At 32.7% G+C, this 61,481-nt stretch overlaps 1 protein-coding gene and 2 pseudogenes across 1 annotated transcript; 2 read left to right on the forward strand and 1 right to left on the reverse strand.

Annotated features, from left to right (window-relative positions):
- Positions 1-25,323: 25,323 nt before the first annotated feature.
- Positions 25,324-26,528, forward strand: LOC107606773 (7-deoxyloganetin glucosyltransferase pseudogene; annotated as a pseudogene).
- Positions 26,529-27,886: 1,358 nt separating this feature from the next.
- LOC107609721 (uncharacterized) lies at positions 27,887-30,721 on the reverse strand. Its single transcript, XM_016311738.3, has 3 exons — positions 30,479-30,721; positions 29,681-29,810; positions 27,887-28,741 (listed from the first exon to the last, which is right to left on the reverse strand). The coding sequence occupies exons 1-3, from the start codon at positions 30,609-30,611 to the stop codon at positions 27,943-27,945; spliced, it is 1,062 nt and encodes a 353-aa protein (XP_016167224.1). The 5' UTR covers positions 30,612-30,721; the 3' UTR covers positions 27,887-27,942.
- Positions 30,722-34,967: 4,246 nt separating this feature from the next.
- LOC148550436 (uncharacterized) lies at positions 34,968-36,164 on the forward strand (annotated as a pseudogene).
- The last annotated feature ends 25,317 nt before the right edge of the window (positions 36,165-61,481 follow it).

Here is a 61,481-nt window from a genome sequence, read left to right on the forward strand (position 1 = left end):
AGGAATTTGTCTCTCAATCCAACCATCTGATTACCCTAAGCAAAGAGCAGAGAAAACTGGCTACCAAGCATGAAAACTACCTCAGAAAATCTAGAGACGTGGCAGTTCTCATGAAGTTCACTGAAAACACACTTGAGGATGATAATGTGGTCTCTGACCCTGAAGAACCTGCTGACTCTGAGGGAGATGGTTCGAATGCTTGAGGATGTCTCTTCTATTGATCTTTTCTGTGCTGTTTTATTTTGATAATTGTCTCATGGAATAGTTGTAGTTTATTTTGAACTTTGTCTTATCTTGGATGACTATAAATAGATTTACTACTTTTTTTATGTTGCTCTTGGTTATCTAGTTATCTTGACTTTGCCTTAATAGTTTGCTGCATGTTTGATATTACTTCTATTTCTTCTCTTGATAACAAAAGGGGGAGTAGTATGTAGTATAGTAGTAATGCTCTATTTCATGTGATGTTGAAATGATTGAAACGCTTGCTGTATGCTTCATCCATGGATAACTATTTATATATAGTACACAGTTGTGTTCTCTTTGTGAATATGTGAACAAGAAACAAAAGAAGAGCACAAATTCAGGGAGAGCAACCATTGAAATGGAAAGGGGGAGCAGGTTAAAACAAGTGATATCATTCAAAGGGAAGTAATTTACTTTATATCATTTAATCCCTGTAATCATCCTTTGTGAAAATATGTTTGTTATCAAGGGGAGATTGTAGAGTTACGAATATGATTAACTAAAATGATGATGACAAATATTGATTTATTGGGTTAAACACCCAATTAATTTTAATTGTGTTTGATTAGTGTTGCAGGCCAAAAAAATAAAATAGTAGCAGCCCAAACAAATAGAACAAAAAAACAGAAGCTACTATAATGTGCAAAATTTACAAACAAAGCCAAAATAAAATGTGACGAAGAAGTCATTTGGGCCGAATAGAAAGAAGCCAATCCAAGCCCAAGTTCCTCATCCAAGTTGAAGCCATCGTTCACTTTACTTGCTTCGTTCAGACTCATGAAGAAAGAGAGAAAGCTTCTTCCTGGTTTATTCACCAGAAAAAAAAGAAAGAGAAAGGTAAATCCTAAAAGCAAATGTCTAATCACCCTAATCAAAGCAAGTTAAGCTAAGTTAAAGAATAAAAGTGATTCATTTCCATTTACACACAATTTATTTTCTTCACTTCTTTTTTAAAGTTCTACAATGTCAATTTGGGATATATGGAGAAAGTAATTTCTGATAATCACTGCTGTGAATCAAAAACTCAAATTGTTTTTTGGAAACAAAGCACAAACTCAAAAGTTTGAATTTGAATTTACCATTGAAAAATTTCTTTTTGCTGCTATATAAAGAATAATTATAATTATAATTTGTCTCTATAAAAGAATTAATTTAAAAATTAATATTTTTTATTAAATAACAATAAAAATTTATTTATCTAAATTTTTATTAAAAGTTTATTTAAAAATTAATTTGATTAATTTGATAATTAAAATTTATTAAGAATTAAATTATTTGACTAAAAATATTTTAAGATTAGTTTGGAATATTAATCAAGATAAAATTATCGCACTAGAAAAGAAAAAGATATGACTCGTCATTTTTTAGTTGTTATCCTATTTGGACCTACTATGTTTAGTTTTACAGTTTTACCAATTAAATAAATTTTTATCTTGGAAAGAAATTAGATTAGATTGTGTTTGTTTAGGAATTGGAGTATCATCATTCAAATAAAAAAATATTTCATATTAAAACAATATTACATCCAAATATAGATCGATTTTTTTATTTAAATATAAAAATAAAATAAATGAAAAACAATGTTTTTCAAAAAAAAAACACCTCATACAAATTTTATTCAATTCCTTCTACCTGTCAAAGTGTCGATCTACTTTTTCTTACTTTCTACTTTTCAGCGTATGTATATATATATATATATATATATATATACTTACTGCATGGATATTAAAATTAATTATTAATATAAAATATATATTAAAAATAAATTAAATTATATATATACATAAATATATTAATAATTAATTTTAATCTAAAAAAATATTTTATATATAAAGTAAATTAAATTTTATAATTTTATTTAATTATTTATTAAAATATGATCTTTTATTTTATTTTTTTAAACAAAATCAAAAACAAAATATATAAAAAATATTAAATAGTTAAAGATCAAGAAAAAATATTGAAAGGATATATATATATATATATATATATATATAATTACATTCGTTTTTTAGACTATTTATACAGTTAATATAAAAGATAATTATTTTTATTGATATAATATTATATAATTGAATATATATATAATTATTTTTACATAAATAAAAAATAATTATAATTATATAATTATGTAAAATATTTTATATTGTCAATATATCAAAGTTAAATTCTTTAACCAATTTATTAGATCGATTATTACTTAACAAATGAGAAATAAATGTGACACAAGAATCCTCTCCGGTTAGTGAAAAATATTCAGTGTCAATTGTTAAATCTCTACCGTTGAATACAACAAAAATTGATCAACGGTAAAAATTAAAAGATGACTTTTACAGCACAAAATCAAGCTTTTCCATTCTAGGCCACTCTCTCAGTCTCTCCAATCTTTGACTGGTGTGTGAAGGGGAAGACTCCAAAGAAAAACAAGAGAGTAGATTGAGAGAAAATTACTTATTTTATTTTATTTTATTTTGACCATTGATTTGTTTCTATTGTTTTGAACGGTGCAGAGATGAAACAAGTTTTTCTGTTAAGAAACAGAGAAATTTTAGATCTTTTAAAATAAAAAAATTAATAAAACAATAAAATAAAGAGTTAATGATCATTAATTTTTTATTTTATAATTTTCCTAACTTTCTTAGTTTAAAGAAATCTTAATCAAGATAAACTCCTTTAATTTGACTAAAACTGTATTACCATTTATCACCTTCACCTATTAGTGATATATAATATTTGAATTGACATTCTAACGACTTACTATTTAGATTTTATTTTAGGATAATAATCTTTTTTTATGTAAAATATTCAAATTTAACAAAATATCTTGTGATCTATAAAGATTTAGTCACTATAATAATTTTGTTTCTAATTTAATTTTTATATATAAAAAAACTCTTTATTTTACTCTATCTATTATAATTAAAACATTTTACACATTCATCACGAATTATATATTTTGTAAAAAAATGCTATTTTAATGATTAAAATTAAATAAATAATAACTTTTAAAAATCTTAAATACTCTTATTATTTTTCCGATAAATTATTAGAACAATTTCATGTTTTAATTATAATTGTTAGTTATTAACTCTCTTTTAGAGTTTTAGACTTTTAGTTCTCAAAGTAGTATTTTTTTTAATAGAAAGGTTTCTATGGGGAAAAAATTATTCGGCATAAGCCAATAATATTGCTCCGACAAAAAGAATACTGTGAAGCATTTAATCATTGTTGACTTTCAACGTTTGTCGTCGAAAAGAACAAAGTAAAGTACAAAATTTACCACTTTCATTTTTTATTTGAAATTTTAATACAACATATTAACATGTGTGTCCTAAAACAAAAATCATACTACAACTATTAACTAAATAGATTAATCTTTTCAAATCTTAGCAAGATCGTAAACAACTTTTGCTTAATTAGTTAGCCAAATAGATCTTATTAATTAAGAATGTGCACTATAATTGTGCTTCTATTACAAGAAAAACGTCGAATTTATCGTCAGAAAATTAATTAAAATTCGACAAAAAAATAATTAAACAGTATAAATCTCGTCAGTAATTTATTATCATCAAATTTTTTTGTTTGACGGTAATTACCATCAGATCCTGTGATAGATTACAAGCTCGAAAAACTGTTTAGTTACCGATAGTTTTTTCCGATAATAATGTTGACGCTACGATATGTTATTTTTCGCAGTATTACTGTCGGATTATTATTCCTTCTATAAATCCTACGATAATCTCAATGTTTTAAAAAAATGCAAAATAAATGATCAATTTGAATTTTTTATTTAAATTTATTTTTTACACAATTAATGGTGAATTTATAAATAATAGACATCTATTATTTAAAATAAATTATCAAATATTCAAATAAATTAAAAGTCAAATAAAGCAAATAAATACAATAAAACAATAAAACAGAAGCACTAATGACTACAAATCTAGGTAATCCCCGTTGTCGTCGTCGTCGTTGTCCTGATGATGTCTGTGTGCCGCCATCAGCGACGCGAATCTGAGCCTGGTACACCTCCATTTGAGCCTCCATCTGCTGAAGCCGCTCCAGTTGCTCTCTCCACACCCCAGCCTGAGGTCATTCGTGTCCGTCACGCATGTGAGGATCTCCTGATACCTCTCCCGATAATCGGTCAATTCCTAAGCCTGCTGGTGAAGGTTGCAGCTGAGCTCCTATACCTGCAGCCTCAAATCAACGCTCTCCTCGGGGTTGATGGCTCCACTGGTGGCAGAGGCAGATGATGGCCTCAACGTGAAGGTGCGCAGGCTGCTGGCGAAGAAGGACCTCATCCCGTATACGCGGTTTTTGTATGGCGCTAAGGCGGTCTCGCGCCAAACCACATCGGGATCGACGACTGAGGCAGCAGAGCCATCAGTGTCCCCCCACTTTGCTGAGATTGCTGAGTCGTGGCCTCTAGTATTTGCGTGTATGACTCTTGTGTAACGCATGTTATAATAATTACTACGACAAATATACAGTTAATCTCTAATTTTATATCAGAAGATAAGATATTTACTCACATAATGATCTTGAGACCGCTGATCAGCAAATCTCTCTTTATTCTCCTTCAGAGTGTAGGTGTACTTGAACGTCTCCGTCAATGTGACCTTGCGATCCAACGACTTTGACTACACATGTTACATTGAAATAATATGATTAGGATCATCGGTAATAATATATATGTAAAAGAATATAACTAACTTAATAACAAAATTAAAGAAAACTACATACCAGTTTGGCTTTAGTCTTCATGAAAGTTGCTGAGCCGCCGGTATACTTGGACGACCTGGCCGAGGGCCTGTTAGATCTATTTGTGAGACGCCGATGCCTGAACCCCACATCGATCTCCCAGTAAACTAACAGAGCCTTCTTTATTTCTGGGCGAAGCTAGCTCGTGAGGTGGTTCCGCCCCTCACGAACATCCTCCAATATCTGTTGCATCCAGCGACCATTCGATAATCGTATATCTTCTTGATGGTAATATCAAGCACAGGGATATGAAGTGCATCTGCACAAAAGAACTTTAAAATTAATTAAGCAACATAGAAGATATAAATAAACTAGCTACAAAAGTTTGAAACTAAAACAAAATTAATTACCGTCCACAGCCGAAACCATCGCTCTCAGGTCTCAGAGGGGATCTTCTTGTAGCTGGGCCACGTAGTGTTGTACATCAGCTTGATGACGTTGGTCATCTCCTGAGTACATGCGTTGTTGTTCGATAGAAGCCTATCAACAATTCACAGACAAACCAATATAAATTAAAACTTTAGAAGCAAATAACTTTAATTTTTAGAAATTTCGGCAGAATTTCATCTATAATTGGAATGTGCCACAAATTCTATCCATCAACAACCAATTCACAACAGGCAATAATCAGGAATTCAATATTTAGACACTTTCAATATTCACTAAATCCACAAATCCACTAAATATCCTAAATGCACTAAACTAGAATAAATAATCAAACACTTCAGCAATTCAATAATCAGAAAATATGAAACAGTTTCAGCAATTGAAACCTACAACCCTAAATTTACTAAACTAGAATCAATAATCGGTCACTTTCAGCAATTTAGTAATCAGGAAATATCAGACACTTTTAGCATATAGAAGACTTAAAATGATACTTATCCAGTGCTGTATCAGGCCATATCCTCAACCGTACGATGGGAGGTGGTGGAGGAATATCAGCAGGCTCACTTCTGTGAAAGGATTTCGGGGCCGCGGTGTTTGTCGTGGAGGCGGCGTCACCATTGCATTGGGCTGCTGAGCGGATAGAGGAGGCAGGGTCGTCACCGTAGACGGAAGGACGTAGTTGGGGTTATTAGGGACCATGATGAACGGCTGGTTCGATAATCCCGTAAGCTGTAACGTCACTGGGGTAGTCGAATAGGGGTAGAGGGGGAGGATCCAGAAGTTCCTGGGGTACCGGAAGAAACCCTCCTTCTACCACAACCACGACTACGAGCACAACCATGACAAGCAGCCTGATCCGCAACACCTCTATCTGTCGTCATGTCTGCAAAGAGCATACCAATTAACTAGTTAAACTTAGTTCAAAAATCCAACAAAGAGAACTAAATCAATAATAATCAACACAATGATCAACAATAATCAGAAATTTAGAACTACAAATCAACCTTATAAATTATAATAACTAGTTTAGAACAAATCAACAATAATCAAAATACGATTTAATTAGAATTAGAATAAATCGGAACTAAATAAGGAACATAAATCAGAACATGTTCTAATTAAAATTGAAACTAAACAAGTTCAGTATCCTAAGTTCAGAACTAATTAAATAAGGAACAAAAATCAGAACCAATTAATTTCAATATTTGAAATTTATTCCTAATATGATCTAAAACCAATTAAACATACAAAGTTGACCTAATCGGGTTAAAAAGGACCAACTTAATTAACCTTGTACTATTAAAAATTGCATTGATTTTCAAGAATTAGACAAAAAATTGCATTAAAAGCTCTAAGACATATTGATGAACACTTGGCATGCACAAACATCAAACATGCAAAATCAAGGTCAAATAGTAATTGACAGCTCCAATTTCAAATCAACAATCAACACCAGCAACAACCAAGTATAATCCAAATAATCCAAATATTTTTCAGCAATTCAGAACCTAATAACCTAATCTAACCTATTCTAACAACTTAAAATCTACTAACAAAAAATTAATTCTAACTAACTAAAAATCAGATTAATGAACATAAAATTAACTAAAATAGAAATTAAAAACATAGTAACCTGGTTTGCCAAAACGGAACAGAAACGAAGAAGATGAAAGGAGTTATAGCGGCACTATGATGTTGTCGGTGCGAAAAGCGGCAAACAAACGGTCGTTGGAGTTGAAGCTAGCCATAACAACCTAGGAACAGCGGCTGTGTGAGAAGGACCAAGCTAGAATGGGTTAGAAAGAGAAGGGAAGAAAGAGAAGGGAGAGGTGGTGGCTTAGGGTGGCCAACAGCAACAGGGATGGCGAAAGGGTGGTCGGCAGCGATAGAGAAGGCGAAGGGGTTAGAGAGAGAAAGGGCAGAGGGGTAGAGAGAGGGAGGAGAGAGGGTTAGATAGAGAGAGAGAGAGAGTAAATTCAAATGAGGGCAAAGAGGGTTTGCGCTTTGAATTTACGGCCTAGTTACTATCAGATTTACTGTCAAAAAAATCCGACGATAACCAATTGTGGGTCAACAAAACACACTACAAAAAAAGGGGTTAAAATGGCGGTTTTTTAAGGTAATTACGGCGGTTACAACCGCCATTATTACCGAAAATGGCGCCCCCAAAAAACGCCGAAATTCTGGGCGCCATTCTGGTTATTACGGCGGTTTTCTGAAAATCGCCGTAATAACCAGTGAATAATACGGCGGTTTTTGGGCGGTTAAAATGGCAGTTTTTAACCATTTTAACCAAATAAAACGGCGGTTTTGTGGTTGTTTAAAATGGCGGTCTGTAACCGCCGTTTTTACCTGGATTTAATGGCATGTTCTCGTTTAAAATGGCGGTTTATAACTGCCGTTTTTACCTGGGTTAATGGCATCTTCTCGTTTAAAATGACGTTTCTAACCGCCGTTTTTACCTGGGTTTAATGGAATCCTTCTCATTAAAAATGACATTTATAACCGCCGTTTTTACCAGTATTTAATGGCATCATTTTTGTTTAAAATTGCATTTTTTAACTGCCATTTTTACCAGGATATAATGGCACCATTTTTGTTTAAAATGGCATTTTTAGCCGTCGTTTTTACCTAATTGCAATTTTATACTTTTTAAAATGAGATTGAAACTATGTATTTAAAGTGACATTTTTAGAACTTAAACTTTAAAATCTCATAATAACTAAAAAGCATAACCTTAAATCAAACATCATAACAAGATTTTTAATTCATACACAGTCTCCGAAAATAAAAAATCATAATCCAAAAACAAAGTATCTAAGATAACATTTTTCAATAATTTGTCTTAACATATATCTATAATACTTAATACATGAAATCTTTATCATGCAAGATCATGCTTCTTTGTTGCTCACTCCAGAAGACCTACTTCCTAACTCTCTTGGTGATGGAATCTCACTCTCTTGATCCAATCCCTACAACAAAAATATAATTATGAGCACAATAAAAAAGGATATAAAACTGAATCTGAAACTATTAATGTAAAATTATTCAATCAAAAAAGAAAAGATCAAAGATCACATAAAACCGAATCTGAAACTATTAATATAAAACTGAATCTGAAACTATTAATATATAATCCAACAAAGCAACTTCTGTAAGAGAGGCTTCTCTAATGCACAAGCACTTGGAGGTCACATGAACCTTCATAGGAAGGACAAAGCAAAGATCAAAGAGCAGCAACAATTTTCTTCTTCTTCAAATCAAACTACTCATCATCAACAATTTTTATTGGAGGGGAATCTTGGTAGTAACAATGATAATAATAATAAAGAGCTTTTGAATGTGCCTCATCAACCACTTATGGACGATGAAACCAATAATAATAATATTGTGATGATGAGGCAGTTACCACTCTTTTTAGAATCATCATCATCACCTCCTCCTCATCATCATCTTCAACAGCAAGAGGATCAAATTTCTGGTCAACAAGGTCCCTCATCATCTTCAGAATTAGACCTTGAACTAAGATTAGGGCTTGAGCCTCCATAAGGATCTAATTCATCATTAGCTAGCTACTACTTCAATCTAATTTTGGTTATTATAATATTAACTTAGCTTCTTTAAAATGTTTCTTAGCATTCTTGCTTGCACCTTTTCATAGGAATCAATTGTTGGTGGACTTTTAATTAACAAAGTTAAAGCTAGCTTCAAAAGTCAAATTTTAGGGGAAAAAGTATAAATAAAACAATAATATAGAAAATGCATAGTTAGTAGGGAATGTTGGCATTTTGGAATGGGAGTGTTTGATGCAAAGCAATTGAAGTTTTAGTTTGAACTTTGAACCCCAAGGAATATGATGCAAAGCAATTGAAGCAATAAAGACCCCATCCTCCTTTTAGTGAACTAATGATGTGAAATACATAAGGCACAACTTGGCATTAGTTGCCAAATTTGCATTATTAACCACTGAAGCTGACCATGAGTCATGGCAAAGTAATTCAATAGGATCATATAAATTCATGTATTTATATCATAAGAAAAAGCATCTATTGCAAGTTCATCAAAGTCAAACATTCTAGCATGAAAAAAAATCAATTTTACCAATTTTCAGAGATAAAAAACTTAGTTTAGAAGAATTAAAACATGAAAAGCAATTTGATGCTTAGTCACATAAGATGCTGCTTTAAAGATATTGACCAAAAAGAATTCAACACAACAATTATAAATATTGATTTCAGAAGAACAAGCTAATAACAATGACTGCTATGGTTTTATAACTTAATCATCAACAAACTTATTGAGCACAGCAAAAATCACCAAGAAGAATGACTAGTACACGATGCAGAGAAAAATATCAGAACAAATGAGAATTGCACTAAATATCAGGAGAAAAAACAAATACTGAAACTAATGCAGAGAAGCTTACCTAATAAACGAGCTGCAACAACGTGAACAACGAAACAAGGTTTCTCCACTAATAACAATGAACAAGAAGTGAAACTAAAGCTGGGTACTGAAACATGCTCAGAATCTCCACTTCCATTTACTTGCCACAACAAATAATGTCTTATCTCTGATGAATTTTCTTCTGCCAAAATAAATAAATAAATGAATCAGCATATAAATAAATAAAAAAATTCTAGTAATATTGTTATTAAATAAAAAAAATAAAACGGCTACAAATTCAAAGGCATTCAAAGAACAAATATCATGGTTGAGTTTATCAAAGATGAAACAAGCTGGGGCATGATGCATGTGAAGCCCAGAATCGACCAAACTAAAGGCTAATTACCTGTGAAAATAAGTCAGCTAAGCAAGTTAAAAGATTTTCTTCCAACTCCCCAATGCTTTTGTTATTTCCATAATACTCTAGTAATTGTTCACGAAATGGAACACAAAGTTATAGTGCCTGCGGTAAGTAGCGAAATGAAATGATAAGTTACTAGTCAAGAACCATGAAGATATTTACAAAACAAGAATAATTATACACATAAAAGGTAAATGCTTGTACAAAATGTAGTGTGGACCATATATATTGAATACAACAAAGAAAACATTGAATAATAGTTTAGCCTTAAATTTCAATAGACTATCAATCAATTTCAACAAAAATAAAACTTATGAAAGATGATTAAGAGTCGCGGGTTGGAAGTAAAAATCACACATCCCCAATCCTCTGTAATTGATTTTTGGCCGAAACAAAACCAACACCCCCATAACCTAACAACAGCCATTCCACTAAAATTGTTCAAAAATAAATATAAATAAAAGGAAGCCCAAGACAGCTAGCCTAAAAGAAGCAGAAGGAATGAAATGAAACAAGGACTATAGCATGTTAATCAAATCTAAGTGCAAGGACAAGTTAATCAAATAATGAGCTGCACTACATGTTTGAGATTGGAGCAGTTTTTTCTGAGATCTAAGATATGAGATCGGAGATTAGAGAAACACCTTAATAGAAGTAAGCAATAGAAGATCTGAGTTCAGAGAGAGAGAAAGAGAGAGAGAGAGAGAGAGAGAGAGAGAGAAAGAGAGAGAGAGAGAGAGAGAGAGAGAGAGAGAGAGAGAGGAGGGAGTAAAGTTAAGAAAGAAGACCTGAGATCGTCGTCAATCACCCCCACACCAACGTCAATCCAATACTTCAAGGAAGACCTAAAAATCCCTAACAGAGCTGCAGAGAAACAAAAATCCCCAAAAATCAGAACCAAAAGCAATTTTGAAACCCTAACCCAAACAAAAACAAAGAAATCGGTGCCTTCTGGAATCGAAATGCTGAGGTCAGTAGCCACCAGAACCTTGCCTCTCGCCGAAATCTTCGTCTCCACAGCACAAAAGAAAAAACAAAATAAAACAGCATTTCAATTTAACTTGAGAGGGAGAGGTACCTGGAGAGATCGTAACCGGCGGAGAGAGGAGAAACCCTAGAAGGAAGAACGGCGTTGTTGGAGAGCTTCTTTACACGGAGGAGATGATGAACGTTGTTTGTTTAGAGAGGAGATCGTAACCAAAGCGTTGTTCAGAGAGGAGATGATGAACGTTGTTTCTTACCTTTACGTTGTTTGTTGGTGTAACCAGATCATAACCAGAGAGGAGAAGCCCTAGCTAGAACGAAGAACGGCGATGAATGAGCCAGGATTACAATTTTTTTCATTTTATATGCGTGTGAAAACGGCGGTTCAAACCGCCATAATCACCAGAACCGCCAAAATATATAAAGCCAATTACGGCAGCAGCAACAATTGCCATAATGTCTTGATATTATGGCGGTTCTTTAAAACCGCCTTAATATCAATGCCATTTTAACCCTTTTTTTTTGTAGTGACACATCGTTTCACTAAGTTGGTTTACCGTTGGATTTTTCGACCCCCAAGAACGCACCAATATATTTTTATTTTCTTTCAAATATTACCGGTAAATTTATTGTCAGAAACGTAAATTTGCCAATAATTACTTAATCTTACGCATTTGATGTTGTTATCGCTGGTAAATCTAACGATAAATCCACTACTATTTTACAACGCTAAATTCGACTGTATTCATCATTTTTTTTTGTAGTGCTCATAAGGAATATCTTTAGACTAGGGTTCGATTTATGCTACTATAAATTTGATTTAACAATCATGTTTCTAACAGCAAGGGGGGGAGGTAATAATAATGAATAAGCCGTTAGAAAAGGAATCGAATTGTAATGTAGTGTGTTTGATTATAGAGAGAAAAAGTATATATTTATCTTATATTATTTGATTCAATATTAATGAATTTTTCACTTTTTTTTACTAAAAGTATTTCTTCATATTTTGTACTCCCTTTAGATCTTTGAACAAGAGAAACTTAAACTATATATAAGGTCAAAAAATTAGAGCTAGGATAAAGTAAATTTATTATTTTCTATAATGCTTTTAATTTTTTTTAAAGTTTTCCTGATGGTTAAATTATTTTTATTTTATTCTTAATGTTTAAAGGGTTTTAATTTTGTCTTTATATTATTATTTTTTAAAACCAGCCTATCAAATAGCAACAATTGTAAAACTGTCACAAATAAATTTATCATTTTTACTGCAATTGTGTTCGTGGTTGTTAGAAACCGTCACAAATTCATTTTCCTGCATTTTAACTTTTTAAGGGACTGCAATCATTTAAACATTGGTAATCTTTTTGTGGCGGTTTTAAATTAAAAAAATCGTCATTATTTTCTGAATTTTTTTTAAGTGAAAAAAGTGACTAGGACTTAGAATAACGAAAGATAACAGAAATTATTTTCTCCTTAGATGACAATGTCCGTGAGAGAGGTGGTACCTGAAATGAGAGGAATTGAAGATAAATACTTTTAAATTCCAAGGAGGTAAAATAATGAGCAATAAAAGTTGGAATAATAATGTGAGGTGCTAGCGGTTTAAAATATATCTAGTAGTAGGGGTGCACAGACTCGCCCCGGCTCGAAGGCCCGGTCCGGTCCCGAACACTTTAAAGACTAATTTGGTGTGATTTCATCGGGTTTAGGGTCGGGTACGGGTCTCAAAAATAGACCCGGTCATTATTTCGGGTCGGGTCCGGGCCATAGCTCAGGTCACCCGAAGTCGGCCCGGTGGCCCGATCATCATACACAATTAATATTTTGTGTTATTAGTGATGGATCATGACTATTCTTATGTGGAATTTAAGTATTGTAAACCTTAATATTTTGTGTTATTAGTCATTATAAGACTATAAATTAATGTTTTCTGTTTAGAATGCATAAGACTTTAGACTAATACATAAAATTGTGTTATTTGTATTGATTTAAATATTTGGTATTATTAGACAATATTAGTATTGAATGTGGTTATGCTTTAGTATTGATTGTGGTTATGATTTAAAGGGTTGGTTATTGTTATATTTTTCTAAGTGAATTTTACCATGTTAACTAATGGTTGGAGTCTTGAAAATTTGGATATTTTTACATGCTAGCTTACAAGAAGGTATCAACGTAATGGTATATTTGTAATGTTAATGGCCCGGTTTTCACCCGGTATAATTGTGGCCCGAAAGTGTATTGGTTTCATCGGGTCTAGGGCCGGGTTCGGGTCTAATAAATAGACCCGGTGTATATTTCGGGCCGGGTCTGGGTCACATCAAACCCGGCTTCACCCGGCCTATGTGCACCCCTATCTAGTAGTAATATTTGGATTTGAGATAGAAAATGTTTTTATTATGTCTTTCTTTTGATTTTTATACGTGACTATATTAAAATTTTATTTTTCCTTAGATGATCTGAGGATCAAGTGTCAATGGCAAGGCTTGTATATAGCATTAATAAATTAAACATTTTATTTCATTTATAAAATTAAATCTAGTAAAAGTTAGCATTAATAAAGATATATTTTTTAATAATAAAGTTGAGAACATGTATATTCAACTTTTTTCGCTAAATATATCTAAATATAAGATATTCAAGTAAATATTGCAATTTTATTCCATTGATCATGAGTAGGGTAGCAAACGTGAAAACTCTGTCAAAAAATGTGATCTAAAAATTCTACTTCGTCTCATTTTTGGCAGATTCACAGACTAGTGAACTAGTTTGCCATCATTTTTTTTTTTACTTTAAAAGAATTTGAAAATAGTCTATTGCTATCAAATTAATTAAAATGCGAAAATAAAATTTATAAATCTAAAAAAATAAATTTAAAATGTATAAAAAATATTTAAATTTTAAGTTTTTATATATATAAAAAATTAGTGAATATTTGCAGCTCTGTTTTGTCCCATTATTCCACTAAAAATCGTGAGTTAAAAAAAAATATTTTTATGTATATTTTTTTAGTAAGTTCAATTTTAAAATTTAATTCATTTTTCTTTTACGGATTAAATGAGTTAACCTGATAAATTTCGATCCGTTTTATCACCATCATGTTAGACTATTTACAAGTGTCACCTCCCATTGAAAGTTACGTGTACATATTTGTGAATTTTCAATTTCAATGTCAATAATCCATGCACTAACAATGGTGAAATTTCGTGCATGGCGCATTATGGATAAATATTCAATTGGGAAATGTTTAATCATTTAAATTCATAAAACAAGTACAAAATTTTTCTAGGCTGAAAATAATAGAGTGTGACCTAACCAACGATTTTAACTTATGCGCAGTAATTAAATATTAAAGGATAAATTGATGATTAGTTATTTTCTGACTTTTTAGTAAGGTCCACTTGTCCACTCAGCTTGTCATTACGTTAGTTGATTTTTAGTTGATTTTTTGAATGTGAATGAGAAGAATAGAAATTCGTATATAGCTCCTATATCTATATGTATATATATGAATTGACAATGATGGTGCACGATGTTGAAACTTTCAACACTTATAATATTAATTAGTTTAACCAAAAATTGCTATCCAAATATAAAAAAAATTAACAACTAAATTAATTATTATGTAAATATATATGTGTCTTTTTATATATTTTTAATATATATTTTAGATTTTTTTTGGTATGGAATAAAAGTAGTGATATATTCCAATATCATAATTTGTTGTGTTTTTTAAAATTGTGGAAAGTACACAATTCGAAGAGTCTGATTTCTGTACCTCAAAATTTTTTTAAACACAAATCAAACGGTCTGATTTCTGTACTTTTACAAATCGGACGGTCTGATTTCTGTATCTCTAACAAATCTTATGGTCCGATTTCTACCTCTCTAATTAAACGATTTCACATTTAAGAATAATATCCCAACAGTCCACATTTTAAAAAAACACCACTGCCAGTCTGCCACTCTAATATCAAAAATAAAAAGTTCTATATTTTACATTATAATATATATAAATAATTAATTTTTAATATACATGATAGTAATTTTAGATCTTTATTATTTGGAGCACAAAATTCCCTAATTGGCAATTGGTTGAAGTTGATAACGACTAGCATTTTTTGAGAGATTCGAAGATTTCATAATTCTATAACGTAGCCATCATTATTCTATATATAGATAGATGTACTAAAAAACGTGTTAAGTGCATTGTTTAAGAATACAGAAGAAAAACATTTTATTTTACAAACGGAATGCATAAAAAAATTTTAAAATAATTTTAATTTACATTTTTTATTACAACTTTTAGTTTGTAGTATATATTCTTAATAAATATTTTTAGAACACTTAATAATAAAATCCTTATAATCGTTAGTGGAATATCACAAAATGTTTAGTTCTACAATCTTCACAAGTTTTAGATCTGTAGCACTAAATTTAAGTGGTTATAGTCTTCATAATCTTCAAACGATTTGAACCTCCATATTATCTCATTATCGAAATCAGTCAAATCACTTGATTTATCATTGTGTTGAATGATAACTCTCAGTTGGTTGTGAACAAAAAAGGTATAATTTCAATTTAAATAAAATTGATTTTGATTGGATTGATTTATTTAATTTTAAAATAAATACATTTAAGATATAATATACTATAAAAGAGAAATTCTTAAATAAAAATTGAGATATCAAGTATTATATTATACTTGAAAGAATATTCCTTTTCTTCCGTGGTAATAGGGCCTGTGATTCAGCTGCGATTCGATTCCCCAAGGATACTGAATTTTTAACTAAAACACATGATTTGTATTATGTTAATTCGCGATTATTTTGCAATTCCACAGATATCTGATCTATCTGAAATCAATCAATAAATTTTTTATTTTTGCCGACTAAAACGTGGTATGATGTATGAAAATTTAAATATATTATGAATGAATTTATGGTTAACATGTTAAAGATTAAATTTATTCTTTGCTATACGAGATAATTTAAGTTGTCAAAGGTGTAATTAATAAGTGAAGCACTAGAGTTTTTATATATATATATATAGAAAGAAAAGATTAGCTTAGTGATAAATGATTATTAAACTTTTATGCTTGAACTAATATATAAACTTTTTTTAATTTGTTTATATTGTAAAAGTATATATTGGGTAAACTCGTTTATTTCTGAATTATCAATGGATATGTTTAGATCCTAAAAGTTGACCAAGTCTAAAAATAGTGCTAAATTCAGTTCTAACTCAACTTGCTTCAATCCAACTCAGATATATCCTCCTAGTTAAAATAGGAATAATATAATAAATATTCCGTTTCCACGAAAGATACATAATATATTCAATGTGATTCTATACATGAATTTTTACTATAGGCTTTGTCTTCAATCGCCCACGTATATATATATATATATATATATATATATAGTACTTAGAAATATTTCTTTTTTCTTTGCTTAAAATAATAGGAATTTAAAACTGTGATTTAGTCCTTGAGTTTGAAAAAAATTATGATACTTACTGAAAGTTTGTAATGTATAATTAATTTAGTCCATTTTAAAATTTTTCTTCCTTTTTTCTTGTATTCAAACGTGTTTTTATATACATTTTTATATACACACATATTGGAGATTTTAAAACAATGACAAAAAAGAGACACAAAAAAGTAATTAATTTACATTCAGTTTCAGAATTTTGACTTATTTTTGGTAATATAGTGTTGTCTGTTATATGATTATGTCTTGATAAATGTTATAGGAGTAACAACAGGGAAGATCTATTAGTAGAAGAGAGATATGGACTATGAGTCATAAAAAAAAAAGAAGGGAAGATCTATTAGTAGAAGAGAGATATAGACTATGAGTCATAAAAAAAAAAGATGGTTCGTATATGAATGAAGATGCGCGTGTTGTTGGGGTAAATCATGTTCTTTAATTTTTTAAATTTCTTTTTGCAATTAATACCATTGAATTTAAATTAGTGTAAATTCGAATCTCACATATCTGCAGGAAGCAATTGAACATATTGAGGGCCAAGACGCCTCCAGCAAGGAGGTTTCACAGAATGATTCCCTTGCACTAGTGCTTAGAAAGGAGCACCAAGGAAGAGTTCGTGAACTAGCTAGGTTTCGGTCCATGTCCCACTCAGTATTTTCGTAACATTCCACAGCAGTCTAATTCCGGTGTGCAAATTGAGGAGTATCATATAGAGATTATAAAATTTAAGGCGGAGGCAGCAGAACTCAAGGCAGTGGCAGTAAAGGAAAAGGCAAAGAGACAGAGAATGGAGGCAGAGGCAGCAGAGGAGAAGGCAAAAAGTCAGACAATGAAAAATTTGTTAAAATACATAATCCAGCAACAAGGAGGTAATTTGCCACCTGAAATAGCTGCAGATCTGGATTCTTTGGGAAGTGCACCGACCTCATCCCAGGCAAGGTGATGTGCTAACACTAATGATCTAAATGACAAATCTTGGAGTCTGAATATTTTTTAACTGTTCACTGTCCTAATGACTTTTGAGATATTTATTTGTAGTTTACAGACATCGATGCACTGAATTCAAATTACTATTATAATGATTCACTTTTGCATATATATTTTTGTTTTGTTTTGTGTGTTTTAGTTTGATTGGTTGTTGGTTGTTTTAATAAATTAAAGCAACTTAGTGAAAGAATGTATAAGGAATAAAATAATTGACATATATTATTATAAATTCGAATTTAAAAAAAAAACTATAACTCTACATTTGGCAGCGGTTACAAATCCGCCACTATATCTTAAAAGAAGTTTTTAACAGATAACATTTTGCAGCGGTCAACAACCGCTGCCATCTACAAACAACCCTATTTACGATTTAGTAGCGGTTAAAACCGCCGCAAAACTATGTCGCCGTAAAATACCAATTAACAGTGGTTATACCAGCAGTTACTATTAACTGCTGCTAAAGATTTAGCCGCTCGCTATCTTCCAGCGGGTTACCAACCACTGCTATCCGTTCGACAGCAGTTAAAAACCACTGCTAATCGACTGCATAACCACTACTATTTACCGGATGTGGTGTAGTGCTAATACGAGAGATAGTTTTGGGCATAAATACACACCACATCATCCTTTGATTTAAATAATGTTATGTATACATAGAACTATTTTTCATTTAGTTTTTTATAGTATCTTTTAATACGGTAGGTTAATGACTAATTCATTGCAGATTAAAATTTTATTTAGGAATTTAGCGTTGGCTATTAATAGGGGTAGCAAATGGACTAGTCTGCCCTGCCAAAAGCTCGCCATTTGGCGGGCTGGCCCTCTCCACCCCGTCTAATGAGGCGGTCCCGAATTTCTTTCTTGTTCTGTCTAACGGCGGGTTGGCAGATTAAATTATCTTTTATAATTAGTTTTTTAATTTTTTATTAATAAACTATGAAATATTAAATAATATATATATAATTTCACAATCATTTCAATAAATTTATTATTTCTAAAGACATAAAAAAATTATAATTTCTAAATTCACACACATTAAAGTCTTTATAATTTTAAATATGTAATAAACATAATAATAAACCAAATTTTTTGAAATAAAATAATAAAACCAACATTGTAAAAAATAAAACAAATATCATCTAAAACATATAATTAAATATCTTCAAGTCCATAATCAATCAAACGTGGATCATAATCCAAATTATAACTTAGAACATCTTCAATTATCATTTTCAATTATTAAAAAAATGATGAACCTGCTGGAGAAGCCCACCCACCCCGCCAAAACCCACAGATTAAGTGGTACGGATCAGGCGGACTTTTTAATTGTGGTAGTTTTAAATTTTTCAGTTCGACGCTTTTTTTTGCGAGTTATACGGGCAGTTTAATAAGTTTCAGTCCGTTTACTATCTTTAGCCTCTAAATTACTATATGTATAAGACAAAATTTAAACTATCAATATTTATTTAAGTAAATTAGTGAATTAACCATTATAACCAAATTAGTTTATATATAATTGTTTAATAGTCTCTATTTATCCGTTTAGTAGTTTGACCATATTATGATCCATAGTACTCATAGTCCAAGATCTCTTAAATTCATTGACAATTGGAGAACCTACCTTGTTTAAAGATGCCATTACTAAGAGACAATAAAATAAAATACACAGAGAACAATTAATATGCCATATGATAGATGAAAGAAAAATGGTTGGAAGTTAATAATTTTTAGTATTTTTATAATATTTAATCAGTATAAATATTATATTATCTTTAATAAATAAATTTTATTAATTTATATATAAAAATTTTAAAAATTATATTAATTTATATATGTACAATTTTAATAAATATAAATATAAATTATATATTTTTTATGTATAAAATTTTTATAAATATAAATACAAATTATTATTAATTAAATACTAATAAAAAATAATATTTTTACAACATTATTCTAAATCAAAATCAACCTTTGTTTAGGTGGCAAATATATATAAGTTGTTGAAGTGTCAAAAAGAATGTGTGAATGATATGGCTTCTTTAAGTGTTGAAATACTTGAGGTCCATAAAAGAAGCATCACATTTGAGACAATGTAAAAGATTATGGCCAATAAAGAAATTAGAAGAATTAAACACGGTGAGAGAAGTGAAGTTTTGACCTTAAACTATACATTGTTAGGTCCACGTCGTCCATGCCGTTCTTTGAATGAATGGATCCATTTTTATTTTATTTATTTCATAATATTTTTTGTAACATATTATTATATCAAAGAATTGATGAGCTTTCTTGAATTTTCTTTGGCTTCCTAGCTAGAATAATGGTGATATATAATTGTATGAAAAAGTATAGGGGGAACGTATTATTGTTTCGTACGCGTTTTTTAATTTGAGGCTTGCAAGGCTAGCTGTGATTATCAATCTTATTAGAAAACATTTTGGTCACTACATAGTTTACTTTTAAAAAATTGTTCACTTGTTAAACTATTTTAAATAATCGTCAAAATTACTGGTTTTCTTTCGCTAATAAAAAAAACGAAAATCTTGGTTTTTATAGTTTTCAAACCTACAAGTTAATTATCTTAAAATTTTTAATTTAGTTTTGTAGAAGATACATAAACAAAAGAATTTCGTATAATTATTTACTTCTACTATAAATTGACACCACTTTAATAAAAAAACAAAAAGAAAAAAATAAAGAAGTGTGCTAACCTATTTTTATAGGTTCATTTTAACATTATTATTGTATATATATACCACGAGAGAATTACACATATGTAAAAATAACATTATCTTCTGTCCATAAAAATCTCATCAGTAATATTTTACCGATGAATTGTTTTTCATCAATAATTTACCAAAAAATTTTCTTTTAATAATTTACTTTTTGATTTGACCAAAATATATTTTTATATTGTGAATATAATTGTGGTGGATTATTATTATTATTATTATTATTTGAGTCCATTCTCTGGAGATACATAAAATGAGGGTTCCGATTTTTTTGTTTCGACTAAGACTAGACGAGGTTGTGGTTATCAATTGAGGTATATTTTCAAACCTTTCTGAGTTTTAGATATTTTCACCTAATTTTTTGTACTTTGTTTAATTTATTTATTTCACTTTCAAGTTTGTGATGTAGTGACTCTTGAAGTCTAATAATGTAGGCTCCAGGCCAATATGTTGTAATGTGTGGTTATTATTATTGTAGATCTTCCTTCTATAATTGTATTTTCAAATTAAATAGTAAAGTGTATATATATATATGCTTGTGGCTTCAAAGAGTAGTATATAATATGAGTGAATTACACTCAAAGTCTTTGTATGGGAAAAAAAGAAAATTCTTATAAAAAAATTTGACACTTTTTTTTTTCTTTCTCTCTTTGATAATTGAAAAAAAATATATATATATATATGTTGAAATTTAATTTTTGAGTTTGAAGTGTGATATATATACATAGGTATTTATTTTTAGTTTGTCTCATACTAAATTTCTTTCAGTGAGATGACAAAAATTAAATTTTAGATTTTTAATTTTGGTTATTAAAATTCTTATACAATATTATGAAACTACTTATTCTAAAATCTTATTCTAATTAATAAGTATATAAGATACAATCAGTGATGGACCCAAAAAAATTTAACAGTGGAGACAAAAATATAATAAAATATAAGTATAGATATTTTTTTTTTACTTCTCACCATACTCAACAAGTTAAGGACTAATTCTTTGTAAATTTGAGTTCTATATTTAAGAGTTTACAATTGGCAAGTAATGAGTTACCACACATATGAGACGGAATTTGAACCTCCAATACTTATTTAAGCGGACGACTAAACTTATCACTTGACCAATTTAAATTAGTTTAGATATATATAAAATTTTAAATTAGAACTATCTATACATATTAATAAAAACTAAAAATATATACACAATCACTTATTATAATATTTAAAATAATAAAAATATAATTTCATACACACAGTATAATATTCAAAATAATAAAAAAAATTTATAATGACTTTTTTTTTATTTTTAAATAACTAAATATTATTTTTCCATATATATTCTTAAACAATTATTTTATTTTTTATTATCTCATATTTAATTGCCAAATCTATTTATTATCATTTTTATAGTATAAATAAATTTTTTAACCAAAATAATTACAGTATATTAAGATATAGATATTATGTTTTTTATCTTAAATAATTTTTAAAAAAATACTAATAATTTTAAGTTATATTTAATTAAAAAATTAAGTTTGAATTTAAAATTATCAATTAATTAACTAATATAATAAAATTAATTATCACTATTTTTTGAGTTTATTTATTTATTTTTATACTAAGTCAAATTTAACAATATAATTATTATTATGTGTTAAGTTTAACAAAATATTTTTTAACAAAATACAAAAAAATTATTTATATTTTATTTTAAGACAAAAATAATATAACAAATGGTATATATATATATATATATATATTAAAAATTTTGTTTTTTTTTAAGTGTGGGTCCGTCCGTGGATACAATATTATGATATATATTTATACTATTAGACATAAATATAGAACAAATGAAGATATTCATTAATTATAAATTTATGTTAAACTTTTAATTTTAAAATGCATGTGTATAAACTAACTTTAGAAAGTATTATCATATAAAGGTATTTTTTAAGGCACACATAATTTTTAAAAGTAAAATTTATAAGAGTGTATGAATCTTTTAATTTACCAATTTTTTTTTTTAAAGACAAGCTAAGCACCCCTTCCAATAAGTAATTAGTTCCAAACTCATCCTAATAAATGTATCATATATAATGTTTAATCTATCTATTTTAAAAAAAAAAATATCACTTAAAATAGGATATTTATGAATACCAAATTTAATCTAAACATAAGGGGTAAAACCAGTGGCGAAACTTAAACAAAATTTTGGGTGTCAGATAGAAAATAATTGTCAAAATATTTTTGATATAGATTCATTTAAGATAAACTCGTCTAATCTCATCTCTCTGGTTTAGGTGATATTGTCAAATTTAAAACTGTTTTTCAAGATTTCGTTCCAAAAAGTTAAGATTAAAGTCATCAGATGTAACTTTTTGAACTTTTGAAGGTTATATCTCACTTTCTTCGTGATTCATTAAAGTAGAAGAACTATCTACAGGTATTGATATTGTAAAAGTTATATGTTCTCCTTTTTAAATATTAGCCTTCCTCTTAAAAAATATATCAATTTTTTATTTTTATTATTATTTTATATAAAAATTTAAATATATATTCTGTAAAATATATAAAGAAGAAGTTAGAAAGACAAATATTAAAATTTATAATATTTATTGAATTTTTTTTATCAATTTATATAAATACAATAATATTAATATTTATTGAATATTTTATTATTTTTTATCATATAAAAAATTAAATTAAATAAATAGTAAAATATAAAATAATATTAAATTAAATAAATAAAAATATCTAATTTTTTATATTTGAACTTAAAGATAGAGAGAGTGTTGTTTATTGAACTTATTAGATACTTTAAATCATAGTAAAGTATTTAAGTCAATTAAACTATTTTTTATAAAAAATTTGGAGGACCATAACCCCCCTTGTCTGAACTAAGCTCCACCACTGGATAAAATGAGTTAGATGTAAGCCCTAAAATAATATATATAAGAGTCCTAGGGTTAAAAACTGTCTTTTTATTATTATTATTATTATTATTATTATTATTATTATTATTATTATTATTATTATTATTTGAAGTAAACGTGCATAATGCCAATTAATAAAAAATTCGTGAAGATGATAAACAATTATGATATGAGTAGTTATATAATACGATTTACTTTATAAAGTAAAGTATCGTTTTTGTCCTTAATGTTTGGGATAAGTTTTATTTGTGTCTCTAATTTTAAATCGTCCTATTTGTATCCTTAACGTTTATAAAAGTGATTCAATGTTATCCTATTATCAATTATACTAACAAATTATATTATATTTTTCAGTTATTCTCACTTGAATGTATTCATTCTCAATTAGGTCTCACTTGCATGTGTTCGATTTTAATATTATACCCACTATTTGTGTTTAGATTCAATTATGTCCCTAGAAAAGTGAATTATGTAAATGTTGTAGGAATTAGTTTCAATATTTGATGAGCTATTTTTCGGAGTAGATCATCGATTCTATCCCAAATATTTATATTCTAACTTTAAGAAGAGATTTTTAAAACTCAAACCAAAACGCTCATGATGTGTAATTGACGGTATGATAATATTGAATCACTTTTACAAACGTTAGGGATACAAATAAGACGATTTAAACGTTAGAGACACAAATAAAATTTACCCCAAACATTGGGGACAAAAACGATACTTTACTCTATTTTATATTATATTCGATATGTTATATATGTACGAAAATATAGTAGCTATTTGTCAAACAGAAAGAAAATACAATATGAACTCTGAAAAAAGATACTGAGCAAATTAAATGCATACTGTGCATAAATTCCGGATGCTTACTTTATAGTCCATTCAATATTTACTGCGTTTAGTTTAAAAAAAAAAAGTACTGAGTTTATTTTATTTTTTAATTAGTGTAACATAATAACTAATTAATTAATTAACTATTTTCTTTCTTCGTTAAATTAAGATTATAGAAATTTCAAAGTCGTAAAAAGACTTCTCATTCTAATAATTGCCTTATTTTTCATTGAAAGAATTAACTAATACCATTATTAATTGGTATATGCCATTGCTCAGATAAGACAAATTAAAAGGAACAAGAAAGTAATTGACAAATATATAAAGTAGAGTTAATAGTCAAAAACGTCTTCGAAAGTGTCCTCGATCTTCATTTTCATCCCCGAAAGTCAAAATTAATCAAAAACGTCCTCGAAAGATATCCGTGTTGATCACGTTCGTCCTTCCGTCTTCTCGGTTGATCAGATGGCAAACGGCCGCTTACGTGGCACGTTAACTGCCAAGCTGGCCAACGCCAGGGTGTAGGATGTTGTTGCTGACAAGATAAGTTTCGTTTAAGCCATCAAATTAGTCCTTCGAGTTTATAAACCCTAATCCCAAAACGAACGATAAATACTTCGAGGTGATCACTTTCGGTGGCAGTAGAGGTAACTAGGAGGCGTAATCCCTGGCTGGCTGCGTGGATGGAGAGAGGAGATAGTGGTTATGGTGGCGGTTTGTCACATGCATCGCACGACAATCATGGATCCAGTGTTTCGATGCGAAGGAGGAGGGTGAATGCTCATGATGGATCATGTTTCTGTGGGCTGAAGACTGTGATTAAGAAATCTGGGACAGCGGAGAATCCGAATAGATTGTTCCATGCATGTCCAAGGTACCGGGTGAGTGATGGTAAAGGAAGTTAAAGCTTTTTCATGTTCTTATCCTCTGTTGGGTGTTTTCTGATTTTTTTGTTTACTCCCATATGAAATTGCAGAAGGGTAGTCACTGCAATTATTTTAAGTGGGTTGATGATGATGAATTTGAAGCAGTGGGTGTGTGTGGTACAAAGAAAGATGCAGGAACTGATATGGAGGTTGAAGGTGAGTATGATGAATGGAGGGTGAAGGTGGCATGAAAGTTGGGCACTGTGGAAGCTGAAGTTAGAGTTTTTCATGTTCTTATTCTATGTTGAAGGCTTGTGTTCTTTCAGAAAACTCATTGCAAGCCTTGTTTCTCCAAACCATGATGATGTGCCTCCTGTTACTTGCATAGTTTCTGATGGTGCTATGTGGTTCACTTTGAAAGTTACTCAAGAGTTCCACATCCCTCACTTTGTGTTTTTCACTCCCAGTGCCTGTGGCATGCTGGGATACATTAACTTTGAAGAGATTCGGAAAAGAGGTTATTTCCCATTGAAAGGTGCTCTCTTGTATTATATTTTGACAAGTTTTTATTTGTATCATACAATTTTTTAATAGAATAAAATAAAAATTTATTCTTTTCAGATAAGAAGAATCTGCTTGATGGATATCTTGATACTGAAGTTGATTGGATTCCAGCAATGAAAGGAGTAAGACTAAAAGACCTTCCCACATTTCTTAGGACTACTAATCCTTCTGATGTAATGTTCAATTACAACATAGTAAAAGTGAACACTGCTATGCATGCCAAAGGGGTTATCCTTAACACCTTTGAAGACTTAGAATCAGAGGTTTTGGATGCCATCAGAGCCAAATACTCCAATGTCTACTCCATTGGTCCATTATCAATGCTATTCAAACAGCTCTCAAACTCAAATACTCAATTGGAGTCGATTGATTTGAATCTGTGGAAGAAAGACAACAAATGCTTGGAATGGTTGGATAAAAGAGACAGAGGTTCTGTTGTGTATGTGAACTTTGGTAGCTTAGTGATTATGACACCAAAGCAACTAAGTGAATTTGCTTGGGATTTGGTTAATAGCAAGTACCATTTCTTGTGGGTCATAAGGCCTAATCTTGTGCATGATAATAATAATAATGGTGATGGAAAATTAAGTGATGAATATGTGAATGTGATTGAAAGATGTGAGAGGGGATTGGTATTGGGGTGGTGCCAACAAGAGAAAGTTCTGTGTCATGCATCAATTGGCGGATTTCTAACACATTGTGGGTGGAACTCAACATTGGAGAGCATATGTGAGGGAGTTCCAATGGCATGTTGGCCTTTCTTTGCAGAACAACAAACAAACAGCTTCTATGCATGCAAGAAATGGGAGATTGGGATGGAGATTGAGTGTGATGTTAAGAGAGAGCAGGTTGAGGGGCTTGTGAGGGAACTCATGGAGGGGCAAAAAGGGAAAGAAATTAAGGTTTATAAACTCGAAGGACTAATTTGATGGCTTAAACGAAACTTATCTTGTCAGCAACAACATCCTACACCCTGGCGTTGGCCAGCTTGGCAGTTAACGTGCCATGTAAGCGGCCGTTTGCCATCTCATCAACCGAGAAGACGGAAGGACGAACGTGATCAACACGGGTATCTTTCGAGGACGTTTTTGATTAATTTTGACTTTCGGGGATGAAAATGGAGATCGAGGACACTTTCGGGGACGAAATTGATTATTAACTCATATAAAGTAAAATGCAGAATGAAACGTGTGAGAAATAATTTAAGTTAACGTTATTGGTGAAAATGATAATATTTTAGGATACATGAACTCAGTTATGGAACAATAATAACATTCATTTATTCAAAGACTTCTCTCGTGTTCATAAAGTAATAAATTAAATAAGATTGAAGATGAAGTTTACATTAATGAGGGGATATATATAATATAACCTCAATACATAGTACAAACCAAAAAATGAAAATGACTTCAATAAATTAAATAAAAAGCAACAACCAACATGTTTCCACTATCACACACAAAAATAAATTTTCATCGAAAGATGAGCAAGTCTTAAAAAATAGTGGATAATGGTAAAAATAATAAGTTATTGGATCGTGATATGATGAAGAGTATTTTTTAATTAAAAATAAATATTACTAATTAATTTAGATTTATCAAGAAGTTAGCTTACTCATTTTCTAAAAAAAAAAAAAAAACATTATGTGTAATATACTTTTTTTATTAAAATATTTAGTTATAATTTTTAATCTTTACTAGATTTCAGTTTTTACCAAAAGAAATCTTTAAGTTATTGGTTATTATTTTTTCTAATTAATTTCTTGATGTATTTTTAAATTTATTTTTTTTTCTCACAACTTAAAAATCTTTAAGTTTTAATGAATTTTCAATTAGGTTTTTATATATATATTTTGATTGAGTCCCTATATTATATCAGATTTTGTAATTAAGTCTCTATCGTGATAAAAACGTTGTAATTAACAGAATATTTCATTAAGCAAAACGAATATACCTAACATTTGACTAAATATTCTATATAGTTTAATAGAATATTCCGTTAATTTTAACGTTTTTGTCACGATAGGGATTTAGTTACAAAATCTGATATGGTATAAGAACCTAATTGAAAAGAAAAAAAATATATAAATCTAATTAAAAATTCGATAAAATTATAGAAATAAAAAAAGTAATTAAACCTAAAATTTACTCAATAAACATGATATATAATAAGACACAATAATGTACGCAACCTGTATAATAGAATAAAATGTTGTTGTTGTTGTATTACACCAAAAAAAAAGTAAGATACAATATTTAATATATTATTTAATAATAAAAGTAAAACGGACTAAAAATAGTGAGTACATGTAAGTAAGATATAATTGTTTGTTATTGAATAAAATCAAAAGAAGCCATATGGCCAAGAAGATTCTGAATAATCCATGACCATGTTTGAGTACTGAGAAAGTGGAGAAGAAGGAGCATTATCATCAAACACTAGTTGTTGCTGCTTGCTACTTTCACCATTATCATGATCATGATCATGATCATCATTATCATCATTTATCAGCGAGTTCAAGCAGTTAATAAAATCATCATCATTCCACGAAGCCACATTATTGTCGTCGTTAATAATAATATCATTATGATCATTGTTACAACACCATTCAAAATCTGGGAGCTGAAGGTCTTCAAGGAAGTTATTACTTGAACTAAAAGAAGAAGAAGACGAGGACGAGGACGAAGATGAAGACGAAGACGAAGGGGAAGGATCAGAAGAAGGAACAAGAATCTCATGTGGTTCTATTATTGGTACCTCATCAGTGCAGAACCCATTGATATCATTCATTATAATAATCTCATCATCCATTATTATTGTGTCATCAATTAAGGGTGGTGGCATCATCATAACCATTTTCTCTTCTCTTTCTTTGGACTCAGTAGTAGTATCTGGTTTCTCTTCCTCTTTGGGATTGTTTTGGTCTTGAGTTTTAGGTAGTTCATCATGGTTGGGGTCAAAGTCAACATTGTGAGGAGGTGTTTGGTTGCTCTGTTCTTGAATTTGTTGATTATTGGAGAGTGGCTTGTGAGTAACAGGGTCAATGCCCATTTTCTTCAGCTTTTTCTTAATGTGAGTGTTCCAATGGTTTTTAATCTCATTATCTGTTCTTCCTGGCAGATGAGAAGCAATTTTCGACCATCTGCATAATAATCAAACACAAAATTATAATTATAATTGACATTAAGATAAGAAAAGAAAAGAAATATTCCATCATAAGGTCCACGCGGAGTTATGATATCACTTGAAACTTGAAAAGGAAGTGACTACTGACTACAGAGTATTGTCATGTTTTTTACATGAAAAAGATTTAAAAATTTAGTTTTAGAAATAAAAATTATACCAAAATTTAAAGAGTCGAGGGATTATAATATTTTACACAGTTATTCAATCATATTAGTTTTTTATTATTATTTACATAGTTAATATAAAAAATAATTATTTTTATTGATGTGTTACGTAATAAAATAAGAATACATAACAATTTTAATATTATGATGCTGTTGCCAAAACTTTTTTTTTTTCCTTCTCAGAGAAAAGAAGAAATATTTAAAAAAAAAATAGAAAATAGAGGAAAGACTAGGTCTACAAATTTTGCACGTCTCATCTAAGGCAGGTTTGTGGCATTGGGGGGGACCATAATGTTTACTCTCTCGTCAAATAAAAAATGTACAACTTGGATGGCATGAATTACACAAATAAAAAAACTTCAACAAATTAAAGTTAGTGGCTTGGGTGTCATTAAGGTATCTTTTTCTTCTTTTCACTTTGGTTTAAATCATTTCCTTAGATAAGGTTACTTTTGCCATGCCAATTATTTAATTTAATCATTGCAAAAGTTTATTATACTATGATTAAGCATGCAGAACAGGTGAATATATAAAACCATGAAAGTAAAACAATATTTTCCTAAAGCCAAAAGTGTATTCAGACCCTTGTTACTTTTAATAAAATTATTAGTTCACTTAATTTTACTTATCCGATCCACTATTTTTTATCTTTAAATTTGATAAAAGTTTAAAGAGATAACAAATAATATTAATTAATCTTAAAAAAGAGGTTGGTGTGAAAAAAAAATAACCTGTTTCCTAGTTGAGCATGAAGGTCAATGACCATTTTCTCCTCGTAATCTGAAAGAAGGCCTCTCTTTAAGTCTGGCCTAAGATAATTTGTCCACCTTAACCTGCAACTTTTTCCACATCTTAATAGCCCTGCAAGACACCATACCTCATATTGTTAGAATTTCAAATTCACTACACAAGAGATTCGTTATTATTTCTGCTGAAATATTTGGAACAAAAAATTTGTAACTCCCCACCCAAAAATCAAGAATGCAAAAGAATTATGCTTAAACATAATCCAACAACTAAATTAGAAGTGGTAGAAGCACAGTACAAAAAACCATAAAACATATTTTTAGAAGCATTTTAAATATATCATAAATCAAGTGTTTCAATAATTTTAGTAGTTGATCTCAATCATAAAATATATATAATTGAGATAAATAATTAAAATTAACGAATAATATTACTTAAATACTTAATTATTTATCACACTTGAAATGTTTGTCGTGCTTTTATTATGTGTCAAGTATGAGTGTTTCTTTTTCTTTGTCTTTGAATGGGAACAGAATGAAAAAATGCATTAATGAACAGGACAAGACAAAGAAAGTGAGGAACCAATGAAGTCTTCATGTTGTTATAATTTTGAAAGACTTTATTTAATAAAGAAAGCAACTCAATGGCAACTAGCAGACCCTTAAATGAAGTTTAGATTTGTGACGGATTAGTCATTGATATGTCGGGTTGGGAGATATCGTGGAGAAAAAAAAAAAAAAAAGAAAGCATGAAACTCCATTGATGAAAGATTAGACACAGACCTGCAAGCTTAGGCACAGCTCTCCAACAACATTGGCCATTAGTGAGGAGGAAGCTTATGAGCTTCTTGTCCTCTTCTGCTGTCCATGGTCCCTTCTTCAACCCAACTTTGTCACAACATGGTTGCCTTCCCATCTTTTCTTTTCTAAAAATGTCAGTTTTATATATATTGATCCGGTTCTAATTGAGAGAGAAAGAAAGAAAGAAAACAAGAATGTGTGTGTGTTGTGTATGTGCACATAAACAAGGTTGGATCGATGGAGCACCACCACCAACTTATATATATATATATAGTCATGATTGATCCCTGTAGCTATAAAACTCCAAAAGTCCCAAAGTCCACTATCTCTTATTTTTATTTATTTTATTCAATGTAATTTTTTTTTTTTAAGTTTTTGTGTTTTTTATTTTGAGAAGTTTTTGGAATCATCAAGTTTTAATATCTTTTGTTATTATTTTATGAGTATAAATATTAAATTATTTTTAATAAATAAATTTATTAATTTATATGTGTTGAAAAATATAAATATAAATTGTATTAATAAATATGTGTAAGATTTTAGTAAATATAAATATAAATTATATATTTTTTATGTATAAAATATATATAAATACGGATGGATATTATTATTAATTAAGTGTTAATAAAAAATAATAATATTTATTAGCGATGTAATCATTTTTATTTTTAGTTTTTGGAAGAATGGTGGTATGGACACGTGTCAATCAGGGATAGTTACATGCCACGTCTTAGTCAGATAGCGCCACCTCATCAACTAAGCTTATTGCTTTAGAATGAAGCGTGAGATACTCCACTCTATAAACCTCCCAAAATGGTAAGATTACAATAAATAAATAAATAAATAATATAAGGTTAGAAGAATACTCAAATACTGAAATACATCAAATCATGTATGCAGCCGCGTTTTGAATTTATTTTGCAGACATTTCATATTTTTTTCTTAGAAAAATATATAAAGTAAAATTATATTACGAATTTAGGCAAACTTTATGCTAAGAATTAAAGAATTTAGAATCACCACTTTGAAAGCGATTTACCTAACTACTATTTTCTAACTTAGAATTAACGGACCAACTATTTAAACAAAAATACATATATCTTAGCATGCACTACGTATAACTTTGTTTTTCTTTTTCTTCTGTTTTTTTTTTTTTTTTAAAAAAATCCTGTGACTACTGATGGTTAATAATATGATTATTATCAAATAAACTATTTACTCTTAAAAAATAGTATATATTATCCAAATATTTCATTTGAAAATTTTTAATTGCCAAAATTAATCATTCCTCTATTAATATATTCAAAATGATTTTGAAAAAAGTTGAATATTTTAGTTGAACTCTAGTGCGGATTTTACAAATCACACGTTACCAGCAAATGCACTGAATCGTACCAAGTAATTACTTATAGTGAGTGAGTGTCGATCTAATGAGAATTAATAGACTAAGCAAGCAATGGTTGATTAGCTATTCTAGTTAGACAAATTAAAATGAGAATTTTGATTATCAAATAACATAAAAGACAATAAAATAAAGAAACAAACAATGAACGGTTGATAAAATGGTATAAGAATAGAGTTAAAGTTTTGGAGATGTTTAAATGTCGAATTAATATTCAATGTCAACTACCTTGATCATACAATGATTAAGTTTATGACAAACCCCAAATGATTAAATTTTTATTCCTAGGCAATCCAATTTCCTCTAATCAAACTAACCGTCAATTTCTTGATCGCTCGACTGTATTAGAGGGTTAAGTTCAAATTCCGATTTATAAACCACACAAACCCTAAGAACCCAAAAGCATGATGCAGTTATATGTCACGTACCACATTAAGCCCGAATAATTAAGGAGTTGTGAGAAATTGGTTTCAAGCTGTAATTCTGATGATATAACTTTTCGAAGATTCAAATAGAATTCAAGTGAGATTAGAGTTATTTTCCAATAATCACTAATTCTTAGGATGAAGAACAAAACCAATTCTTAAACCATAATTAAAGCATTAATCAAGAGTAGAAGAACATATAATTATTAATCTATCAAAGTAAACAGAATTCCAAACCTTAAGAATGGAGGTTTAGTTGCTCATGGTGTAGAAAATCCTAGCAGAAAAAAAGTGTAAAAGTGCAGAATGAAAATTAGGAGAAGAGAAGCCCCTGCGTGGGTGGATCTAAATCCTATTTATAATCCTAATTAAAATTGATTTAAAACTTAAATAAAACTGTAAAAGATCTTTTCTAATAGTTATGTAATTTACAAAATCAAATCTCTAAAAGCCTTGTTGATTTGTTACAACGTGTGATCCTCATTGTGATTCTCGTTATTGTCACTAAACGTCGGTGACTAGGCGTTTAGCGCCCCTCATCCAGCAAGCCTTGCACGCACAATATGGTCTTCGGCACTAAATGCCGGTGAGTGGGTATTTAGCGCCAATTATCCAGCCACCAGGCGTGAGTTACAAACTCCTGACGCTAAACATCGAGTCATGGCGTTTAGCGCCACCAGTCCAGAGGAGAATTGTCTTATTTAAGCTCTTGCAGTTGTGCGTACACGCAGCACATGTGTACGCGCAGCACATGCGTACGCACAGCACATGTGTACGCATGAGGCTCCTTTGCTTCGTCATGCACTTTTTCATCAATTCTTCATCCAAATACTACCTAAAATCAATCAAAAGCCACAAATTTAAAGTAGCATCTAAAGGGGGATAATCCACTAAAATTCTCTAACAAATCAACAGAAAACCATATAAAACATATAGAAAAGCCACTAATGATGCTCACACATCAAACTCTCTGGAACGTTGCTATATATAGATATTGAAAAGTTCGGAATAAATGTTAGTTAAAATATTGTTGATGGTTCTAGTTGAACTTGAGAAGGGGGGTTGAATCAAGTTGGCTTAAAACTTAAAGTTTCAAGCTCTGTTTCAGCAGTAGCTCGAGTTGCAGGAGATTATTTCATTTTATCTTATGTACAGAATAAGTAAAGAATAGGGAAGAGAAGATGAAGGCTAGAATGTATCCTGGTTCGGATTCTTCGTGCAATGAATCCTACGTCCAGTCTCCACCACAAACCATGGTGAAATTTTCACTAAAATTCACAGATTACATACACCAATACTATTGAATTACTCCCTAATTCAACTAGTATCTACCCCCAAACTTTCTTCACCAAACCTTAGCTTCCTATAGTGCTGTCCCAACTAGGAAGGAGAATCTAAACAGATTCAAACTCTCCAAGTGCTCACCCAACTTGGCAAGGGGAACAAATCCTAGTTCAACAACTCAATACATCAGAAATCTGTGGCTATTCTGCATCACTCATGCCTTTTCTCTCTTGACTTTTCAACCTCTCAATATTAGCCTTTTCAAAACAGAAAATGACACAAGACAGCCATAACAAAAAGATCAAAAATTAAGTTTGAGTAGAAGAAAAAGATTCAAGCTCAATGTTTTAGATGGTGCTCTGAATGTGTGCTCTCTTTTTCTTGCTTGAAGTGATAGAATGAGACTTGTTATATATCTTCAGCTTGCCTTCATTTTTGCCTCTTCCATTTTCTTGTACCAGCTGCTCGTTGGAGCTGTCACTGCTGGCAGGCAGTGCTTTCTTCATCCTGCTCCACTACGTCTGCTATCCGAGGAGCTCGACCACTACCTCTGCTGTCCTTTGTTTTTCTTTCTTCCTTGGCATGCTCTCCTTTTTTCATTTAGCTCCATTTTTCTTGGGAGAGTGGAGATGTCCTTGTGTCCTTTCTAGCTTTTACAGAACCACACCTATTCTTGCATGATACAGTTGTCCTCTTATAACATTTAGCAATACATAGCCATTCAATTTGCTGAACGGTGTTCTGAGAAGCATTGGGCTTGATTAATATACTTGGAGCACTAAGGAGCTTATGTTGGTTTGGGCTGGTGCAGCATGAATCTTGAACAATTGGGCCTGCAACAATTAAAACACCCATTAAACAGCATTGGGCTTTCAACCCAAAGAAATGTTTGTCATCATTTGTAAACTCAAAATCAACTTAGACTTAACAATTGTTAAATAATATACATACATTTGTATCTTAGATAAATTCGAGGAAAATACACTTATATAAGAGATTTCTTAAAGATTAACATTGAGATATTAAAAAAAAAACACAAAATCCTTGGATTATTGGACATTATTGGACGAAAGGGAAGCTCAACATTGCGGCCTAGTATAGTAAACCCAACTCACGTGTAATCCGAGTTAACTGTAGTTAGATTAGAATTAGTGAAACTGAATTTAGTTAGCTAGTTAGTTAGAATTAATCTGTCATCCTAGCACTAAGTTAGTTATTTGTATGGTTAAGTTAGCTGGCTAGTTAGTTAGATTTAGATTTTGGAAAGTTGTATATATAGCCAGAAATGCTAATGTATTTACTTGAGATTAACCATAATTACAATTCTACTTTTGTATCTCTCTCAAGTTCAATATAAGGCATGGAGAATCAAGACTTTTCAGCCTTAGATCTTCAAAAGTTAGCTTCATTGATGGATCGGTTCGCAATAATGCAAGGACAGATCACTCAATTTGTCAGAGCCAACATGGACATGATGCAAGATCTTCCTCCAAGAATGAGCACGAGCTTAATGCAAGATCCCTCTAGTCCCTATTTTCTACATCCAAGTGAGAATCCAAGTATCACACTCACTCCAAACCTTTTAACGATTTTGAACTATCACTCATGGTCGAAATCAGTGTGGTTGTCTTTAAAAACAAGGAACAAACTTGCATTCATTGATGGATCGGATCATTGCCTAAACCTGAGAAGACAGATTGCACTTTCGAAGTTTGGGATAGGTGCAACACTTTTGTTCTTTCTTGGTTGCATGCTTCCTTGAGCAACGAAAATTTTCAAAGTGTAATGTGATGTAATGTAGCATCAGACTTATCGAAAGACTTAAAGTACAGATTCTATAAAGGAGATCTCTTCAAGATAGCTGAGTTAGAAGAAGAACTTTTATTTGTCCGGCAGGAAAACATGTCAATCATTGCATTCTTCACAAAGATGAATCTCTTTGGGAAGAATTAGAAGAGTTCAAACCGATCCCTGCGTGCAATTGCATGGGAGATTGCTCATGTGGATTAGAACTCATAAGAGGATACAGAAAACAAGGGCAAGTTATGAGACTCTTAAGATGCTTAAATGAGGAGTTTGCTAATGCTAGATCCAACATAATGTTGATGAGGTCCCTCCCTGATGTTAACGTAGTTCTTTCTCTCCTAATACAACAAGAAAGACAGAGATGATAGAATCAAGTCAAGAAAAGGTGCTAGTAAATACTTCCAACAGTGATGATTTTATTGGTAATTTTTGGAGTAGAAGTGGTACAAACTCTTGAGGAAGAGGGAGAGGGAAAGCTGGAAGAAGCTGTGGCCAAGGATGAAAATGAGCAACTAAAAAGTGCTCTCATTGTGGCAAGACGGGTCACTTAATTGACACTTGCTACCATAAACATGATTTTTCACTACACTACAACCAGAATTCAGCAAACTCAGCCTCAAGAGCAGTGAACAAGAAAATTACTGATGATGAAATTAAAAAAGTCAGTAGTTCAACCTCAGGAAATGATGGCAATGGACTAAGTTCTCTATTCTCCAAAGAGCAAAGACAAGATCTTATTGCTCTATTTTAAGATGATGCTGGTGAGATTGCTCATAACAAAAATCAGCCAATTGAAATGCAAACCCTTCTCAAGGTATATATCACATTTTGTCAATATCAAGTCACAAATTGAAGCAAAATAATTAAATTTTAGACACTAGAGCAACAACACATGTGTCATTTTTTCTAAAATTCTTCAAAAACTACTATAAAATAAATCCAATTAATCTTCAATTGCCTGATGGCTCAAACACTGTCTCCACCATCTGTGGCACAATATATTTTTAAAACAACTTGTATCTTACAAATATTTTATATGTCCTTTGATTTTCATTCAACATAATCTCCATATCTAAAGCTACAAAAAGTCTACATTACATATTCTTGTTTGATGAGTTACATTATAAGATACAGAAATAGAAAATCGTAAAGATGATTGGCATGTCTAGAGCTAAAGCTGGGATGTAGATATTGGAGTTCAAGTCATGCACTGATTTAGATTTGCATACACCACAAAATAAGTACAATCTTGCACTCATAGCAACACTCACCACAGATTCGGCATCCAAAGATATATGGCATAGTAGGTTAGGACACATATCATTAGAAAGATTAGATATTTTGAAAAAGGATTGTGATTTTTTTTTGTCAATAATAAACACTATACCTTGTGAACATTGTCATTATGCAAAACAGAAAAAGAACTCTTTTTTCAAACAGTGTCATTAAATCTAAAACATGTTTCGACTTGCTGCATATTGACATTTGGGGACTATTAGTAGTTTCATCTATTACAGTTTACAAATATTTTTTAATAATTGTAGATAATTTTAGTAGGTTCAACTGGGCTTATTTCATGAAACCTAAAATGGAAGCAGATGGTTTAGTCAAAGCTTTTGTTAAGTTAATTGAAACCCAATTCAATAAAACCATCAAAATCATTAGAATTGACAAATGACAAGAAATTCATTATGCATGATTTTTATCGTTCAAAAGGTATAACCCATCAAACTACTTGTGTTGAGTATCCACAATAAAATGTAGTGATAGAGAGGAAGCATCAAAAGATTCTGAACATGACTAGAACTCTTCTATTTGAGAGCAATTTACCAAAATAATTTTTGCACTTTGCCACTGCTCAATTCATATTATAAATAGAATCCTAAGCTCTTCAATACACTCCAAAAGTCCATATCAAATAATGTTTGATGAGATATCTTCAATCCAACACCTCAAAACCTTTAGATTTTTAACCTTTGCAACAACACTCACTGCACATAGAACAAAATTAGAAAAAAGAGCAAGGAAATCAATTTTTCTAGGTTTTAAATCTGGTGTTAAAGGATATGTATTGATGAACCTACATACTAATGACACCTTCATTTCAAGAAATGTCATCTTCTATGAAACAAATTTTTCATTTCATCAAAATTCTTCATCTAGTTCAGCTAACTCTAATACTGTTACATCACATGTGTAATGCATAATCACCAAATTCATCATAATCATTTTTTTAATGATGTCTTCGATCCTCCTATGTCCATCACACATAAGATTCTTAATGTAGAATCTCATCACAACACTGTCCACGTCTTAAATTATAGACATTTCAACATCTCATGATACATCTATTAATACTTCACGTAACACTAATGCACCCACTCACTTGTCACTTACACCTCCCTCACATCATGTATCCACTAATTCTATTACTAATGCATCACTACCACACAATACTAACACTATAGCACCACTTAGAAGGTCACTTAGAGCTAAGAAACCTCTGCATATCTTTCTGATTTCCAATGTCCACAGGTCAGTAAAGTTAATTAGAAACCATCATTTTCATCTACCAAATATCCTTTCTCGTAATATCTCTCATACAATAAGCTATCTTCTACCCACAAAGCTCTGACCTTGGCAATTGACAACATCACGGAGTCACAAACTTATGAGCAAGCAATCCAGCATAATTGCTAGAAAGATACAATCAAAAGTGAATTTCGAGCTCTTGAAGATAATAAGACTTGGATCATAACTTCTTTACCTAAAAGCAAGAAGGCAGTGGGGTGCAAATAGTTTTCAAAATCAAATTGAAGCCTAATGGGAGTGTAGAATGATACAAAGCAAGACTGGTTGCAAAAGGTTACACTTAATTGCTTGGTTTCGACTTCTTTGACACATTCAGTCTAGTGATCAAGATGTCTATCTTTCGAGTTTTTCTTGCTCTGGAGGGCTGGTTTCTCCACTAACTTGATATAAACACTGCTTTCCTCCATGGCGATCTTCCTAAAATAGCCTACATGAAGGTGCCTCCAGGGCTTTCAGCTCCATCAAATAGTGTTTGCATGCTTGAACGCTTACTATACGTCCTTAAACAGGCAAGTCGCCAATGGAATCACAAACTCTGCAGCGTACTCAAAACCTTAGGATATACTCAATCCAAGGCAGATACTTCCATATTCACTAAAGGGACTAGAGATGATTTCACTGTCATTCTGGTTTATGTGGATGATCTGGTTTTGGTTGGTAACAACATGCTTGAAATTAATAGAGTAAAAAAGGTCTTGGATGACAAGTTCAAAATTAAGGACACTGACAATTTAAAGTACTTCCGGAGTTTCAAAACTGCTCGCAACAAGCAAGGCATTGTCATGAAACAGAGAAAATATGCCATTGATCTTCTCAATGAATTTGACATGCTAGATGCCAAACCCATTTCGACGCCAATGAATTATGCCACCCCATTGTCGAAATCGTCAGAGAATCCTCTCCCTGATTTCACTCCCTATCATAAGTTTGTAGGGAGGTTATTGTACCTCACAAACACAATGTCTGACATCTCTTTTTCATTCAACAAGTTGAGTTAGTACTTGGATTATGTAACAGATGCACATTTTAAAGCAGTCTTACACATACTCAGATACATCAAACAAGCACCAGTTTGAGGTATTCTCGTTACTATCTTATTACCAGATCTGTTCATAACTGGATACTTAGATTCACACTAGAAAATTTGCTCAGACACACGAAGATTTGTTTCAGATTTTTGCTTCTTCTTGGGATCAACAATTATCTCATGGAAGAGTAGAAAATAGGTGATGGTCGCTAGATCCTCGACATAAGCAGAGTAAACCAGGGAAGATAGTTGAGTTACATCTTGAGAGATTTTCAAACACCAATGAACAAGTTCATCATCATTTATTGTGACAATTAGTCTGCTATGCATATTGTAACTAACCCCGTGTTTCATGAGCGAATCAAATACATAGAAATCAACTGCCACACCATGATGGATAGATTTTAAGATGAGTTATTCAAGTTACTGCCAATTCTCACTAAAGAGCAAGTTGTAGATGTTCTCACGAAGAGTTTGGCTCCCGATCCATTTTTATTATTTTATCACAAGCTATTAGAATGATTGATGTCTACATTCCATGCTTGAGGGAGGCTATTGGATGAAAGGAAAGCTCAACACTGCAGCTTACCACAATAAATCTAACTCACGTGTAATCCAAGTTAATTGTAATTAGATTAAAATTAGTAAAACTGAATTCAGTTAGTTAGTTAGTTAGAACTAATCTATCAACCTGGCACTAAGTTAATTATTTGTATGGTTAAGCTAGCTAATTGATTAATTAGATCTAAATCCTGGCAAGTTATATATATAACTAGAAATGTTACTGTAATAACTTGAGATTAACCATAATTACAATTCTACTTTTGTATTTTTCTCAAATTTACTCTATTCCCTCATAGCTCTAACTTCATCTCCGATCCAAATTTTACCTCAACATCATAGAATTTTGACAAACATTAGATGCATACATTTATTTAGAGTTTAGATGAAATTAATAAGACTTTTGAGCTTTTGCTATTTTATTACCCAAATAATTAAGCAAACAAAATCAAGCTTGAAATTGTGAAAGGATAGAAAGGATATGTTATTTACACATGTGGCTGTGGTAATATTAATATCCATAGAGGCATAAAGAAGATAACATACAACATTGTGTTATCAATTTGGTTATGGTAATTGACGATTTACCAACTTGTGTATATTTCTAAGAATTTTTTATTCTTTCATAGTACATTATTTTCATTTTTTTTACTAATAATATTTTTGTTATTGCTATTATATATATATATATATATATCTAGGAAGACAAAATAACAAGAGTCACATATTATTAATCCATACATAATCATAAATTAGTAATAATACGTAGGAAATCTATATCTATATAGAATGGATAAACCATCAACACGCAAGACGGTACTGAAAGGTTATATATATTATTGAAATATATAATTTTAAAAGATACATACGATGAATAAATTTTTTAACAGTTTAAAAATATAATGATAAAAATAATAAAAAAATACCATTTGTTATAAGTAACAAACAAATTTTATTTTTGATAAATAATTTATATGTTTGATTTGAATTTTTGTGAGAATATTTAAATAATTATTTAAAAAAATTATATGCAATTAATTGGAATAAATTTTGATTTCTAAATTTATAAATTCATTTTCTTTTAAAAATTTTAGGTCATTTGAATTTTGTGAATCATATAAACTTGCAGTTACAATTTTCACAATTTTAGCCTTAACTAATTAAGTATATTTTCTTTCACTTTTTAAATGTCTTATCCAAATTTAGTAAGAACCTTATCTTTGGTTTATTTATCATTAACTTCTCTCTTAGTTTCTTCTTAATTATTTCTTTACATCAATTAGGTTTGCAAAATCTAATAGCTAGAAGTGAAGATAACGGGATAAGAAAGTGAAATAGGTTGCGTAAAGAAAGGCTTACTTTAAAATTTTTTGAAAAATGTTTGTGCTTTTTAAAAGTATAAGTTCATTTAGTAAATTAAAAAAATTATATATTAGTTTGTACTTAAATCTTTTAAAAATTAGAATATTTTTTAAAGTAATTAAAAAGTAGCTTTTTAAAGTTGTCTTCTACTTATTAAAATTAAAAAATTAAATATAATTTTATATATTAATTAATATCTAAATTTAATTCTATTAGTATATATTATAGTATTTTATATTTTAAAAGTTATTTTATCAAACATATTTATTATTGTTGTTATTTGTGCTTATTAAAAATTATTTTTAATTTAATTTATTAAATATAGATGTTATAACTTTTAAAAAATTATCTTTTATAAGTTACTTTTAAAAAGTAAAAATTTTATTAAATCAAATCTTAAGGTAGAGTTTTCAAAAATGAGTTATTTTTATCAAAATTAAAAAATCTAATATAATCTCATATATTAATTAATTTTTAAATTTAATTCTTATATTTATGTTTATTATGGTACTTTTAAATTTTAAAAGTTATTTTACCAAAACATACTTATTACTTGTGCTTATTGAAAATTATTTTTTATTTAATTTATCAAATATAAATACTACAACTTTTAAAAATAAAATCTTTACCAGACCTAATTTTTTATCAATCTCCTCATAACCTAATTAGCTAAATTGTGATTGTGATAAGTTAAACTATTCTAATAACTTGACAATACAGCAAGATTGAATCATAGAATATGACCAACAGAGACAGAATCTTACATTGTATATTGCATAAAATTATAAATCTTATCCAAAATATAATTAAATTAAGAAAATATAATGTATTTTTTTGGATAATTATAGGTAATGTTTAAATCCAAAATAGACAAGTATATATTGAAGTAGTCTTTCTTCACTTAATTTTTATGATAGTTAGCCTCATGATAAAACAAAAATTTAACAAAAAAGTTGTTAAATTATTTTTTCTGAAGAACATAAAAATAAAAATAAAAATAAAGGAGAGAAAATGAAATTTCTATGAATGTTCGTGAGCAAATTAAATGTGGTCTAATTAACTGTGTAACTCCTTGTGAAAAAATGGAGAACATCACAAAATTTCTTTGCCATAGATATCAATGATATAATATAAATGTTATTTTAGCGGTTACTTGTAAGACCCGGTCAATTAACGGTTAACTAACTCATAAAATGAGAATTTATTCTAGAAAGCCAAAAATGTTATTTTTATGGCTAAATGTGATAGAGGAGATTGAGACGAGAATTTTGGTACCAATTTTATAGAATTCGGACCAAGATTGGACCGAACGGGCCAAACCGGTCCAACCGGACCCAAAGTGGGCCCTTGGCCTAACTAAACTAAACTAAAACCCTAGTTTTCAGCACTCTCTCTCCTCACTTAGCACTCAAACACGCTGAAATTGGTATGGAGGGGGGAAGAACACTCTCTCAAGTTCTCTCCCTTGGTTGATCTTCAAACCACCATAACTTTTTATCTAGAGCTCCGATTGCCGCTCCGTTTACGGCCACGCGTTCACCGCGGAGAGCTCTACAAAACCCATACAATCAATCTTGAGGTAAGCCACGTTTTACTGTTCGAAATTCCAGCCCTTGATTTCGAGTTTCATGAGCAAAAATGTTGAGATTTTGGGTTCTTTGATGTTATAGAACCCAACTCTCTTGAAGGAGAAGGTTAATCTTGTCTCCTTGGACCTTGGGTGTGGTAAGATTCTCAACCCTAGTGTAATTTGTTGTTCTATGATGTTTGGGTATTGAGATGTTGTGTATGGATATGATGATTGTGGCTTAGGTTGTGTATATGTGAATATTGGAGCTTGATTGGTGATTTTGGAAAGCTTGGGAGAGGGTTTTGTGTGACAAAATCTGTTCTTGGAGGTGTTGAGACCTTGAGAGCTTGAGGAAAAGTGGTTTGGAAGTGCTCCGGTTGAGCTTGGGAAATCGGCTAAGGTATGGTTTCGGTTTCCCGTATCTAATATGTAATGTGGTAGGAAATACTTAGGCTAGAGGCCCTAAGATAGGCATTGAATTGTTGGTGTTGTTGAATGGTTGAGATATATGATGTGTTCATATATGTGATTATGAATATTGATGCCTTGATTGTGTGATATATAAGAAATGAATGTTGTGATATATGCTTGATGGATGATGAAGGTTGAATTGGTGGGTGGTACCATGTTGATGGTGAGTATGATGTTAATTATGTATAGTGATTGCTGATTGGAAACGGTATTATTGGAAATTGGGATGAGGAAGGATGTATGACATGATATTGTGTTTGTCCTTTAGCCATTTGATTGAGGAGTGTTAAAATGGTTGGATGTGGTTTTGGGAATTTTGGTAAAATGTCAATATGTGAGTTGAGGATGGCTTGTTGTTGATTTTGGTACATTTTGAATGATTTCAAAGAGAAGGGTTGAAATTGGCATGTTTTGATTGATTTTGAAAAGAGTTGAAAGTGGCTTGTTTTGAAAATGGCACTTTGTGGTTTTGTATGAAAACATGGTTTTTGGGCATACTTTGACGGGAAATAACTTGGACTACGGATCTCTGATTTGTGCCAAATCTGTTTAGAAATGAAATTGGATCCGGGATGTCCATGCCGTTCGAAAAACGGGTGAAAAATGATTTAAAATGAGAGTTATGACCGTCAGAAGATTGGGGGTTGAATCTGTGAATTCTGCAGCTTTTAACTTAGAAAAATTTTAGCAGAATCACCCCCCGCGCGTAGGCGCACTTGGCGCGTACGCGCCGTTCTTCGAGAAAGCACCATCCACGCGTGCGCGTGGTGTGCGCGAGCGCGTCGATGCGCTGCATCGAATGCCCAGCCATTTTCCCGAGAGTTGTGCCAAAGTTGTGCCAGTTTTGTGCCTGGGGCACAAATGTATCCGCGCGTACGCGTGGCTGACGCTTGCACGCCGTTTGGATATTTTTCAACCCGCGCGTCCGCGCGTATGACGCTTGCGCGTCGATGAGTTTTGTGGTCATCCGCGCGTGCGCGTGGAGTGCGCGTACGCGTGGCCCTGTTTTCATCCCAAAGTTGATTTTTGAGTTTTAAAAGCCAAAATTCATACTTCTAAGCCTCCGATCTCACCACTTATGTCTTAAATCATTATGATATGCCTAGCATGAGAAAAATGGCTAGTGAATGTGGTAACTTGCGAGTGAAGCAAGGGAAAAATGAATGATCATTGAGGATCAAAGATGATTATGTGAGATGCGGAGAATGGCGGTGGAAGTGCTTGTTATGCCATGGGTCGAAGGGCCATAATTGTTAATGAATTGGCTGGTTATGGATTTAACCGTGAGCCGGATGGCTGGATTATGCCGTGTGACGGCGGAGCCATGTTTATGGCTAAGTATAAATGCATATATGCTGTTGATTGAATTGTGAATGTTTGCACTTCCACCATTAGAGATGAGGGTTTCCCTGGGTAGTAGCAATGGCTAGCCACCATGTGCTCCAGGTTGAGACTCGAAGCTCTGTTAACCCAATGTCGTAAGTGTGGCTGGGCACTGTGAAAGGCCCGGATGAGCTCGCCCCCATAAATATTCACCAGTGATGGTGATGGATAAATATTCACCAGTGAGGGTGATGGAAATGGATCATGATTATGATCAAGTTTATGATGAGTATAACTCGAGTTGGGGATGCACGACAGAAGGACAGTCCAATAGTTAGCTACCAGGACTTGTCGGATTGGCTCTATAACCGACAGATGATATCATCAGCCACTAGGGACAGGCATGCATCATAAGCATACTACCTGAATTGTTTGAGATTGCCTATTTGACTGCATATTACTTGCTAATTGCCTAAATGCCTTATCTGTTCCTATTTGTAAATCTCTTGTCTGATATAACTGTGTTTGCTATATTATACTCTTGTTGGTGGTTGGGAGGTCTGAAGGAATTAGAAAGGGAAGTATTAGTTAGACTGAAGGATCTTTAGTCAGTTGCCACTTACGGTTTAGCTTGTTTATAAGCTTTGATATTATCTGGGGGAAGCTCTAGGATTGCCTTCGGCTTTCCTCTATTATTATGTATTATATATATGGAAGCTGTTACCATGTTGGGGACCTCTGGTTCTCACCCATGCGGATTTTGTGGTTTTCAGATGCAGGACGCGAGGCTTCTCGTTGAGGCATGCTGGAGACTTCTGGATTTAGCGAAGATCCTTTGTTCTCGGGACTCTGTTTTGGGTTATATATCTTGTTTAGATACTTTTATCTCCATTAAATAATACAAACTGTGATGACTCCTCTTATAGGAGGTTTTGGAGAATAGGTTTCTGTATTTGTGTCCCTTTGGATTTTCCTTGGGGTTTTCCTTATTTTATTATATGTATATATTGCTATGCTCGGACCGGTTATCTTCGCAGCCGGATTTTGAGTCTTGATATTCCCGTTTTTGACACTCTTTATACATATGATCTTGCGTTAGCTTATCCTTTGCTCGTTACGTTATCGATCGGAGTGTTGCGCGTTCGAGTTACGGTTTTTGTTTACCCCTTTTTCTACAAAGGCTCCTAGTTATATTCAATTATTCATACTACTATACGTACAAAAAATTGGTTTTAGAGGTGGTAATACCTTGCCATCTCTGAATTATGACTTAAGCATAAATCTCTATATGGTAGGGTGTTACATTATGGTATCAGAGCAGTTCGTTCCTGTAGAGCCTGAGAAATGGACTGACTATACTTCTGTGCATTCTCTGTATGTGTGTTATGTGCTATTAGTATATCTGCTTGATATAATTGGCATAAACGTTCATGAGCATGCATTTGGGACTTTGAAGCACTGAACTTCCGATATTGAGACTGATCAACTTAATATTGATTGTTTAGTGCGTATAGGAACCAGATGGCGCCTCGTGGATGCGGTAGAGATCGTGGGAGGAGTCGTAATAATGCTCGTGCACCAGAGACTAACCCCAATGATCCGGTGAACTTTATGACTGCGTTAGAGAACATGGCTGCTGCTATGCAAGCCACTGTTGAGGCTCTTGGTCAACAGATGAACAACCATGGTAATGACGGAGGTGGAGTTCAGGGCCCGATGACACTGGCAAACTTTTTGAAGGTTAATCCACCGAAGTTCAAGGGAACTACTAGTCCGACTGAAGCCGATACATGGTTTCAGGCTATGGAACGAGCACTGCAAGCGCAGGTGGTACCTGAAGGGCAGCGTGTGGAGTTCGCTACCTATTTGCTCACTGGTGAAGCGTCGCATTGGTGGCAGGGTATCCGACGCCTTCTGCAGCAGGGTGATGATTATATCACCTGGGATGTCTTCCAAGAGGAGTTCTATAAGAAGTACTTTCCGACTTCTGCTAGGACGGCCAAGGAGCTTGAATTGTTGCAGCTGAAGCAGGGTGCTATGTCCGTATCTGAGTATACTGACAAGTTTGAGGAGCTGTTTAGATTCTCTCGTATGTGTTAAGGGACTCCGGTGGAATATGAGGAATGGAAGTGTGTTAAGTACGAAGGAGGACTCCAGAGTGATATTTTCGGTTCAGTGGGGCCAACGGAGATTAGGACTTTCTCCGAATTGGTGAACAAGTATAGGGTTGCTGAAGAGTGCGTGAAGAGGGCAGCCGTTGAGAAAGGAAGTCACAAAGGATCATTCCCACAGAACCGAGGGAAGAGCTTTGCACCTAGAGGTCCACCTTTTAAGAGGGGAGGTTCTTTTAGGAGGCCCAACAACAACTACTCCCAAGGGAAAAGGTTTGGGAAGCAGCCTCAGAATGATCAAGCTTGTACTAGGTGTGGAAGTCACCATCCGATAGTACCATGCAAGGCCGGATGGGGTTTGTGCTACAATTGTGGAAAGGCGGGGCATAAAGCCACAAGTTGTCCGGAGAAGCAAAAGCCAGGTGCTGGGAAAGCACAACAGACTGGTCGGGTGTTCACCACCTCAGCTGTAGGTGCAGAGGGATCCGAGACACTCATTCGAGGTAACTGTGAAATGGCTGGTCAAACTTTAAATTCTTTATTTGATTCGGGAGCATCGCATTCATTCATTGCATTTGAGAAAGCCCATGAGTTAGGATTGAAGATCGTAACCTTTGGTTATGACTTAAAAGTGTATAATGCTACCCATGAAGCCATGGTAACTAGGCTAGGATGCCCGAAAGTTTCGTTTAGGTTCAAGCAGCGTGATTTTGTCCATAATTTAATCTGCTTACCGATGATCGGTCTTAATCTTATCTTGGGATTGGACTGGTTATCTGAGAACCATGTTCTGCTTGATTGCTCTACAAAGTCGGTGTACTTTATGCCGGAAGATACAGAAGGGCCGGTCGTGGTGAATAATTATTACTTGAATTCGATGATGGTGAACTGTTTTAGAATTGAATGTCAGGGTATCCTGTTGTTAACCGCTGGTGTTTCGGGTGATGATCAAAGGTTGGATCAGATTCCGGTAGTGTGTGAGTTTCCGGAAGTGTTTCCTGATGATATTGAGGAATTTCCACCTAACCGAGAGGTCGAGTTTGCTATTGAGTTGGTGCCTGGGGCGGGACCAATCTCAAGTGCTCCTTATAGGATGTCACCGTTAGAGATGGCCGAGCTAAAGTCTCAGTTAGAGGAATTGTTGGGTAAGAACTTTATCCGACCAAGTGTTTCCCCGTGGGGTGCTCCCGTGTTACTGGTAAAGAAGAAAGATGGAAGTATGCGGCTCTGTGTGGATTACAGGCAGTTGAACAAGGTCACCATAAAGAATAAGTACCCATTGCCGAGAATTGATGATCTCATGGATCAGTTACAAGGAGCTGGGGTTTTCTCTAAGATCGATTTGCGATCCGGTTATCACCAGATAAGGGTGAGGGGTGAGGATATCCCTAAGACCGCTTTCAGGACTCGTTATGGTCATTACGAGTATACTGTAATGTCCTTTGGGTTGACGAACGCCCCTGCAGTATTCATGGATTACATGAATAGAGTATTCCGTCCGTTTCTGGATAAATTCGTTGTTGTCTTCATTGATGATATACTAATTTACTCCAAGACTGAGGAAGAGCATGCGGAACACTTGAGGACCGTGTTGCAGATTTTAAAGGAGAAGAAACTCTATGCGAAACTGTCTAAGTGTGAGTTTTGGAAGAGTGAGGTGAAGTTTTTGGGTCACGTGGTGAGTAAGAAGGGAATAGCCGTAGATCCAACTAAGGTAGAAGCTGTGATGGATTGGAGGCAACCAACCACAGTAACCGAGATAAGGAGTTTTCTGGGTTTAGCTGGCTATTACCGAAGGTTCATCAAGGGCTTTTCGCAATTAGCCTTGCCGTTGACAAAGTTAACTCGCAAAGACACTCCGTTTGTTTGGACTCCTGAGTGCGAGGAGAGCTTTCAGGCATTGAAGAAAAAGTTGACCACTGCACCTGTGTTAGTGTTACCTGAGCCGAACGAACCATTTGAGATGTGCTGTGATGCCTCACTAAAGGGTCTAGGATGCGTGCTGATGCAGCATCATAATGTGGTGGCGTATGCCTCACGACAGTTGAGACCTCATGAAGTTAGTTACCCTACACACGATTTAGAACTCGCTGCGGTCGTGTTTGCCTTGAAGGTGTGGAGGCATTATCTCTATGGGGTTAAGTTCCAAGTCTTCTCTGATCACAAGAGCTTGAAATATCTCTTTGATCAGAAAGAGCTTAATATGAGGCAGAGAAGGTGGATGGAATTATTGAAGGACTACGACTTTGAGTTAAATTACCATCCTGGAAAGGCGAATATAGTGGCAGATGCGTTAAGTCGGAAGTCGTTATATGCGTCTTGGATGATGCTTCAAGAGGAGAAGTTGCTCAAGGGATTCGAGAGTCTAAAAATTGGTGTTCGAGAAGTATCTGGAACCTTGTGTTTGAGCCGATTAGAAATCTCAAGTGACTTTAAGTCCGAACTCCTAAAGGCTCATGAAAATGATGAAGCGTTATGGAAGGTGTTACCGGCTATCGAGCAAGGAAAACAGTTGAGGGTGTCGGAAGAAAAAGATGGGTTATGGAGATTCAAGGGTATGATCATTGTGCCAGATGTTGGTACTTTGAGGCAAGATATCTTAAAGGAGGCACACAAAAGCGGATTCTCCATTCACCCGGGGAGTACTAAGATGTACCATGATTTAAAGGCGATGTTTTGGTGGCCGGGTATGAAGAATGATGTGGCGGAATATGTTTCAAAGTGCTTAACTTGTCAAAAGGTAAAGATTGAACATCAAAGACCTTCCAGGATGTTGCAACCTTTAGAGGTTCCGCAATGGAAGTGGGAAAGTATTGCAATGGACTTTGTGTCAGGATTGCCAAGGACTAGGACTGGTTTTGATGCTATCTGGGTGATTGTGGACCGACTGACGAAGTCAGCTCTCTTTTTACCCGTTCGGATGACTTACACCCTTGAGGAGCTAGCTCGGTTATACATAAAGGAGATTGTGAGACTCCATGGTGTACCTGCTACTATAATCTCTGATAGAGATCCTCGTTTCACTTCGAGATTCTGGGGTGCATTTCAGAAAGCTTTTGGAACCCGATTAAGCTTGAGTACAGCTTACCATCCTCAAACAGATGGTCAATCCGAGAGGACGATCCAAACCCTAGAGGATATGTTGAGAGCTTGTGTTTTGGATCAACCGGCGAGTTAGGATCGGTATATGCCGTTAGTGGAGTTTGCATACAATAATAGTTACCATGCGAGCATCGGAATGGCTCCGTATGAGGCATTGTATGGGAGGAAATGTCAATCTCTGCTATGTTGGTATAAAGCTAGAGAGAAAGGCTTGTTGGGGCCGGAAATGATAGCTGAGACCACTGAACAAGTCAAGAAAATCCGAGATAGGATGTTTACGGCGCAGAGTCGCCAGAAGAGTTACGCTGATCAGAGGCGGAAGCCCTTGGAATTTGAGGCAGGAGATCATGTTTTCCTGAAGGTTACTCCGACCACAGAAGTAGGTAGGGCGATTAAAGCGAAGAAGTTGAATCCTCGATACATTGGTCCATTTCAGATCCTCGAGAGGGTCGGACCAGTGGCATATCGGATGGCTCTACCACCTCATCTTTCGAACCTGCACGACGTGTTTCATGTGTCGCAGCTTCGGAAGTACACCCCTGATGCTAGCCATGTGTTAGAACCCGAATCGGTTCAGTTAAGGGAAGATTTGACGCTTCCAGTGGCTCCAGTCAGAATTGATGATACTAGTATCAAACGATTGCGTGGAAAAGAGGTTTCATTAGTCAAAGTGGCTTGGAGTCGAGGCGGTGTTGAGGAACACACTTGGGAACTTGAGTCGGAGATGCGAACGGATTATCCGCATTTATTCTCAGGTAATTGAATTTGAATTTTGTGGGCAAAATTTCCAATTAGGTGGGTAGAATGTAAGACCCGGTCAATTAACGGCTAACTAACCCATAAAATGAGAATTTATTCTAGAAAGCCAAAAATGTTATTTTTATGGCTAAATGTGATAGAGGAGATTGAGACGAGAATTTCGGTACCAATTTTATAGAATTCGGACCAAGATTAGACCGAACGGGCCAAACCGGTCCAACCGGACCCAAAGTGGGCCCTTGGCCTAACTAAACTAAACTAAAACCCTAGTTTTCAGCACTCTCTCTCCTCACTTAGCACTCAAACACGCTGAAATTGGTATGGAGGAGGGAAGAACACTCTCTCAAGTTCTCTCCCTTGGTTGATCTTCAAACCACCATAACTTTTGATCTATAGCTCCGATTACCGCTCCGTTTACGACCACGCGTTCACCGCGGAGAGCTCTACAAAACCCATACAATCAATCTTGAGGTAAGCCACGTTTTACTGTTCGAAATTCCAGCCCTTGATTTCGAGTTTCATGAGCAAAAGTGTTGAGATTTTGGGTTCTTTGATGTTATAGGACCCAACTCTCTTGAAGGAGAAGGTTAATCTTGTTTTCTTGGACCTTGGGTGTGGTAAGATTCTCAACCCTAGTGTAATTTGTTGTTCTATGATGTTTGGGTATTGAGATGTTGTGTATGGATATGATGATTGTGGCTTAGGTTGTGTATATGTGAATATTGGAGCTTGATTGGTGATTTTGGAAAGCTTGGGAGAGGGTTTTGTGTGACAAAATCTGTTCTTGGAGGTGTTGAGACCTTGAGAGCTTGAGGAAAAGTGGTTTGGAAGTGCTCCGGTTGAGCTTGGGAAATCGGCTAAGGTATGGTTTCGGTTTCCCGTATCTAATATGTAATGTGGTAGGAAATACTTAGGCTAGAGGCCCTAAGATAGGCATTGAATTGTTGGTGTTGTTGAATGGTTGAGATATATGATGTGTTCATATATGTGATTATGAATATTGATGCCTTGATTGTGTGATATATAAGAAATGCATGTTGTGATATATGCTTGATGGATGATGAAGGTTGAATTGGTAGGTGGTACCATATTGATGGTGAGTATGATGTTAATTATGTATAGTGATTGTTGATTAGAAATGGTATTATTGGAAATTGGGATGAGGAAGGATGTATGACATGATATTGTGTTTGTCCTTTAGCCATTTGATTGAGGAGTGTTAAAATGGTTGGATGTGGTTTTGGGAATTTTGGTAAAATGTCAATATGTGAGTTGAGGATGGCTTGTTGTTGAATTTGGTACATTTTGAATGATTTCAAAGAGAAGGGTTGAAATTGGCATGTTTTGATTGATTTTGAAAAGAGTTGAAAGTGGCTTGTTTTGAAAATGGCACTTTGTGGTTTTGTATGAAAACATGGTTTTTGGGCATACTTTGACGGGACATAACTTGGACTACGGATCTCTGATTTGTGCCAAATTTGTTTAGAAATGAAATTGGATCCGGGATGTCCATGCCGTTCGAAGAACGGGGTGAAAAATGATTTAAAATGAGAGAGTTATGACCGTTGGAAGATTGGGGGTTGAATCTGTGAATTCTGCAGCTTTTAACTTAGAAAAATTTTAGCAGAATCACCCCCCGCGCGTAGGCGCACTTGGCGTGTACGCGCCGTTTTTCGAGAAAGCACCATCCACGCGTGCACGTGGTGTGCGCGAGCGCGTCGATGCGCTGCATCGAATGCCCAGCCATTTTCCCGAGAGTTGTGCCAAAGTTGTGCCAGTTTTGTGCCTGGGGCACAAATGTATCCGCGCGTACGCGTGGCTGACGCTTGCGCGCCGTTTGGATATTTTTCAACCCGCGCGTCCGCGCGTATGACGCTTGCGCGTCGATGAGTTTTGTGGCCATCCGCGCGTGCGCGTGGACTGCGCGTACGCGTGGCCCTGTTTTCATCCCAAAGTTGATTTTTGAGTTTTAAAAGCCAAAATTCATACTTCTAAGCCTCCGATCTTACCACTTATGTCTTAAATCATTATGATATGCCTAGCATGAGAAAAAGGGCTAGTGAATGTGGTAACTTGCGAGTGAAGCAAGGGAAAAATGAATGATCATTGAGGATCAAAGATGATTATGTGAGATGCGGAGAATGACGGTGGAAGTGCTTGTTATGCCATGGGCCGAAGTAATTGTTAATGAATTGGCTGGTTATGGATTTAACCATGAGCCGGATGGCTGGATTATGCCGTGTGACGGCGGAGGCATGTTTATGGCTAAGTATAAATGCATATATGCTGTTGATTGAATTGTGAATGTTTGCACTTCCACCATTGGAGATGAGGGTTTCCCTGGGCAGTAGCAATGGCTAGCCACCATGTTCTTCAGGTTGAGACTCGAAGCTCTGTTAACCCAATGTCGTAAGTGTGGCCGGGCACTGTGAAAGGCCCGGATGAGCTCGCCCCCATAAATATTCACCAGTGATGGTGATGGATAAATATTCACCAGTGAGGGTGATGGAAATGGATCATGATTATGATCAAGTTTATGATGAGTATAACTCGAGTTGGGGATGCACGACAGAGGGACAGTCCAATGGTTAGCTAGCAGGACTTGTCGGGTTGGCTCTATAACCGACAGATGATATCATCAGCCACTAGGGACAGGCATGCATCATAAGCATACTACCTGAATTGTTTGAGATTGCCTATTTGACTGCATATTACTTGCTAATTGCCTAAATACCTTATCTGTTCCTATTTGTAAATCTCTTGTCTGATATAACTGTGTTTGCTATATTATACTCCTGCTAATGGTTGGGAGGTCTGAAGGAATTAGAAAGGGAAGTATTAGTTAAACTGAAGGATCTTTAGTCAGTTGCCACTTACGGTTTAGCTTGTTTATAAGCTTTGATATTATCTGGGGGAAGCTCTAGGATTGCCTTCGGCTTTCCTCTATTATTATGTATTATATATGTGGAAGCTGTTACCATGCTGGGGACCTCTGGTTCTCACCCATGCGGATTTTGTGGTTTTCAGATGCAGGACGCGAGGCTTCTCGTTGAGGCATGCTGGAGACTTCTGGATTTAGCGAAGATCCTTTGTTCTCGGGACTCTGTTTTGGGTTATATATCTTGTTTAGATACTTTTATCTCCATTAAATAATACAAACTGTGATGACTCCTCTTATAGGAGGTTTTGGAGAATAGGTTTCTGTATTTGTGTCCCTTTGGGTTTTCCTTGGGGTTTTCCTTATTTTATTATATGTATATATTGCTATGCTCAGACCGGTTATCTTCGCAGCCGGATTTTGAGTCTTGATATTCCCGTTTTTGACACTCTTTATACATATGATCTTGCGTTAGCTTATCCTTTACTCGTTACGTTATCGATCGGAGTGTTGCGCGTTCGAGTTACGGTTTTTGTTTACCCCTTTTTCTACAAAGGCTCCTAGTTATATTCAATTATTCATACTACTATACGTACAAAAATTTGGTTTTAGAGGTCGTAGTACCTTGCCATCTCTGAATTATGACTTAAGCATAAGTCTCTGTATGGTAGGGTGTTACACTACTCAAATTGTTTAAATCAAATAATTAATTAATAGTTGGTAACTCATACAAATAGTTTGTAATTTTAATTTAAGAAGATATAACCTTTCAAAAGGTTTGTAATTTCTTAAAATCTTGAAAAAAAAAACCATATAAATTAAAATAAAACCATGTAATTTCTCACCGTTTATTTCACAGATAAGACCAAGAAAAAATATGAGAGAGCAAAAAACTATTTAAAGATGAGATATCACACTTAACTTCATAAAATAAAAATTTAAAATTTAGAGAATCCAAATTCTTAAAGAGAGCAAATTACACAAAAATTCAATATATTTAAAAAAAACTAAATAAACTGAAAGAACACTTTTCATATATACCTTGTTAGAAAGGAATAAGCTAAGACGCCATAGAACACATCTCAACATCATCCTTCTTCTTGTGTAACACTTTTTAGAGAACACTTTTAGAGAAAGCGGCAGAAAATAATGAATATTCGTTGTCTTCGGCGGTAGCTTTAGCTTTAGCTTTTGGATTATTATTATTATGACGATGCTTGTTCGATTTCATTCCAAACCACTTGTGTATTTTGTTCTTCACAGACTTCTTTTCGTGGCTCCTGAAATTCTTGAAAGGGTTGTTTGTGACAAGATACTTTTGTCTATGGTAAGCGTAACCCTCATTCTGGTGATTGATCATGGATAAAACAAGACCCTCGTTCATGATCTGAGGAACCCTTTGCTTCTCATTAATTTGATTCTTCAAGAATGCTGCCATTAACTTAGTTTCTCGATCACACCGACCTTGATCCATCTCATTGTTCATGGGATTAGGGTTACCTTGTTCTGTCTTTTCTTCAACTGGTTCAAAGCTTTCCATTAAGATATGGTTTTCAAATTATGATACATTATTATATTATATTATATTATATTATATTATATATATATATATATATATATATATATATATATATATATTAAATCATTTTAAAAAGTTTTTGAAATTGAAATTTGAATTGATATAATTTGTTATTTAGAGTTTGATACGATTCTTCAGTAACTATTCATAAATAAATTTTTGAAATTATTTAAATTTAAATATCATTTTAAAATAAAAATCTATTTAAGAGTTAAGGACGTAAATCCTTCGAGCATACAATATTTCTTTGATTTTAAATTTCAACTACTAAACAACATTGTTAACGATATATAGAGTATTTATGCAGGTTTTATTAGATGTACAAACATATGGTATTGAAGTTCTAAATAAACATAGTCACCAACTTGAAAAAATGTAAAATAATAAAAAATTCTACAATACTCTGATAAAATTGTGACTTTTCTCCACCTAAATCTTACACTAAATATTGAACGCTTTTTTCACTATATTATTGGTGAAATCAAAATTCATCACAATTATTTAATTTAGAAATATATATTAATAAAAAATATATATACTTCAAATTATTTTATATATTTTAAATTTTAAATATTTAATTCTAATTTTAAATTATAAATTAAACACTAAAATGACTATATAATATTAACTACTAAAAGTTGATTTTTTATTTTGTTATTTAAAACATAACCATTTGAGGTATAATTATTCATAATTTGTTTGATCTTTATTATTAATAAAATATAATGCTAAGGAATTCATATTATAGCAATTAATTTCGGCCAATACTATAAGAGTAATATTACACATCTAAATTTTTTTATTAACTAAATCCAATTAAGTTAAACAATAAGATTGAATAATGTTAGACATAACTAATTTTTGTTATATTAGACTAATTTAATTGAACTTAGTTAAAAAAAAATTTAGATGTATAGCATTATTCATATTATAATAAGTTGTTAAAAAGTCGTCCCGTATAGAGTTTAGATTTTAAATATTTCTTTTAATTAAGTTTAGATTTTAAATATTTCTTTTAATTGAGTTTTGGATATTCTTTTTAAGAATTTTGAATTTATTTTTCTTAAGTTAAATGTTAGTTGTAATAATGTTGGTGGTGTAATGTTAGCTCTCAAGAGTTTCTCTAAAAATATTAGCATAAGACAAAAAAAAAAGTTAATATAAAATTTACACTTCAACTTTTTAAGTCCAAAAGAGAATAATGTTATATCTTGTAATTATAAGTATGTAATAGCAAAATAAATAAATGAAAAATGAAAGAATAATTCATATTTAGCTACGGAGACACACAAAAATTGAATAAATAAAAATAAAAATCAATAATCTAGCGTTACTTAATATATATATATATATATATATATATATATATATATATATATATATATATATATATATAAGTCTTGCATTTAAACACTTTGATTAATAATGTAACTAATTCCACCTAATTAAATGTTTAGGTGTTATTCTTTAATTTTTGTCTTCTACTTAATGAATCTTTGCAACTTTGCGTTAGCATAGCACACCATAATTCACTATTAATATAATTGTGGGATTAGCGATACACAGGTATAAGATTTTTAAATTACTCACATTTTACTAGTGAGTGTAATGATCTTGAAAACAATATAATATAACTCTGAAAGAATACAAATATCAAGGAACCTGATTAAGTATTTATTTTGTTAGTGGTCATTTTTTTTCTAATTAATAATAATTACACTTCCTAATTTTATATTAGTTATTTTATATTTATTTTCTTCCTATATGAAAAGGACATCTCAACAACACAAATTAATAGAAAATGATAAGGTGTTCAAATAAAAATACATGCAAAAAGAAAAGAGACTGATAAAATTAGAAAAGAAGACTTAATATACATAAATATAGAATTATAAATTCAAACAGAATAGTATTCTTCCTACAACAAATTAATTAATCATATATACTTATCCTCAAAAAAATTATTATTAAAATATACAAAACATTTTGGTAACTTTAATTTTGGAGTCACCATCTATATCGTTTTGATATATTATGGAACAAAAACACTAATGAAGCTTTTCTTTATATATATGTCATTTTATTTGATCTTTTAATTAATCTAGTATCTTCTTTATTGTGATTCCACATCTGATACATTATCTCATCTTTAATTCTGTGTGTGAATGGGTGTATATAAGAGACAGAGATTTGGAATCAACAGAAAATAAAATAAGGTCAAATTAATTTTATTAGAGATATTATATATATTGTTAGTTAATAAATAATGAGTAGTTGCATGTTAGTTACCTTTCAAACTTTATATGGTTATTAAATAAGTAGTAGTTACAAATTGCTAAATTAAAGAAATTTAATTCTTAACTGAATATATCTACCTGCATTCACTACAAAAAAAATATTGAGTATTGTCGGATTTAATGTCATAGAATAATGATAGATTTATCGGCGGTAATGGCATTAAATTCGTAAAGTTAAGTAATTACCGGAAGATTTTGGTTTCCGACGGTAAATCCGTCAGTAATATTTGGAGAAAACAAAAATAAAATAGCGCGTTTTTTATCGTCAAATTTTTCTGACTGTAAAACCAAGAAACGATGGGTTTTGATGACCCGCAATGCTTTATCATCGGATTTTTCCGACGGTAACTGGATGTAAATTCAAATCGCGAACCCTCTTCTCCCTTATTTGAGATTCACTCCCTCTCTCACTAAACCATTTCCTTCCTCTCCCCAAAACCACCATCTGCCGTCGCCGACACCACCACCATCACAGCCGCCTCTCCGTTTGCCCATTCACCACTGAGACCCTTTCATTCTTCTTCTTCTCCCTCTTCTCTCCTTGTCACTTTATCGTTAATCTTTTCCATTCTCCGAGCCGCCGCGCCGCACCATAGAGCCAGCACCGCCATTGCCCAGCTTCATCTCTCTCTCTCCTCACGTCTCGCTGCGCCTCCCTCTGCCGCTCCGCCATCTCTGTGGATGATTGTTGCTGCTCGTGGAAGGTCGTTTGTGCTTTCGTGGTTGTGCTGCCTGCACGCTGTCGTGTATCATCTACCTTCTGGAATCAATTTTGCCTTGCAACAATAGGTAACATATTCAAATGCGAATGTTAAAAATAGAAGCTTGCCTGCTTAATGCTAATCCATGTTGAAATTCGATTAGATTATACTGTGTTTTGTTAATTGAAATCTCTATATTGAGTTAATTAAAATCTCTATATTAGGCCAAAATATTTTGTTGGAAATTGAAAAAATTGTCAAGCTATCCATTTTAACAGATCCAAAAATAATGGAGAAATTAAGTTATATTGAAGCATATGTTGCTTATTAAGAATGCATATTTGAAAAAGAAAATTAGTTTAACCTTTTCTTCTGTTTGATGAAAGTGGAGACAGGTGTTTATATCTGGTTGTTTATATTCAACTGTTTTTCTTTTAATAGATTATATCCACATGTATGTAAATTATATATTGAATGAAGCATTATCTTAACAGATTTTGTTTTTAGAGTGAAAAATTTTTGTTTTCTATTTAATTATTTCTTTCCTTTTTCCTATGAAACCTAGTTAGATGATGTATATGATTAATATGGAGACTGCATTTTCATACGTGTCTGAAGATGACTGAATTTGAGTTTATGAATATGTTGAGATTTTGTTGATTGTTGAATTGGTTTTTCTTATTTTAAATTTGAATTTGAACTTTGAATTTCAACTTTAAAAAGTGTTTTTATGATTGAATTGAATTGTTGAATATTGTTGCTGGAGTTATTTGAAATTGTTTGAATATTGTTGCTGGTTTAGATATATGCAAACATGACGACACGAAGAGGTGCTGCAAATTAGGCTGCTGGTCGTGGTCATAGCCGTGGTCGGCATAAAGGGAGGGTTTCTTCCAATGCTTCCGGGAGTTTTGGATCCTCTCCCTCTACTCCGACCACCCCATCACGCCACAGGTTATGGGTTTAGCGAACCAGCCGTTCATCATGATCTCTAACCCCAACTACGTGCCGCCGTCCACGGCGATGATGCCACATCCTATCACTCAGCAGCTCGCATCCATGGCGACGCCGACTCCAGCAACAGATGCCGCGGCCCTAGAGTACAGTCACGAAAGTGAGACAGCAACTGATGTCCTTCCACCACCTCCCATCGTACGGTTGCGTATTTATCTTGATGATGGCACATGGTAAGTATCACGTTCAATGCTCATGTATTTTCTGTTTATGGTTATCACTGAAAGTGCCTGAATTGTTTCTAGTTTAGTTGATTTAAGTGTTAATTTATGGTTATTGTTTTTAAATTTCAATGATAAATGATTCCTGTTATTGCTGAAAGTTTCTGAAGATTGATTCATGTTTAGTAGATTTAGGTTGATTTGGAATGCTGGTTCTTGTTTTCTAGTTTTAATGGTTATGATTCCTCTTATTCCTGAAATTTTCTAAAACCTTATTCCTATTTAGTGGATTTAGGTTGATGTGGATTGCTAGTTATGATTTTCTAGTTTTAATGATCATGATTCTTGCTAATGCTGAAAGTTTCTGAAACTTGATTCTTATTTAGTGGATTTAGGTTGATGTGGATTGCTGGTTATTGTTTTTAAGTTTCAATGATTATGATTTTTGTTATTGCTGAAAGTTCCTGAAAATTGATTCCTATTTAGCGGATTTAGGTTGATTTGAAATTCTGATAATTGTTTTCTAGTTTTAATGATTATGATTCCTGTTATTCCTGAAAATTCCTAAAACATGATTCCTGTTTAGTAGATTTAGGTTGATGTGGATTGCTGGTTATTATTTTCTAGTTTTAATTATTATGATTCCTATTAATGCTAAAAGTTCTTGAAACCTGATTCCTGTTTAGTGAATTTAGGTTGATGTGGATTACTGGTTATTGTTATCTAGTTTTAATGATTATGATTCTTGTTAATGCTGAAAGTTCCTGAAACCTAATTTCTGTTTAGTGGATTTAGGTTGATGTGGATTGTTGGTTATTATTTTCTAGTTTCAATTATTATGATTCCTGTTAATGCTGAAAGTTCTTGAAACCTGATTCCTATTTATTGAATTTAGGTTGATGTGGATTGCTAGTTATTGTTTTCTAGATTTCATTATTATGATTCCTATTATTGCTGAAAGTTCTTGAAACCTAATTTTTGTTTGGTGGATTTAGGTTGATTTGGATTGCTGGTTATTATTTTCTAGTTTTAATGATTCTTGTTTTCTAGATTTAATGATTATGGTTGATTCTTGTTTATGGGTTGTTGTTAGGTTTCTACCAAACACGAATGTGTATACTCAGGAGATGACGAATGTCATCAAGCTGATCTACGACTAGTTCTGGCCCAGCTACATGAAGATCTCCGCTAAGACCAGGCAGCCCTGGTTTGAGAAATGGGTGGTAATTACTTTCATTATTTTTGTTTTAAACCATTTTAGCTAGTTTATATCTTCTATCTTGTTTAACTAAATTTAAATCTTCTTTGTTGGAGCTGCACTTTATTTGGGATGCTGAGCACGACCTGGCCATCCAAAAGATATTCAACCATAGGATGGGTTGGCGGCTCCAGCAGATGCAAGATGATGTTCGTCCATAACGAGACTAGCGAACGGGCTGGCTCCAACCGGAGATAAAGAAGGGCCTGTTAGCTCATTGGGAGACTGATACAGGGTTCAGGCATCGGCGTCTCACCAACCGAGCTAACAAGGCATCGGTCAGGTCGTCCAAGTACCCGACAGCTCAGTAGCCTTCATAAAGATGAAGGCCAGGCTGGTATGTAGTTCCTTTAATATTGTTAATAACTTTCTTATGTTATCTGTTTTGCATATCATTAAAAGGCATTCTAATAATTTTGTATTTCACTGCAACTTGTGTAGTCGAAGTCGTTGGACTGCAATGCCACATTGGCGGAGACGTTCAAGTACACCCTCACGTTGAAGGAGAACAAAGCGAGATTTGCTTATCAATGATATCAGGACCATTATGTGAGTAAACATACATCTAATTATCTTCTACTATGAAATTAGTGGAGATTAAATGTATATACTCACACATCTGATTATCTTCTGCTATGAAATTAGTAGAGATTAAATGTATATCTGTCTTACTAATCACAGTAATAACTTGTGTTAATTGTACAGAAATCCTACACACAGAGACTAGAGACCGCGACTCAGCAATCCCTGCAGTTTCAGCAAATTGGGGAGGACGCCATTGAGGTTTAGGGAGTCCTACTCAGGCTGGTGTTTAGGGAGTCGCTGGAGTAAATGTAGTGTATGGAGGCTCAGATGAAGATGTACCAGACCCAGATACAAATCACTGGCAGTAATCCTACTACAGATGGCGCTGGTGGCATACGGACATTATCACCGTCTTTTAAGTATCAGAATTTTTTAAAAGTACAGTTCCACCCTTGTGGAGATATTGATTCAGAGCAAAAAAATTTATGCAATCTCATATTCTCATCCTATAAATTTATATTCGACTACTATAAAAAGTAATCCTAATCTCACATCGGGAACATTTTTTAATATAGTATAACGTTATGCTATATTATGAAATGAGAAAATTATATTTAACTCTCTTATGACCTATGAAACCGGTTAAGTAAAAAATATTATATAATATTCATTCATTTATAAAAGAATGTACCAAATTTTAAGTTATAGGACGCTTAATATACTTGTTTTATGTGCATAAGATGAACAGTAAATATTCTAAATTAGTTTCTAAATATT

Source organism: Arachis ipaensis, chromosome B7, assembly GCF_059453495.1.
Source record: "Arachis ipaensis isolate K30076 ecotype BB chromosome B7, ASM5945349v1, whole genome shotgun sequence".
NCBI lineage: Eukaryota > Viridiplantae > Streptophyta > Magnoliopsida > Fabales > Fabaceae > Arachis > Arachis ipaensis.

Bases quoted from the DNA above. Each gene is read 5' to 3' on its own strand.
- LOC107609721 (XM_016311738.3), bottom strand. From the start codon at position 30,611: ATGGGAAGGCAACCATGTTGTGACAAAGTTGGGTTGAAGAAGGGACCA. The intron at 29,811-30,478 runs GTCTGTGTCTAA...GGTGTCTTGCAG, and splicing joins AGCTGTGCCTAAGCTTGCAG to GGCTATTAAGATGTGGAAAA. The intron at 28,742-29,680 runs GTTATTTTTTTT...ATTATTATGCAG, and splicing joins CATGCTCAACTAGGAAACAG to ATGGTCGAAAATTGCTTCTC.